Raw genomic sequence first — 68573 nt, 5'->3', positions numbered from 1 at the left:
GGGCATCCGTCTTGCACTCGAAGTATGGGTCATGAGCAACAACTCCCTCTCGGATACGATTGAACACATGCCTTACCATACGAAAACGGCGACGAAATTTATCCGGCCTGAAGAGCGGGGTGTTGGCAAAGTAATCTACATAGAGCAGGGCGTGGCCTCTCTCCCTGTTGCGGTTCAGGTTGGGAGCACGGCCAGGGAGTGACCCCCTGTACCGAGGAAGCTGCCGTTGAATATGGTCGTGAACGACCAGTGCAGCCACCACAAGATCGTCATCATCCGATGACGAATCATCCGATGAACAAAGGAAGTGATGGAAGAAAAACTCCTCTCCACTGTCCATACCTTTGTTGGCAAAAGGTCGAACACCTTGCGGTCGTGGTGGCGAAGAGGCCACGATGATCACCTCGACGCAGCAGGGTGGTTGCCGGCCGGCTACAGGCCGCTCTGGAGCTCTCGTCGGAATCTGCCTCGGCCGCCGTGGTACGTCGCCGGCAGTCGTGTCCGACTCTGCCACCGGCAAGTATGGCCACGGCCAAACCTCCTCCGATCGATGACCAAAACTACGGCGAAAGCGCGGGCGTGGTGGCGGCCATGTCGAGACGTGGTTTGGTATGAACGGCAGGGGGCTGCGCGGTGAGGAGGCGGCCGGAGAATAGCGGCGGCGGGGCGGGGCGGGGAGAGAGGGTGAAGCATTGGGAGCGGAGGGATTGCTAGTGTCGCCGACAGGCGGGCCAGGGGAGGACAAGCGCGCACGTCCCGCCCGTCCGCGTGGTGTCCGTTTCACCCCAAAACCGACGCAAGTTTGGGCCGGGAATGGGTCAAAAACGGACACAAAACGGACAAAAGCCCGTTTGCTCCCGCGCGCTAGGCCGCCTTTTTTGTCCCTTTTACTTCAAACGGACGGGGCCGAACAGGATAGGGTCGCGCGGTGGAGTTGGCCTTATTTTGGGACGGAGTGGGTATCATGCTGCTGAAAGGCGCAAGCCGAAGGTTCGTTTTCATGGACGGTAGTAGCCTCGGCAACTGGTGTGTCCAGTCCGCTGGCCTGTGCCGCCGAGGGTTGGTGGAGCTTCCCTTCAGACTTTTCCAAAGTCATCTTCCTGTGCTGCCTATCAACCTCTCACACCTCAATGCAGGTCACCGGCCGGCCAGCAACGTCCACCGCCAGGACAGGGTTGCCGTGGAATGACGCTTGACGCTTGACGTACGTTGGTGACCGGTGAGTATAGTAGTACTACTACACCGGCAAAAAAAAATCGCGGTAGTAGTAGTACAAGTGTAGTACCATATGATGACGATCTGGCCAGCACAGCTACCAGATGTACGACGGTTCATGGAGTTCTCGGGCATGCCTCTGTGGTACTCTCTGCCGTCCGTCACCGCCGAGTAATTCAACTCAGAGCCTTGTCCTCTGGTGGCCCGTGATGGGGAAACGATAGAAGGCCTTGGAGTGGAAGCATTCTCATGGCCAACATTTCCGCGGTGAAGAAACTACGCATTGGGTTTCCTCCTGAGGTCAAAAGACGAATTTATTTATCACCTTGCGTGAAAACAGGGCAGATTTTCAGCAGGCTTTCCTTTTTTCAACCTTGTGAAAAAACTAGGCTCCGACAGTGGGTGTCCTCCTAATCCTAAGGTCAAAACATGCTTCATTTCCTTGCCCACAACAAAAACGGTACAGATTTTACGCTAGATTTCTTTTGTGAGCCCTGAGTTCTTGGCCACTTGATCTGTCAGATCTTAGGCGCATGTCACTGTGCATTACTTTCGACATCTTGCTGCGCAAGCTACACCGATGCATGCATGATCATCAAACTTTCCATGCCTGAAGCAAGGCGATCGACGACATGACCGGACAACCAGAGGGGTAGCAGTCAGGTCGAGCTGTCAAACATAAGCCAGTGTACATTACCGGTGTGTGTGACATGCATATCATATCAGCAGGAGAAACATGATCAGAGCATGGTGCTAGCAAAGCATCAAGCTCTGCTCCCAACCACTAATAGCTAAAATGATCAACATTTTGAGTGAAAAAACAAAAAGCAAAACATCAAAGTAACAAGCAAACATACGCTACATGGTTGCACTACCTTCTCTTTCTTTCTCTCTTTGTTCCCTGTGGTGCTGGTTAGTAGACCATGACTCAGACGTGCTACTAAATGTTTTATGCAGATTTGGTGTCCCTGTCAAGTGTCAACCATCATGACAGGAGCCTCGCTCTCATTCCCATGTCTCTTTTGGAACGACCTTTGGGAGCAAAGCTGGATTGCTATCCTGGTAGGCCCTCGTCTTTCTTGCAGCTTAATCTTACATGGCCGTGGATCAGGTTCTTCCTTGCTGTTTTGTCCTTCTGTTAGGCCATCTGGCCAACCACCAGCCGCTGAATGCTGATACCAGGACAGGGACTAGTCAAGGGCCAAGAGTCTCCTAACTTTAAAAAGCAACACCTTATCATGGAATGGAATGGCTGTCATCATGCACAACAATTCATATTGACTCGATTTTCCTCCTTTGGAAAAAAATGGAAAATAATTCCTGGTTATCTTAGAGACATATTTAACATTTTTAGATGACATAATTAATGGTGTGTTCCTTTTTCTAGGTAAAATTTGTGCTTTTTTAGAAGATGTAGGCAAATTGAGTCTAGGCTCCGTTTTGACTTTTTTTGGAAGAACAACGCCGTTTTATTGCATAATGTACCCTGAAAAAGAATGTACAAATGGGTGGGGAGATCACTGATAACATCAAACAACACTTCCGAGTGCCGACGCCCGTTGGAACTTTCCATGCTCATCTCGGCAAACAACTCCATCTGCATCTTTTTTGTTTCTTGATTGAGAAGACTCTAACTTCACCCTTGTTCCGCACCCGACAAACATGAAGATGAACATTGATGGTGTTCCGACGGGCGCGGCTATATGCCGCGTATAGCTAACCAGAAGGAGGTGTCACCTCAAGCAGCGAATTCTGCCTACCTTCCCGTCACTATGGGTCGGCCCAGGTTAGTTTGTTTAGTACACTGTTTTCTTTCATTTGTTCATCTTTTCTTTTGTTTTATTTTCAAAAATATATACTAGAATGCATATATTCAAAAAACTGAAACAACTTAAAATTTTACAAAATATGTGAATTTTAAAAATGTTAAGCAGCATAATTTTTTGTTAGCGTAGTTACAAAAAATGTTGATAGCATTCAAAAACATGTTCCTGAGTTCCAAAAAATGTCTTCATGAAAAAATATTTATACAAATGTAAAAAGAAATTCACTTAATTTTTAAAAAATGTTGAACACGTATTCGAGAAAATGTTCAAGAATGTGTGTTTAAAAAGTATTGGTCATGTATTTGAAAAATGTTAACCATGTACATAAAGTATTTTAGGTGTATAAAATATGTACAATGAGTATGAAAAAGTAGAATAATATATATTTTAAAAACATGTATTTAAAATATATTAACGTTATAAAATTGTTTCATATTTATTAAAAAATGAGTAATATGCATTAAAATAGTAGGTGTCAAAACATATATTGAAAAACTGATAATCATGTAACTGATAAAAAAAGCTTGTGTATACAAAAAAGAGATACAAAGAAAAATAAGAAAGAAATAACGAAAATCAAGAAAGAGAAAAGAAGAGGAAAAATAAAATCAATGCAAAAACGCTCCTCAATGCGTCCCTTATTGGGCCAGCCCACAAGCATTGAGCGGGGCCGGAGCTAGAGATCTATACTTATCTTATTACTAATTTTTTTACTAATAAAGTAAGGTACGTTTCTTCGATTATTTTCATCAGTTCACTGTTGAAAACACTTCTTTTTTGTTCATGGTGGTACTAATTTTTGTGTGTCCATATGCTAGAAAATGAAAAACGGTTTGTTCAGAATTACATACCTGGGTCGCGAGCGCTGTGGCCCAGTGAAGCCAGCCATTTTTTTCTGCTCACACAGCTAGAAAAAACCCTATTGGCCGCTTGTGGCAAAAATAGTCGGAGCTTCGCACACGGCTACCAAGATTGGGCCGCCGGTTTTTTGTGTGTGTTCTGTTTCTGTTACTTTCTCTTTTTCTTTTTCTTTCTTGTTTTTCTCTTTTTTGCCTTTCCATTTTTTCACTTTTGTTTTAAAAAATTCAATATAAAAAACGTTCATAATAAAAAACAAATTTAGAAGCCCAGAATGCCATAAGTTTGTTCCTGTTTTGGAAAATGTTTGGAACTTTAATTTTTTTTCGTTCTGAAATTTGTTCAAAATAAAAACTTTCCCATTTTCTAAAAATTGTTTGTGTTTCACATAATGTTTTGAGTTTTTTTCTACAAAATTTCAAGGCAAAAATAGTTTAAATAGTCACACATTGTTTCTCTACATACAGTCATACCAATTCAAATAGCAGGACGTGTTTTGTTTGAGTGGCTGGCAACACATGGTCGGGTCTTTGATGTCGTGTGTTTGATCCTTTATGTTGTCTTTCTTTTCGGATATTTACTCATGCCTTACAAGGTCGTTTTGGTGCCTGGGCCTTTCACAACCCAAGCAACTTAGCCATGCAACGACCTGCGAAATAAGGATTTTTTTAAATAGTATCACATTGCTACTTTACATATAGTCATATCAATTTATATATGTGTGCCAAACTACGTGTAGTAAGCTTGATGAAGGATGGATGGATTGGTACTTGAGGTAGCTTGAAAAGGACCCTTAATTTATTGAAAAAGGAATTAGCTCTGGTGAGCTAGATGGATAGATGAACTAGCTACGAAAGGACCTTGGATTTTCTGAGGATTGCTACCTATTGGGGGGATGGACTCCAGGCAAGCAACGGAACCCGGATCCTTTTCAAAACAACGGGGCCAGCATCGCCCCTCAACCCGGCTCGCGTTTGGCTGGGTCCCTCGACCCGGCCAAGCCCTGTGACCCGGCCGAGCTCTGCAACCCGGCCAGACTCCTCAACTCGGCCCTAATAACCAAGCTCAAGACTTACCCAGCAAGCCAGCACCGCCCTTGGCGTGTTCTCCAAACCCGGCCGAGGGTCAGCGGCCGTCCCATCCCAACCGTACGATGGGACGAGTCTCCATCAACTGATGACCAAAGCCACAGTACCCCGCCCATGCCTCTGGTCAGCCGGACGAAGCAACAGTGCCTCTCACCTACCCACTGACCAAGGCTGGCATAGCAACAGTGCACCCGACGTGACCCATGATGCCAACAAGCGGTGACCAGACGGAGCTCCACTGTAGCTGACTCAACTCGGCTACGCCCTGACGATCGACAAGACGGTGCACAGTACCCCTAGGCGCATGGGGCCCGCGCCCAGAGAAACCGGCGAGCCCTGGTACCCGGCGGGTCCCAACACCGGGTTCCCGGACACTGACAACCCGACCCTACGGCCTTGTAACATTACCCTTGTATCCCTGGGGGGTTGACCTATACAACCCCCAAGAGCCCCCATGCATACGCTTGTTGAAAAAGGCGGTGCCTAGGAGGCGCTTAGGCACGCTTAGGCGCTAGGCCATGGCCAAACGCCTCGCCTAGGGCATAAGCGGAAGTCTAGGCATGTAACACCCACGATGCGGCTATATCTCCCACGTGTCGGAGCATGACTTAGAAGCATAACCGCATTATAGGCATGTCGCAAGAGGGGTAATCTTTACACATCCCATGTACTGAATAGGAAAGGGATAAAGAGTTGGCTTACAATCACCACTTCACACAATACATGAATATAGCATTACATCATCCAGAATATAATCAAGGTCCGACTACGGAACCAAAATAAAAGAAGACCACCCCTAATGCTAGACCCCGATCGCCCCAACTGGGCTCCACTACCGATCAACTAGAAACGAAACAACACAATCGAACATGATCTTCACCGAGCTCCCACTTGAGCTCAGTAGCGTCATCTGCACGGGCATCATCGGCACTTGCAACTGTTTTGGAAGTATCTGTGAGTCACGGGGACTCAGCAATCTCACACCCGCGAGATCAAGACTATTTAAGCTTATGGGTAGGAAAAGGTAGTGAGGTGGAGTTGCAGCAAGCACTAGCATATATGGTGGCTAACTTACGCAAATGAGAGCGAAAAGAGAAGCAAAGCACGGTCGTGAACTAGAAGTGATCAAGAAGTGATCCTGAAAATACTTACGTTCAAGCATAACTCCAAAGCCGTGTTCACTTCCCGGACCCCACCGAGAAGAGACGATCACGACTACACACGCGGTTGATGCATTTTAATTAAGTTAAGTGTTAAGTTTTCTACAACCGGATATTAACAAATTCCCATATGCCCATAACCGCGGGCACGGCTTTCGAAAGTTCAAAACTCTGCAGGGGTGTCCCAACTTAGCCCATCACAAGCTCTCACGGTCAACGAAGGATATTCCTTCTCCCAGGAAGACCCGACCAGACTCGGAATCCCGGTTACAAGACATTTCGACAATGGTAAAATAAGACCAGCAAGACCGCCCGATGCGCCGACATCCTGATAGGAGCTGCACATATCTCGTTATCAGGGCAACACCGGATGAACACTACGTACAGCTAAAACCAACCTTCAAGTTTCCCCGAGGTGGCGCCGCAAGTGGCTCTGTTTTGGACCAACACTTAGATAAGCACTGGCCCGGGGGGTTAAAATAAAGATGACCCTTGAGTCTGCAGAACCCAAGGGAAGGTGATAGGTTGTTAGTGCAAAAGTAAAATCAAGGTTGGGCCTTGCTGGAGGAGTTTTATTCAAGGCGAACTGTCAAGGGGTTCCCATAACACCCAACCGTGTAAGGAACGCAAAATCAAGGAATATAACACCGGTATGACGGAAACTAGGGCAGCAAGAGTGGAACAAAACACCAGGCATAAGGCCGAGCCTTCCACCCTTTACCAAGTATATAGGTGCATTAAAGTAAACAAGATATAATAATGATATCCCAACAAAAATCCATGTTCCAACATGGAACAAACTCCATCTTCACCTGCAACTAACAACGCTATAAGAGGGGCTGAGCAAAGAGGTAACATATCCAAACAACGGTTTGCTAGGACAAGGTGGGTTAGAGGCTTGTCATGGCAATATGGGAGGCATGATATAGCAAGTGGTAGGTATCGCAGCATAGCAAAAGAGCGAGCAACTAGCAAGCAAAGATAGAAGTGATTTCGAGGGTATGGTCATCTTGCCTAAGATCCCGCAAGGAAGAAGAACGAGTCCATGAAGAAGACAAACGGGCGTAGTCGAACGGATCCTCACAACTCCGGAACGAAGCCGAAGCTAACGAGAGAGGCAACCCGGAAAGAAGCAAGCAACATAGTAAACAACCATCACATAAACATGGCATGATGCACACCCAAGTATGATGCATGTCCGGTTTATTGAGGGCATGGCATGGCAAAATGCACAAGCAAAACTACAAGTTAAGTGGAGCTCAATATGCAACGAGTTGCATATTGACGGAACACCACATCAATTATTTAGTTCTCTCTCATTTAGGTACTCAACAGTATTAAATGTTGTTAAACATGGCAAGAGGAGAAGCATAAAGAAATACACAGTTAGGCATTTTAAATGAGGCCGGAAACATCAAACAACAATTCCGGTAAATCCTCATGTGCATTAGTAAGTTGGTGCAACAACAATTCTAAACATCTAAATGTTATTATCATGATGCAGATGACATATTCAAGTTGGATTCTTCATTTGTCACCGTATTATGAAGCATTTGTCACCGTGGTGGAAAGAAAAGGGGTGCCATGGCAAACGATAATAAAAACAGTGCCATGGCAACGTTCCGGTGATCCGACAACTAGTTGAGATGCCGGTGCAAAAGAAAGTGACAGGAGCGTGTCATGCAAGGATGGTGGGGTGCTCCCGGATACCGGGTCCCCACGGGTTAGCGGCAAAAGAGGAGGACCGAGCAAGTGACAACTCGGACACGGTGCAGACAACGGGTGCATCTCATACAACTCATGCAAACGTTCTCGGACGGTCGTCTCGGGGTTATACCTTCGAAGCGTGCGTTTCGCAGCGGATCGGTTCGTAGAGGAAGTAGTCGTTCACGGGTCGTCGAGGGAAGTAGTGGTACTTTTCCGAAGAGGAACTTGATGAACCCAACATCTCCAAGGCGACGGTAGCCGTACACGGCAACGGTAACTTGTAGGGTCGTCCATTTCGTGGTACTTAGGTGAATCCACGAGAAACGGTAGTCGTACATGGTTCATCGAGGAACTTGACGTTTCGCCTTTAGTCATTCGAGCGTCCGACGGTAATGGTACTCGGTCGTTTCGAAGAGGTACTTGGGGTCATTCGAACTTGCCGGTCCCGTCATCTCGAAGGGGTACTTGACGTTCTTAGCGATTCCGAAGACGACGGTAGAGGTACACTTGTTGTAGGGGTACTTGTCGGATCCACGACGATGGTAGAGGTACAAACGTTCTCGCGGTACTTGACGGTCCGGTCTTGGTGTAGCTGTACATGGCAAACGTAGTGGTACTCGGCATCTTGTCGAACCCAAGTGACGGTAGTCGTTCACGGCGCTTGTGACCCACGGTATTTCGGGCAACGGTAGTCGTACACGTCCGTAGATGTTCGGGGCCAATGGTAAAGGTACTTGACGTCCACAGGGTTGAGCGGGACGCAGACGAAGCCGGGAGGCGAAGGCAAGGCAACGCGTGTTGGGGAACGTAGTAATTTCAAAAAATTTCCTACGCACACGCAAGATCATGGTGATGCATAGCAACGAGAGGGGAGAGTGTTGTCTACGTACCCTCGTAGACTGGAAGCGGAAGCGTTAGCACAACGCGGTTGATGTAGTCGTACGTCTTCACGGTCCGACCGATCAAGCACCGAAACTACAACACCTCCGAGTTCTAGCACACGTTCAGCTCGATGACAATCCCCGGACTCCGATCCAGCAAAGTGTCGGGGAAGAGTTCCGTCAGCACGACGGCGTGGTGACGATCTTGATGTTCTACCGTCGTAGGGCTTCGCCTAAGCACCGCTACAATATTATCGAGGATTATGGTGGAGGGGGACACCGCACACGGCTAAGAAAACGATTACGAAGATCAACTTGTGTGTCTAGAGGTGCCCCCCTGCCCCTGTATATAAAGGAGCAAGGGAGGAGGAGGCCGGCCCTAGGAGGGGGCGCGCCAAGCGTGGAGTCCTACTAGGACTCCCTAGTCCTAGTAGGATTCCACCTCCCATATGGAATAGGAAAAGAGGAAGGGAAAAGGAGAAGGAAGGAAGGGGGCGCCCCCCTTCCCTAGTCCAATTCGGACCAGACCAAGGGGAGGGGTGCGGCCACCCTTGAGGCCCTTTTCCTTCTTTCCCGTATGGCCCAATAAGGCCCAATACGTATTCCCGTAACTCTCCGGTACTCCGAAAATATCCGAATCACTCGGAACCTTTCCGATGTCCGAATATAGTCGTCCAATATATCGATCTTTACGTCTCGACCATTTCGAGACTCCTCATCATGTCCCTGATCTCATCCGGGACTCCGAACTCCTTTAGTACATCAAAACTCATAATCATAATATAACTGTCATCGAAACCTTAAGCGTGCGGACCCTACGGGTTCGAGAACAATGTAGACATGACCGAGACATGTCTCCGGTCAATAACCAATAGCGGAACCTGGATGCTCATATTGGCTCCCACATATTCTACGAAGATCTTTATCGGTCAGACCGCATAACAACATACGTTGTTCCCTTTGTCATGGGTGTGTTACTTGCCCGAGATTCGATCGTCGGTATCTCAATACCTAGTTCAATCTCGTTACCGGCAAGTCTCTTTACTCGTTCCGTAATACATCATCCTGCAACTAACTCATTAGTTGCAATGCTTTGCAAGGCTTAAGTGATGTGCATTACCGAGAGGGCCCAAAGATACCTCTCCGACAATCGGAGTGACAAATCCTAATCTCGAAATACGCCAACCCAACAAGTACCTTCGGAGACACCTGTAGAGCACCTCTATAATCACCCAGTTACGTTGTGATGTTTGGTGGCACACAAAGTGTTCCTCTGGTAAACGGGAGTTGCATAATCTCATAGTCATAGGAACATGTATAAGTCATGAAGAAAGCAATAGCAACAAACTAAACGATCAAGTGCTATGCTAACGGAATGGGTCAAGTCAATCACATCATTCTCCTAATGATGTGATCCCGTTAATCAAATGACAACTCATGTCTATGGTTAGGAAACATAACCATCTTTGATCAACGAGCTAGTCAAGTAGAGGTATACTAGTGACACTCTGTTTGTCTATGTATTCACACATGTATTATGTTTCCGGTTAATACAATTCTAGCATGAATAATAAACATTTATCATGATATAAGGAAATAAATAATAGCTTTATTATTGCCTCTAGGGCATATTTCCTTCAGTCTCCCACTTGCACTAGAGTCAATAATCTAGTTCACATTGCCATGTGATTTAACATCAATAGTTCACATCACGATGTGATTAACACCCATAGTTCACATCGACATGTGACCAACACCCAAAGGGTTTACTAGAGTCAATAATCTAGTTCGCGTCGCTATGTGATTAACACCCAAAGAGTACTGAGGTGTGATCATGTTTTGCTTGTGAGAGAAGGTTAACGGGTCTGCCACATTCAGATCCGTAAGTATTTTGCAAATTTCTATGTCAACAATGCTCTGCATGGAGCTATTCTAGCTAATTGCTCCCACTTTCAATATGTATCCAAATTGAGACTTAGAGTCATCTGGATCAGTGTCAAAACTTGCATCGACGTAACCCTTTACGACGAACCTTTTGTCACCTCCATAATCGAGAAACATATCCTTATTCCACTAAGGATAATTTTGACCAATGTCCAGTGATCTACTCCTAGATCACTATTGTACTCCCTTGCCAAACTCAGGGCAGGGTATACAATAGGTCTGGTACACAGCATGGCATACTTTATAGAACCTATGGCTAAGGCATAGGGAATGACTTTCATTCTCTCTCTATCTTCTGCCGTGGTCGGGTTTTGAGTCTTACTCAACTTCACACCTTGTAACACAGGCAAGAACTTCTTCTTTGACTGTTCCATTTTGAACTACTTCAAAATCTTGTCAAGGTTTGTGCTCATTGAAAAACTTATCAAGCATCTTGATCTATCTCTATAGATCTTGATGCTCAATATGTAAGCAGCTTCACCGAGGTCTTTCTTTGAAAAAACTCCTTTCAAATATTCCTTTATGCTTTGCAGAATAATTCTACATTATCTCCGATCAACAATATGTCTTTCACATATACTTATCAGAAATGTTGTAGTGCTCCCACTCACTTTCTTGTAAATAAAGGCTTCACCGCAAGTCTGTATAAAACTATATGCTTTGATCAACTTATCAAAGCGTATTATTCCAACTCCGAGATGCTTGCACCAGTCCATAGATGGATCGCTGGAGCTTGCATATTTTGTTAGTACCTTTAGGATTGACAAAACCTTCTGGTTGCATCATATACAACTCTTCTTTAATAAATCCATTAAGGAATGCAGTTTTGTTTATCCATTTGCCAGATTTCATAAAATGCGGAAATTGCTAACATGATTCGGACATACTTAAGCATATATACGAGTGAGAAACTCTCATCGTAGTCAACACCTTGAACTTGTCGAAAACCCTTTTGCAACAATTCTAGCTTTGTAGATAGTAACGATACTATCAGCGTCCGTCTTCCTCTTGAAGATCCATTTAATCTCAATGGCTCGCCGATCAATGGGCAAGTCAATCAAAGTCCATACTTTGTTCTCATACATGGATCTCATCTCAGATTTCATGGCCTCAAGCCATTTCGCGGAATTTGGGCTCATCATTGCTTCCTCATAGTTTGTAGGCTCGTCATGGTCAAGTAACATGACCTCCAGAATAGGATTACCGTACCACTCTGGTGCGGATCTCACTCTAGTTTACCTACGAGGTTCGGTAGTAACTTGATCTGAAGTTACATGATCATCATCATTAGCTTCCTCACTAATTGGTGTAGTAGTCACAGGAACAGATTTCTGTGATGAACTACTTTCCAATAAGGGAGCAGGTACAATTACCTCATCAAGTTCTACTTTCCACCCACTCACTTCTTTCGAGAGAAACTCCTTCTCTAGAAAGGATCCATTCTCAGCAATGAATATCTTGCCTTCGGATCTGTGATAGAAGGTGTACCCAACATTTTCTTTTGGGTGTCCTATGAAGACGCACTTCTCCGATTTGGGTTTGAGCTTATCAGGTTGAAACTTTTTCACATGAGCATTGCAACCTCAAATTTTAAGAAACGACAGCTTAGGTTTCTTGCCAACCATAGTTCATACAGTGTCGTCTCAATGGATTTAGATGGTGCCATATTTAATGTGAATGAGCTGTCTCTAATGCATAACCCCAAAACGATAGTGGTAGATCGGTAAGAGACATCATAGATCGCATCATATCTAATAAAGTACAGTTATGACGTTCGGACACACCATTATGGTGTGGTGTTCCAGGTGGCGTGAGTAGTGAAACTATTTCACATTGTTTTTAACTGAAGGACAAACTCGTAACTCAAATATTTTACTTCTGCGATCTTATCATAGAAACTTTCATTTTTGTTACGATGATTCTCCACTTCACTCTGAAATTCTTTGAACTTTTCAAATGTTTCAGACTTGTGTTTCATCAAGTAGATATATACTCATATCTGCTCAAATCATCCGTGAAGATCAGAAAATAATGATACCCGCCACGAGCCTCAATATTCATCGGACCACATACATCAGTATGTATGATTTCCAATAAATCTGTTGCTCGCTCCATTGTTCTGGAGAACGGAGTCTTAGTCATCTTGCCCATGAGGCATGGTTCGCAAGCATCAACTGATTCATAATCAAGTGATTCCAAAAGCCCATCAGCATGGATTTTCTTTATGCTCTTTACACCAATATGACCTAAACGGTAGTGCCACAAATAAATTGCACCATCATTATTAACTTTGCATCTTTTGATTTCAATATTATGAATATATGTATCACTACGATCGAGATCCAACGAACCATTTTCATTGGGTGTGTAACCATATAAGGTTTTATTCATGTAAACAGAACAACAATTTATTCTCTTACTTAAATGAATAACCGTATTGCAATAAACATGATCAAATCATATTCATGCTCAACGCAAACACCAAATAACACTTATTTAGGTTCAACACTAATCCCAAAAGTATAGGGAGTGTCGATGATGATCATATCAATCTTGGAACCACTTCCAACACACATCGTCACTTCACCCTTAACTAGTCTATGTTCATTCTGCAACTCCCGTTTCGAGTTACTACTCTTAGCAACTGAACCAGTATCAAATATCGAGGGGTTTCTATGAACACTAGTAAAATACACATCAATAATCTGTATATCAAATATACCTTTGTTCACTTTGCCATCCTTCTTATCCGCCAAATACTTGGGGCAGTTCCGCTTCCAGTGACCAGTCCCTTTGTAGTAGAAGCACTTAGTCTTAGGCTTAGGACCAGACTTGGGCTTCTTCACTTGAGCAGCAACTTGCTTGCCGTTCTTCTTGAAGTTCCCCTTCTTCCCTTTGCCCTTTTCTTGAAACTAGTGGTCTTGTCTACCATCAACACTTGATATTTTTCTTGATTTCTACCTTCGTCGATTTCAGCATTACGAAGAGCTTGGGAATCGTTTCCGTTATCCCTTGCATATCATAGTTCATCACGAAGTTCTACTAACTTGGTGATGGTGACTAGAGAATTCTGTCAATCACTATTTTATCTGGAAGATTAACTCCCACTTGATTCAAGCGATTGTAGTACCCAGACAATCTGAGCACATGCTCACTGCTTGAGCTATTCTCCTCCATCTTTTAGCTATAGAACTTGTTGGAGACTTCATATCTCTCAACTCGGGTATTTGCTTGAAATATTAATTTCAACTCCTGGAACATCTCATATGGTCCATGACGTTCAAAACGTCTTTGAAGTCCCGATTCTAAGCCGTTTAAGCATGGTGCACTAAACTATCAAGTAGTCATCATATTGAGCTAGCCAAATGTTCATAACATCTGCATCTGCTCCTGCAATAGGTTTGTCACCTAGCGGTGCATCAAAGACATAATTCTTCTGTGCAGCAATGAGGATAAACCTCAGATCACGGATGCAATCCGAATCATTGCTACTAACATCTTTCAACTTAGTTTTCTCTAGGAACATATCAAAAATAAAACAGGGGAGCTAAACGCGAGCTATTGATCTACAACATAGATATGCTAATACTACCAGGACTAAGTTCATGATAAATTTAAGTTCAATTAATCATATTACTTAAGAGCTCCCACTTAGAAAGATATCCCTCTAATCCTCTAAGTGATCACGTGATCCAAATCAACTAAACCATGTCCGATCATCACGTGAGATGAAGTAGTATCAATGGTGAACATCAATATGTTGATCATATCTACTATATGATTCACGCTCAACCTTTCGGTCTCCGTGTTCCGAGGCCATATCTGTTATATGCTAGCCTCGTCAAGTTAAACCTGAGTATTCCGCATGTGCAACTGTTTTGCACCCATTGTATTTGAACGTAGAGCCTATCACACCCGATCATCACGTGGTGTCTCAGCACGAAGAACTTTCACAACGGTGCATACTCAGGGAGAACACTTATACTTTGATAATTTAGTGAGGGATCATCTTATAATGCTACCGTCAATCAAAGCAAGATAAGATGCATAAAAGATAAACATCACATGCAATCAATATAAGTGATATGATATGGCCATCATCATCTTGTGCTTGTGATCTCCATCTTCGAAGCACCGTCATGATCACCATCGTTACCGGCGCAACACCTTGATCACCATCGTAGCATCGTTGTCGTCTCGCCAAAACTTATGCTTCCATGACTATCGCTACCGCTTAGTGATAAAGTAAAGCATTACAACGCAATTGCATTGCATACAATAAAGCGACAACCATATGGCTCCTGCCAGTTGCCGATAACTCGGTTGCAAAACATGATCATCTCATACAATAAAATTTAGCATCATGTCTTGACCATATAACATCACAACATGCCCTGCAAAAACAAGTTAGACGTCCTCTACTTTGTTGTTGCAAGTTTTACGTGGGTGCTACGGGCTTTAGCAAGAACCGTTCTTACCTACGCATCAAAAACCACAACGATAGTTTGTCAAGTTGGTGTTGTTTTAACCTTCGCAAGGACCGGGCGTAGCCACACTCGGTTCAACTAAAGTTGGAGAAACTGACACCCGCCAGCCACCTGTGTGCAAAGCACGTCGGTGGAACCAGTCTCGCGTAAGCGTACGCGTAATGTCGGTCCGGGCCGCTTCATCCAACAATACCGCCGAACCAAAGTATGACATGCTGGTAAGCAGTATGACTTATATCGCCCACAACTCACTTGTGTTCTACTCGTGCATAACATCAACGCATAAAACCTGGCTCGGATGCCACTGTTGGGGAACGTAGTAATTTCAAAAAAATTCCTACGCACACGCAAGATCATGGTGATGCATAGCAACTAGAGGGGAGAGTGTTGTCTACGTACCCTCGTAGACTGGAAGCGGAAGCGTTAGCACAACGCGGTTGATGTAGTCGTACGTCTTCACGGCCCGACCGATCAAGCACCGAAACTACAACACCTCCGAGTTCTAGCACACGTTCAGCTCGATGACAATCCCCGGACTCCGATCCAGCAAAGTGTCGGGGAAGAGTTCCGTCAGCACGACGGCGTGGTGACGATCTTGATGTTCTACCGTCGTAGGGCTTCGCCTAAGCACCGCTACAATATTATCGAGGATTATGGTGGAGGGGGACACCGCACACGGCTAAGAAAACGATTACGAAGATCAACTTGTGTGTCTAGAGGTGCCCCCCTGCCCCTGTATATAAAGGAGCAAGGGAGGAGGAGGCCGGCCCTAGGAGGGGGCGCGCCAAGTGTGGAGTCCTACTAGGACTCCCTAGTCCTAGTAGGATTCCACCTCCCATATGGAATAGGAAAAGAGGAAGGGACAAGGAGAAGGAAGGAAGGGGGCGCCCCCCTTCCCTAGTCCAATTCGGACCAGACCAAGGGGAGGGGTGCGGCCACCCTTGGGGCCCTTTTCCTTCTTTCCCGTATGGCCCAATAAGGCCCAATACGTATTCCCGTAACTCTCCGGTACTCCGAAAAATACCCGAATCACTCGGAACCTTTCCGATGTCCGAATATAGTCGTCCAATATATCGATCTTTACGTCTCGACCATTTCGAGACTCCTCATCATGTCCTCGATCTCATCCGGGACTCCGAACTCCTTCGGTACATCAAAACTCATAAACTCACAATATAACTGTCATCGAAACTTAAGCGTGCGGACCCTACGGGTTCGAGAACTATGTAGACATGACCGAGACACGTCTCCGGTCAATAACCAACAGCGGAACCTGGATGCTCATATTGGCTCCCACATATTCTACGAAGATCTTTATCGGTCAGACCGCATAACAACATACGTTGTTCCCTTTGTCATCGGTATGTTACTTGCCCGAGATTCGATCGTCGGTATCTCAATACCTAGTTCAATCTCGTTCTGACGTTTGGTGGCACACAAAGTGTTCCTCCGGTAAACGGGAGTTGCACAATCTCATAGTCATAGGAACATGTATAAGTCATGAAGAAAGCAATAGCAACAAACTAAACGTTCCAGTGCTATGCTAACGGAATGGGTCAAGTCAATCACATCATTCTCCTAATGATGTGATCCTGTTAATCAAATGACAACTCATGTCTATGGTTAGGAAACATAACCATCTTTGATCAACGAGCTAGTCAAGTAGAGGTATACTAGTGACACTCTGTTTGTCTATGTATTCACACATGTATTATGTTTCCGGTTAATACAATTCTAGCATGAATAATAAACATTTATCATGATATAAGGAAATAAATAATAGCTTTATTATTGCCTCTAGGGCATATTTCCTTCAACGCGGCGGCGGCCTGTGCTCACCGGTGAAGCAGCAGCAGAAGAACAAGGTGGTGGTCAGCGGCAGGTGCTCGAGGCGAGAGGAGTAGAGGAACGCCTTGGGGTCGGCCCTGGCGTCAACTTGACCAGGAAGATGGCGGAGGTTGGCTCCTATGGTCGTCATGGTCGTCGGATGTCACGGATGACGCCAGAACAAGGCATGAGGAGGAGCAACGGGGATGCAGGCGAAGCTTGAGGCTGCGGGAACGGACGCACAGGCCGATCCGGGCGGAGGCACGCAGGATCCCGCCGGTGGCGTGGCCTTGAGACGACGACGCCATGGGTTCCTTGGACGGCATCCACAGGGGTTGCAGAGAGGCGAGGTGGAAGGAGCTGGCGCCTGGGCGACGTTGGTGGCCTTCGACGGCACCGGATCGAGGCGGAGGAGGTAGCAGGACACCGGATCGGGAGGCGTGCGCGATGGTGGCGCTTGGTGGCAGTGAAGCTCCAGGGCGGCACGAGGACGATGGGTGCGGGCACGAGAACGAGGCAGGGCTCGGCAGAGGGAGGCCATGGCAGAGGAAGGCAACGCGGAGCAGAGGCACGGAGTGGGGTGAGGAGATCAGGCGTGGACGTGAGAGGATTTGCGGTCTGCGTCCAGTTCCTGTGGGTGGCGGCGCGAGGAAGATGGAGATCGAGGAGAGGGATCGATGGGGATGGGGTTCGAGCGTGGCTGGGCCTAGGGTTAAGCAGCGGAGGCTAGCTGGGCCTTGGCCTTGGGCCGGCGGAGGAAGAGAGTCCCAGACTTCTGGGCTGAACATTGAGGCCCAAGGGGCACTGCTACTATCTCTCCCTCTCTCTTAAAAATCTTATTTACTTTAACAGAAAAGAAATTAGAGAGAGGAGAAGAAAGAGAGGGTTAGGGAAGGATTTGCGCATGGGGATAATTTCCCCGGACTCACAAAAATGTGCTCATTCCGCGAAAATAGAAACGACCAAGATTGAAAGATTAAATTCAAACTCATTTGATTTAAATTCAAATGATTTGAATAGGAAGTGAGGTTTGGGAAGGTCCAAAAAATGTTCGGATTTTTGGTGTAGCTCCAGAATAAGATGATAGAATTTATGGCAAAGTTGGAGACCAAGAATTAAGGTAGCAAAGGCATTGTGATTTTTGCAAGTGTGTTAGGGTTAATTTCAAATTAAAGAAATATTGAATATAGCTCCCTACTATCGGGAGGATATATTTTAAAGAGAAACCACCATGTGAATTCCCTCGATTTAAATAGATCGAAAGATCTATGCAATTTATTTAGTTGAGTTGAGATGTAAAGATTAATGACATGATGGCATGATGACATCATGCAATGCACAAGATGCAATGATGAATGCAACAAACCAACAACTCACATGACGAAAACTCGAAAAAACATGGAAGACGTCTGAAGCTCAGGTCTTGGGGCGTCACAAGGCAGGGGCAAGCAAGAAATTGTCTAGTCGAGCGAGAAATCTTGCCATATTACATTGTTATGCCAAACATGCCATTATTAATGTGACCTAAATTAATATTGACACACATATAATATCAAAAATTCACCCCGATAGTAAAAACTAAATTACCGCCTAGGCTGCGCCTAGGATGCTTAAGCATACGGGCAACCACTTCATTCGCACAGGCGATCACACACACACCTAGCAAGCAACACCCGAGGAGAGGGAGCAGCCTAAGCCTTGGCCAGACCTCCTTCTTCCTTCATACAGCTCTAGGAGCAGCTGTGTATTGTTACATATAAACCACACTCGGCAGGACTAGGGGTGTTATCTCTTCGAAGAGCCCCAAACCTGGGTATGTATTGCGTCCCACGCTCGCTCATGCCGACCTCGCCTCTGGAGCCCACCAGTGCCCTTGAGCCTCCTCCTATCTTTAGCCATCCCTTGGCATATGCCTTGCGCCCACCACGACACTACCCGAGGAAAAGAGAAGAGAAGACCTGACTACTTGAGCTAGATGCACGAAAAAGAGAAGACCGGGCTCACTCCCATAGTATGGAACTTCGCACCTTAAATCACCTCGATCAATGAACAGAAAAATGACGAAGTAGAACTAACTCCGATTGTACTATATCAGTGGCTTGTACGTGAAAAAAAGAAGACCTGCCTCACTTTCATATTATGGAACTTTAACCTTAAAATATCCTTGAATGAATGAAAAAATAGATTAAATAGTTTGTGGGTCTTCTCTAGCATGCGATGACCTAACAAAACACCTTCGATGAGGTAAACCCCCTTGATAAATGAACGGAAAAATAACGGATTGATTAAGTCACAAGTGGCGAAACACAGAACCTAAATGTTTCTTTTCGGCGTGCACACAGGGTTATGCTTGCACATATAATTTTCACTAAATTTAAATGCACACTATTTTTTCTTCTATTGCAACGTCCGGGCATATGTGCTAGTGAGGGACAAAATGAAGAATCACATAGCCCCGACGGTGTTCTGACTCCCCGTTAAGATGGGCTATTTTCAAACGGGCCGACCATATATTGGTACTCATAATAAATGGGCCAACGGACCATCTTACATTGTTCGGCCTGCTTTAACCATTACGTATTTCTAGATGGGGCCTAGTCTTATTCTAAAATAAATGGGCCTAGCCTTCGTCTATAAAAATACCGCTCGCCCGGCGGCCGCTAACCCTCTCAAAAACCCTAGCCTCCTTCGCCTCCTCCTCCTTCCTCCATCTCCGGCGGCGGCAGCGACAAATCTCCGACACCATGAGGCCACCGGCACGCGGAGGTAGTCATCCACCTCCCTAACCTCTAGCTTACTCTTCTTCCTCGCATCCCCGATCTCATGCGCTTACGCTGTTACGCTTGACGCAGGACGCGGCGGGAGGGGTTTCGGCGGCAGGAGCGACGGCGGCGGCCGTGGGGGCAGGGGCTTCGGCGGGAGAAGCGATGGCGGCGGCCGCGGCGGCAGGGGCGGCAGGGGAGGCAGGACGCCCCGGGGCCGTGGTGTCCGTGGCGGCGGTGGAAGGGGAGGGCCCGGCATGAAGGGCGGGAGCAAGGTGGTCGTGGTGCCCCACAAGCACGACGGCGTCTTCATCGCCAAGGCCAAGGAGGACGCGCTCTGCACCAAGAACATGGTCGCCGGGGAGTCCGTCTACGGCGAGAAGCGCGTCTCCGTCCAGGTCTGTGCTCGCTGCCCCCGTTCTTACTTTCATACGGCACCATATCACGCTCCTCCGTCTGCTCCGAGGGGAGAGGGAGGAGGATGGATAAACCTAGGTTGAACCAGCTTAGCTTAAGTGCAATCGCTTGTTCATAGGATCTTGTTAGACGATTGTTTCCTTGTGATATCAGATTTCATACTCTGTTGTGCTCATTGTGCATATATCAATGAAAGCATGCTTTTTTCTCGTCTGGTACTGCAGAACGACGACGGGACCAAGGTTGAGTACAGGGTGTGGAACCCCTTCAGATCAAAGCTGGCTGCCGCTGTTCTCGGTGGCGTCGACAACATCTGGATTGTAAGTTTGTTGTGCTTTAGCGTGTATTCTGTATATGAAACCTTCCTGCTCCAGGTTATTGTGTAAATTAATCCTATGTGGTATGCTGACCTTGCACTTGTTAATTCAGGCTCCTGGTGCTCGTGTGCTTTATCTTGGTGCTGCCTCCGGAACGACTGTGTCTCATGTGTCTGATATTGTTGGACCGGTGAGACATCATAGCTACCTTTATTGATCAAAGGTTTCTGTTTATGTCAGTCGTCTTACAGAAATCTTGTGGCTTGCAGACTGGGTTGGTGTATGCTGTGGAGTTCTCACACCGGAGTGGCAGAGATCTCGTCAACATGGCCAAGAAGAGGACCAACGTGATTCCCATCATTGAGGATGCTAGGCACCCTGGAAAGTACCGCATGTTGGTTGGCATGGTTGATGTTATCTTCTCTGATGTTGCACAGCCTGACCAGGTATACCTGTCATCCTATAAACGCTAACAATAACTATTTGCTTATTAACGTCGCCTATGGTAGAGCCGTCTATTGTGGTATGACATGACTGCTATGTTTTGGTCACCTTCTGTGGCTACATTGGAGCTTAGCAAATGATGAGCTTACTCGGATTCCCCTTCAGGACATCACAATGGATGATGCAAAATCGAGTATCTGATGCATTTTAAGCCCAATGCCAGTCCATTTCTTAGATATTTTGCTGCATTTTTTATCTTGAATTTGCTATGCTTCTGTTTTGTTGTCATTGCATTGGATGTTTCATGAAACTGTTCCCATTGCAATGGTATCCAATAGTACCATCCATTTATGTTCATAATTATTTGAACAGGGCCGCTCAGTTTTTGTAATTATGATTTACATTGGATTATTGTATGCGGTTATGGTTTATCAGTTTGTATTGCTTTCCTGGTTTTCTTTGGCTGTATTGGTACAATTGGTGATGATGAGCTTACTCGGATTCCCCTTCAGGACATCACAATGGATGATGCAAAATTGAGTCTCTGATGCTCTTAATGCCCAAAATTCCTACTTTCTCCATCGCCATATTTTTTCTTGTGTCTTTTTGTACACTTGGATTTTCTTGCTTCATGTGATTGTTGCATGAGTTGATTCTATTTCATTGGCTTGCCATAATTCGTCTCTTATAACTTGTTCTTTCCTTGTACTTATTTGTAACCTTCAGTATGGAAGGTTGATTTATGCTTGCTTGATATCGAACCTTGCCACTGCACAATTTCGGATTTGATGGAAGTATAATTGCTTCTACCTTTTTCCGGTTTGTTTTGTGACTTGTCCCCTGCTGATGGAACTCTGCTCCTTAAAAAGTCTTTTGTTTTGATCTTTCTTGTAGCATGCCTAGCTTCTGTACTAGTAGTATAATACTAAGAATTATGTTAGCATATTGAGGGTCGTTTTAGTTCCTACTGCCGATGACTGACTGAAATTGTTGTCAAGACGCCTTATAACCGACACTAACTTGGCTAAACTGTGTTGAAACTACTTAAGTTGTTGTCTTACTGATATGTATATATGTTTTCAAGGTTGCAGGGTTGAGCAGCCGGTTAATGTTATGTAATGTCAAACTGGAAGTTTTTATGTTTGAAATTGTAGACATTTCGTCTGCACTTTCATCTCTTCCAACATATTGATGATTATTGACTAAGATTAAGAATAGTACCTGTCTTCTGTGTTAGCTAAATACGCACAGGTTGTTTATTTTGAAATTAAGTGTTCAAATATTAACTTGAAAAACCAAAATGCCATTGTTTCTTGCCTTGCATAAGTAGTGCAAACATTCATTAGTGATTCTAGACTGTATTATTATCATTCTTAAACCTGTCAAACTGTCTTCTCTCCTGCAGGCTAGGATCTTGGCCCTTAATGCTTCATACTTCTTGAAGAATGGTGGTCACTTTGTCATTTCAATCAAGGTATGTCTGATTCCAGATTCAAGAAACATTTGCATTTGCCTTGGAAGATGATGTCCTGGTAAATGTCAGAGATTTGCATTGATCTGATGGTTCTTCCTCTTGCCAGGCCAACTGTATTGACTCCACCCAGGCTCCTGAGGCCGTGTTCGCTGCCGAAGTTGAGAAGCTGAAGCTTGAGCAGTTCAAGCCTTCGGAGCAGGTGACCCTGGAGCCCTTCGAGCGTGACCACGCCTGTGTTGTCGGTGGCTACAGGATGCCCAAGAAGCCGAAGGCGACTTGAAGGAAATAGTTTAATACTTCGTCGTGCGTTGTGACGGTCTGTCGTTAATTAGTACTAGGTCCTAGGTATGGTGATATGATCAGACAAAGTTGGTTCTATAGCTACTTGGTTTATATCGTGTTGGTGAGTGGCCGAATGCAATGTTGCATGCGTGTTAGCAATTGGTGACTTGTTCGCAGTGTTATCCATTTTGTTAGGCTTATTAAAGCCGGCTGATAACCTTAGCAGCCAGCATTGATCTGAAATATAGGTAAATTACTTGGCTTGTGTGGAACTGAAGCTAGACAAGCATGATTTCCTTCACCTGTCTAAATTTTATGCCCAAACCTGAGCTGAACCATGCTTTAATATCTTGACGATTTTCAGACACAGGGCTAATAGGCTTATCATGCTTTAGCCAACACGAAGCTTTGATCTTTGCGGAAAGGGGTGTCCAAATGTTTTGGCTCAGCTGCGTTTTGCAGGCACAACAGGAACATAATTCGGCGCAACTTTAAAATTCAACTATGCAGGCACACACCAAACTGGTGATGGTACAGGAGCGAGCAACTGCGAGGAGCTTCAGTCCGTGCTTCAGTCCAAACTGGTGGTGGCGCTGGCTGCCACGGAGATCGTTGGGCTGATGATTCTGACCGTTGTGTTCCAGCTATTCCGTCGCCTTGGTCGGCCACATCGGCAAGGTCGAGCTCACGGCCATCTCCATTGTCAACAGCGTCGTCGAAGGCCTTTTGGGCGGCCGATTTGGGTGTTTTGATCTATTTGTTAACCTTGGTTCAGAATTTTTTTAGGATGTGATCCTTTACCTACCACTAGGGTCGATGGCGGTAGGGTATATATACCAGCCTACCGTCAAGGTCCCTGATAGGAATAATACAAAAATAACTAATACTCCCTCCGTTTTTATTTACTCTGCATATTAGAGTTGACTGAAGTCAAACTTCGTAAAGTTTGACCAAGTTTATAGAAAATAATATAAACATTTACCATAAAAAATTTATACTATGTGAAAGTGCATTCAATAATAAATCTAATAATGTTGATTTGTTATCGTATATGTTAATATTTTTGTTTATAAAATTAGTCAAAGTGTACAAAGCTTGACTTTGACCAAAGTTAATATGCGAACTAAATAAAAACAGAGGGAGTAGTTAAAACTTTGAGAGTTATATATTTGTCTTAGCTGGCAAGAGCATAGTGCATCCAGTGCATCACTTTATGTTTATGCAATATACATGTCAATCGTGTATCATATGTTGTAAGAACTGAAGCCTCTAACACAAGTTGAATTTGAAGATAGCAGAAACCATGAGAAGCAGATGAAACTGCAAATAATAATCTATAAAAAATTGAAAACATAAGTAAAAAGAAGGAAGCTTTGAATTATTTAGAAGCAGTGTTTCTCCTCTGCTTGAATAAATTAGGACATGGCTGGTAAGCTTGATGTACATACATTACTTTATTTAATTGATTGAAATGCCTTAGTGAGAGATTCTCTCACTGTTTTCGGTTAAGAAAAACAGCCAATACAGCTCCTCCAATGTTTGAGTGTGATCATTATCGACATCTCTCTGCTAAGAACAGTGTTACATGTATCATGGAAGGAAGGCTATTATAGCCGGGACACATAGGTAATTCTGAACCAAGATAAGGCAGAAGATGAAGCTAAGGAGACCTGACTTAGCCATGCAAATCGCTAAAACTATTGCTCAAGGGTATGATGGTGTCAGCAGCTGCTCGTGCAATCAGAGCATAGAGGGCCAATTGCTCATCACGCTCTCGACCAAGAAGTACTTCATGAGTATAAAGGAGTCTCGAAGAGGAGGGTGCTCTGAATATGAAGTGTTTATTAAAAAAAAAATCCAACATACTAGAAATGGAAACATGGAAGTAAGTCGGCCGGCGCCTCTTCCATGGCGGTGTTGTGCTCCTCTCCGCCTTTTTTTTGTGTTCCAATCAGAGAGCTTTATTCAACTAAATAACTCCTGGCATCATCAGCTAACAAACTGGTGAGCAGGAAAGAAGGTCTCGAGCCAGTCCAACTTTCAGTGACCGTCAGAGTGCATGCATGTTTTGCATAAAAATGGGCCGGTACGTTGGCTGCTCTGGATACATGTTAAATATCAAAAGAAGAAAAAGAGGAAGCTAGCTCTCTAATTTCTACTAAAACTGGTGCCACCATAGAGAAACTATAGTGGCGAGTTTTCCAGAGATTAACGATCTCCAGGCAATCTGTCTTCATTATCACATGTGAGAAGTCGCGTAGATTTGTAAATATTACCCCATCTCTCAGCGCCAACGTCTCACCAATGAATGGATCGGAGATCCCGAAATGAGGTTTGCTCCACACACCAAGTAACCCACTGCAGGAGCGCGCAACCCCACCCGCACCAACCTTGTCGGAGTCCATTCCCAAAGCCGCATCCGTGTTGATCTTAACAACTTCTTCGTCAGGTGGTACCCAACCATATCCAGGAAAAATGGAGGCATGAGACTCTGGAATGTCGAGCAAAGCCAAATCCTGCCTGATGCGATTGACAGAAGTGAATGGATCGAGCTTTTCATCATCATGAGTAACTCTGTTCCTTGAGTGCCAGATAGACCACATGACCGAGATCATCACAGCCCTCTCCTTGTCAGAAAATTGCGCATCACATAGAATATCACGTGACCATGTATTTGGGTGTAAGCGAGGTCTTCGGATGCCAAAAAGAGCATGCGCTTGTTCCCAAAACAACTTGGCATGAGAGCAATGCACTAGGGCGTGCATCAAATCCTCATCCATTGCTAGACATACATTGCATCTGCTGATGACTTTGATATGACGACGCCGGAGGGTGCATTCATCTGGTAAAATACCGCGGAGAACCCGCCACCTTCGGCAACACCTTGAGCTTCCATAATAGTTTCCACATCTGTTCTTCGGTCTGTGAGGTATTGGTCACCGTCCCTCTCCGCCCTCATCGTCACTGTCTATAAAGTAGGGTCTAGTATATTGTCCTTATACACGTATTTGTATATGTATATAATTGTAATTATGATCATTTATACATTGAGACGTGAGGTTGGATGTCAACCACCCATGTAAAACCCTAAACCTGTGTTTCAACTTGGTATCAGCCAGATCGGGTCGCCGCCGCAAGTCCCTCGCTCTGTCGCCCGATCCTCTCTACGCGTAGCCGCCGCGCTTCCGATCACTGATGTTGCGCATGCCATCTTCCGCGTCACCGCCGCGTCGTGCTACTTCACGTACACGCATACGCAAGAATCCATCCAGCTGCTTGCTAGCCAGCTAGCTAACTTTGCCCGTACGGTGTCGCCGCTTCCGATCGCTGTTGCTCCACGTGCCATCTTCCGCGACTTGCTCCGCTGCCGCCGTTCCCTGTCCCATCTGCGCCGCCGCTGCGATGTCGTCCGCCGCTATGTCCATCACCCAAACCGTCGGCGCCATCGTCTCTTCCCCCGTCGCCTCGATCCCCGCCGCGCTCGCCGTCCCGACGATCTTCGTCCGCCTCAGTCGCCACAACTTCATGCTCAGGGGGGGAGGGGGGGGCATCACCAGCACCGTTCTTGCCGATGCCAACCTCCACGGACACCTCGATGGCACCAAGGCGGCACCGGCCAAAACACTTGTTGTCGGCACCGGCGACACTGCTACCACCGTCGCCAACCCGGAGTACCACCAATGGTGGGCTGAAGATCAACGCCTCAAGGGGCTTCTTCTCACCTCGATGGATGAGGATATTGCATGCCAACTCATTGGCTGCGAGTCGGCGCATGCGGTGTGGACAGCTGTCGCCGCCATGTTCGGAGCCCGGAGCCACGCCAATGTCCGCCACATCCGGTGGCAACTTCAGTCGCTGAGGAAGGACGATATATCTGCCACGGAATACATGCACAAGATGAAGGCCCTGGCCGACACTATGGCCGCCGCCGGCTCTCCGATCCGCGATGATGAGCTTATCGATCACATCCTCACCGGCCTCGGCTCCGCCTACAACTCCATCGCCGCCTCCTTGGGTGTGAGTAACGCACCCATGCCCTACTCCAGGTTTTACTCATTGGTTCTGTCCTTCGAGGCGCTGCAGGCACAACAGAGTGCGGTGGAGGGGTGGTCTCCCTCCGCGAATGTCGTGACCCGTCCGGGTTCGTACGGCGCGGGCGGATGCGCTCCCTACTCCGATCCCTATCCCACCCACGGGGAGGGGGGGGGGGGCTGATGGACATGGACGGCCATGGCAGAGCCGCCAGGGCGGTAATGGCGGCAACACCGGCGGCCGTGACCGCAACGCTGGTTATGCCGGCAAGGTGAAGGGGCCAACGCCGGCAACAACGGCGGAGGAGGTGGGCATTGCAACCGCTGGCGTCCCCGGTGCCAAATTTGCAAGAACTGGGGCCATGAAGCCGACGACTACCGCAAGCGCTATGATCAGGATCATAACTCCCGCTCCGCCAACTCGGCCTCCACACCAACACCGTCGACTTTCCTTGGGTGCTGGATACCGGGGCTACGGATCACTTGACTAATGATCTTGAGCACCTCCAGGTTCATGAGCGTTATGACGGCAAGGATCAGGTTCAGGTGGCCAATGGTGCAGGTTTGTCTATTTCACACATTGGTCATTCGCGTTTACCCGGTTCATCTCTTAAACTGCGTAACATCCTTCATGTTCCACACATCAGCCAAAATCTTCTCTCTGTTTATCGTCTTCTTTGTGATAATGACGTGTTTGTTGAATTTCATCGTTGTTTTTTCCTTATTAAGGACAAAGCAACCAGACGTGTCATCCTTCACGGTAGAAGTTACCGGGGGGGGGGGGGGGGGGGGGGGATCTATCCGGTCCCCTTCGCTCGTGCGTCATCTTCATCGTTTCGCCGTGCCTCCTTCGGTGTTCGAGTTTCGTCGTCGCAATGGCATCAATGTCTTGGTCATCCTACAAATAATGTGGTCACTTCCATTGTTCGGAGCCATGAACTTCCGTGTTCTAGTTCAAATAATTCATCGTTAGTCTGTGATGCCTGTCAGCGTGCTAAGAGTCATCAACTACCTTATTCTACTTCGTTTCATATCACTACTGTACCTCTTGAATTAATACATTCAGATGTTTGGGGTCCCGCTCTTGCTTCGTCGGGAGGGTACAAGTATTATGTTAGTTTTATTAATGACTACACACGCTTCATCTGGATTTATTTGCTTAAACACAAGTCTGATGTTGAGCAAGTTTTGTACAACTTTCAGGCTCATGTCGAATGCCTTCTGGATTATAAAATCAAGGTCGTTCAGTCCGACTGGAGTGGTGAATACCACAAACTCCATCGCTACTTTCAACGCACGAGCATCTGTCACCGAGTGTCATGTCCACATACCTCTTAGCAGAACGGTATTGCCGAGCGCAAACACCGACATTTGGTCGAGACTGGTCTTGCCTTGCTTGCGCACTCCTCTCTTCCACTTCGGTTTTAGGATGAGGCTTTTCTTACGGCATGTTACCTCATCAACCTTATTCCCACTCCGGTTCTCAATAAGGACACACCTCTGTTCCGTTTGTTTCATGTTCAGCGCAACTACTCCCCTATGGATTTTTGGGTGCGCTTGCTGGCCAAGTCTCCGCAAGTACAATGCTCACAAGCTTGAGTTTCGGTCCAAGATGTGTGTTTTCCTTTGCTATAGTCCTTTGCATAAGGGCTATAAGTACCTTGACCGTACCTCCGGTCGGATATACATCGCTCGTGATGTTGTTTTCGACGAGACTGTGTTCCCTTACTCTCAACCCGGTGTTTCGGTTGATCCTGCTTCTGACGTGCACTCACTTTCCCTCTGATGAACCGGTTCCAGATGTCCATGTGCGTAAATATGACCTATCCTATTTGTCATCTAACTTGTCTTTTGCAGGTGATATTGCTTTGAGTTCCCCCCAGGTACATGTTGCTGCTCCGACGCCTCCTGATGCGCCCGACGTGCATGTTTCGCCGCCCGAGGCAGGTGCGGCTGCCTCGCCCGATGGCGCGACCGCGGATGGGTCGCCACCCTCGCCCGGTCCGTCGCACGGGCCGCCACCCTCGCCTGGGCCAGTCCAGCACACCATCGTCTCTCGGCCCGTGTCGCCCCTTGCTGACGTCCCCTCAACCGTGACACCCTCGGCCGAGCCCTCGTCGCCATCGTCTTCTCCTACTAGCGGTGCAGCCCCGGCGCATGCTATGATTATGCGCCATCGTGATCATACACGCAAGGAGAAGTCTTACACTGATGGCACGGTTCGGTATGACTCTCGTCGTCATGCCTTCTTCGCCGCGCCGGTTTCCCATCGTGATGCTTTGGGTGAACCTGCCTGGCGTGCCGCCATGTCCGAGGAGTTTGCTGCTCTCCGTCACACTAACACCTGGGTGTTGGTGCCTCGGCCACCTGGTGTTAATATTGTGAGCTGCAAGTGGATTTTCAAAACCAAGCATCGTCCAGATGGGTCTGTTGATAAGCACAAAGCTCGTCTTGTTGCTCGCGGTTACACTCAACAGCATGGGATTGACTATAGAGATACTCTTAGCCCCGTGGTGAAGCCTGCCACAGTTCGCTTGGTTCAGTCTCTTGATGTGTCTCGTGGCTGGAGCCTCCGACAGATTGATGTGAGCAATGCCTTTTTACATGGGTTCTTGTGTACATGCAGCAGCCACCTGGGTTCGAGGATGCCACTTATCCCTCTCATGTCTGCAAACTTCAGCGGTCTATTTATGGTCTCAAAGAGTCAGTGCCTTTCGCAGCTCGGTTTTGTTGCCTCTAGATCAGATGCATCTCTATTCATCTTCTCCCAGGGTACTATACAGATATACGTGCTGGTGTACGTTGATGATATTGTGATTGCTGGCTCTACCTCCGCCGTGGTGGATCGTCTTGTGTAGTCGTTGTCTGCTAGCTTTCCCATCAAAGATTTGGGTCGCCTCGAGTACTTTCTTGGTTTGGAAGCGTCCTTTCGTTCAGGGGGCATGACCTTGATGTAGAAAAAATATGCTTTGAATCTTCTTCATCGCGTCAACATGGAGAACTGCAAGGCCACTTCCACTCCGCTTGCTACATCCGAGAGTCTCTCATGTCATAGTGGTGCACTACTGGGTAGAGATGACTCCTTTCAGCATCGCAGTGTGGTTGGAGCACTTCAGTATTTTACCCTCACTCGTCCTGATATCTCCTTCGCAGTGAACAAAGTGTGTCAGTTCCTGTCTCAGCCAACGGAGGATCATTGGGAAGCAGTCAAGCGTATTCTGAGATATGTCAAAGGTACGCTAGATATGCGACTACGGATTCGTAAGTCCAGATTTACTGGAGTGAGTATATTCACCGATACGGACTGGCAGGCTGTGTTGATGATAGGCGTTCCACTGGTGGTTTTGCTATATTTTTGGACCTAACCTTGTATCTTGGAGCTTGAAGAAGCAACCCACAGTCTCGAGATCAAGCACTGAGGCAGAGTATAAGGCATTGGCCCATGGCGCGGCTGAAACCATTTGGATAGACTCAGTTCTTACAGAACTTGGAGTCCCACGGCAGCGCACTCCTATATTGTGGTGTGATAACTTAGGGGCAACTTACCTGACGGCGAATCCAGTATTTCATGTTCGGACTAAACACATTGAGATTGATTTCCACTTTGTGAGAGAACGAGTAGCTGCTTGTGAGCTGGAAGTCAGGTTTATTTCTATAAATGACCAGTGAGCGGATGTATTTACTAAACCCGCTACTAGAGAGATGCTAGATCGTTTTAGAACCAATCTGAATCTTGTATGTAGTTCAGATTGAGGGGACATGTAAAGTAGGATCTAGTATATTGTCCTTATACACGTATTTATATACGTATATGATTGTAATTGTGATCATCTATATATTGAGACGTGAGGCTGGATGTCAACCACTCATGCAAAATCCTAAACCTGTGTTTCAACTCCGCCGGCCTGATCCAGTTCGGCTTCACCTGCTGCTTCTCCTCCCCCACCCAGGACGCCATGATCCGCGACCTTGACCTCTCCGTCTCCCAGGTCCTTCCCCACGGCTGTGCCTGGAGCCTCTATGCTTGCTCTATTCGACTTCTTGGACTAAAAATGTTGAGTAACTTGGTGTCTGCGTGTGATGCAGATCTTGGCGTTCGGCTCGCTGTCCAACGTCGGTGCCATGGTCGGGGCCATCGGCAGCGGCCAGATGGCAAATTGGTGTTGCAGAAAATGTGTAGGTGAAGATTTTTTCTGAAAAAAGTTCAGCATTTTGTTCATGTCATATGCTTGCAAGTTGCAACAAATCAGTGCTTGACTACACCGAAGTTCTATTCCTTTATCCTCCAATAACAGCGTAATGGACATGCCTACTGAATTTTCAGTCGTTAACGATGGCGCCATGGCGGCGATTCAGAATATCATCGGTTGGCTTGTTATCTCCTTGACAAATGTATGGCATGATGCACCCACATGTTTCCCAAGCTTATTTTCTGCCCTTTTTCTTCTCGTGACGCTAGGAGCTTCATGCTTTGATGATCGATGTTTAATCCACAGGGCTCATCATTTCTGTACATGGGACGGCTGCTTGAAGTATTTGGTGTCGGTGTCATATCATGCATGGTTTGTAATGAAGTATCTTCGGTGCATGATTATTTTGTGCCTAGGATGTTCACGCCTTTATGCTTTAAGATTTTGAGTACTTCTCAGCTGGTTCAAAAATATTCAGAAACGAAAGAGCAACGATGTGTCAATATATTGGATGCAGAATGGTCCATCAGAAAGGCAAGCACCGCCTGCTCGATCTAGCTAGGGTTTCATTACCCGCGAAGCTCTACCGCCAACCAAGCCAAGGGCGTGAGCGGTATGTCACCGGCCGTTGTCGCTGGAGGGTCATCTTTGAGGGCCATCTTGTGCGATCTGCAGGTACTACGATTATTCCTGCATCCGCCCTTATTATCTTGATTCTGCTAGCTAGCTAGGCCAAGTAAACTTTCACGAGATTTACGTAGATCGGTTGAAGCACTATTGATTAGCCCGCTAGAATCATTCATTACTATTCTTCGACGACTTGTTAATCCAGGATCGGTAAAGGAAATTGCAAGAGAAACCCAAAAGGAAGGAGAAGCCGTCGATGCTACGATGAAGGGAACAGAAGAAAAAGAATATTCCGGCGACTGCCATCACAAAAATGCTGACGATGACAGCGTTGGCAGCAGTATATAAGATGATGACGATGATGGCTGGTACCATGACGACATTGGCGATGATGGTGTGTTCCATGAAATCTACGGCAGCAGCGACGACGATATCGATAGGGAGTTGCCACCCCCAAGTCATGGAATTTCCTGTGATGGGGACAGTGATAATTTACGCGCGGCTTACTCCTTTTCTCAGTACCGGGTGGAGCTATTTGCCGTGCGGCCCTGCTTCCACTTCGTGGGCACCTTATTTGCAACCAATGCTCATTCCTACTACTGGGCCTCCCAAGAAGAAAAGGATTGTCACAGTGTCGATTTAAAGGTACGCAATATTCGATATTTTCTATTTTTTGTATCTCCTTCTGAGTTGTTAATTATATGATGCTAACAAAAAATACATGTGCAGAACAAATTGACCTTCACTTAGAAGGCGGTGCCCTTACCGACACCTTCTGGGTCAAACTCAAAATCATAGAGGATGATGGCACAATAGATCATGATGCCTGTCATTCCTTCTCCTTCACGGTCGACCCATACGTTTGCAACAATGTCATGACCCGCGTCATCTCGGTTACACACAACCGCAAAATAGAATTGACATTCATGGCAACGCACTCGGCCATACAGGCCAATGTGCATGTCAACCTTGATTTCCTATCTTGCGATGATGCCACGAGGACGGGCGCCGTCTACCATGTCTATGGTGAAATCACCGCGCACCATCAGCTCTACAACGGCCGGAGTGTCTTGCTCTTTCCTTGTGGAGAGGAGAACAAAGCGGAGGTCGTTGATGGTGAACTTCCACTGTTACGGAGGTGTGCAGTTGTTCCTGTATACTTGGAGCCGCTCCTGATGCTCAAGTTCGACCTGCATGTTCCAATCCATTGTGATCATGATGACGGTGTTCGTCGTACCATGGCCTTCCGTGACAATGTTACATTTTACCGTGACCAGTTTGAAGAAAAAATAATCTGCAGTGCTAACCATGGAGAATGCCACCATGGTCAAGTTAGAGTGCGGATTACATACCAGTAGCAGCTGCAGTGCACGGAGATTCAGTGATGTAAACTGAACTGAAGTTCTATCTAGCTAGTATTTACGTATGGATTGCCATTTATGCCTTTTGAGCAGCTTGTAGTTGGAGTTCATGGTTTTCGGTGTCGTGGCTTGGGCACTCCTGCCTCCGCCTCTAGTGTGAGGCACACCCGTTGAATATCCATGTGCACCTTGCTCGTGCGATGTGCAGTTATATTTTGATCTACATTACCTAAAATATTGCATGTCTATCCTTCTAGAAGTTGAACCAGCTGCTTGAAAGCACACTTGCAAAGTAAACTGCTAGGTATAGAATAACTAATAAAATGGGGAAAAGATGCATTCTCAAAAATTTGCTCTCCTTCTGCTGTAGATTCATTGTGATGTTGGAATGATATCCTCTGCTTCTGATTAATTGCACTCCCCTCCCTGTGTAAATTTACTTGGGTGAGCTCAACAAAGGTTTCATATTCAAGCTTTGACAGGGTTTCCAACATCTTGCAGTGCAGTTTGGCAAACATGATTTCCTTGCAAGGTGCTCTTAAAAACAAGGGTTAATTTGATAAATGCCACTCCAATTATGGCGATTCTGAGAAATGCCACCGCAATTTCCAAACTTTGGAAAATGCCATCTAATTAACCCTATAATTTGTGCCTCTAAACACGACTTGAAAATCATGAGGATTATAGATTCTTGTTTTCTTCTGAAAGAGATAATTGAGGGAAATACATTTGCTGAAAGAGATACAGCATAAGCTTCCTGTATATAAACAGGATCGAAATGAATCATAATTAATGGTTATTGTCGATAAAATGGCAGAATGAGTTGTATTAACCAACCTAAGTACCTAATCTTGTTACGTCCATTGGACAGTGTGCAATCAAAATCATGTGATAGTTTTCTAACTATTTCTAATCCAGTAGATTGGATACAACACAAAGACTGGTATTTTAGATTCAAAAGAAGAATCAAATATCAGAGGCTATCTGAATTCTGAACTTACTTTTGAATCACGCCGCCACTGGTCCATTGCCTCCTCATGATAACACCATCAATCATTAGGTTGGTTACCAACCATCAGTATGTTCACCCTTGAGAAGTCCAGCCTAGGGTGCTACAATTAGGATCCCCATCAGATAAACCAATAACTATATTTCTTGATGTAATTGGAGGGATTCCACTACCATAACAATAGGTGGATGCAGCCGTTCAACCCGGGTGAGGAGCATACAAAATCTGCAAAATAAGGAGATTAGAAGATGATAATTTCTTTAATAGTTCGATACACATAGTATTTATAGATGGTTGCTCACATATCTAAATGCCACATTTCTTGATTCATGCCTAGCAAAAATTCCTTGCAATATTTTCTAGAACCAGGAACAATCACTGCATTGTTCATGGCAAGGAGAACTGAACCTAGGTGCAAACCTATTAAGGGATAGATGGCTTAGACATGAATCAGTAAAATTCAGAGTTTCGAATATAAGTCAACACCTGTCATTCCTCCAACTCCCTCGCATCAACTCCCTATGGTAGCATATATTGAGCGATTCAACTCTGTTGCTGCCTTACTGCAGCCATTACAACAAAATATGCAGATTATAAAACATGTAAAGAAAAAGGGGAGAGCTGTTATTGTCACATGCACTGCTCAAAGTAGATTGGTTTATCTGAACCTCCATGGACAGTGCCCACCATGATTTAGAGAAGTAGAAGCAGAAGAGCATGCAAATTGCAAAGGCAGGAGAAGAGCTACAGAGCGGATCTGGTCAAGGAAATAGATTCGTCAGTTGAAAAAGGTAGGATGTGTGGTACCTGGTTGGATCTGGAACGGCTGGCCCTTAGCGGCGCAGACTAAGCGGATCCGTGTCGAGAGAGAAAGGTGCAGGAGACGAGGCGGCAGTGTGTCTGGGCCAAGAGGAGGCGTGGACAACTGGATGCCAAGTTTGCTTCCTTCTCCTTCTCCGGTGGCCGGCGTCTGGCCTTGGGCCAAGGCGGTGGCAACCCTAAGCATGCGTCGAGGGAGAAGGGGTGGGGGCGATTTCCTCCTACTCTATCTTTCTTCTGGGCGAAGCAAACGACACGGTGAGGCATCGAAAGGCAAGCTGCCGGTCCTTTTTGTCTGTAGCTAATCCAACATGGACATCGCGAGAGCACGCCCCTCTCCCGACGCATATTGGGTTAGATGTTCACAGTAATTGCAGATTTCACTTTATCGAGGTCACAGCACGACATCAACTGAACACAAACTAACAAGCGAATGAAGCAATCCAAAGCATCTCCAGGTTCAACATTCTGAGCTTTACAAAATTGCAAATATAGGTAAATATGTGTTCCAAGACTTTCATCATTCCGACCCGAAAAACCAATACATAAGCGATAAGCCCACATAGTTCTAAGTGTCTTGAGGCACAGAACAGAAAGGGAAAAGAATGGAGAAAAGAAACTATGGTAAAATAAAAATCTCCCAGCGCTTCAGGCTATCTTGAACTGTGTCTTCAGCCTGCTGATAAGCTGCCAATTTTCAGCGCTCATTTCATCCTGTAACAAGACCATTCAGAAGTGTTAAGAGAGTAAGGGTTAAAAGATTGCCCTATGTTAAATGAACTATGGAATCGCGAGCGTATTTACCCGAAAGCACTCTTTGAGCACATCGATGGATCTCCTCGAGATCTCGCTGACCAGCTCATTGCTAGAATCAAAATGGCGTCCATAAGACCGGGATTTCTCCTGAGGGCTGTCACCGCTTATCTGGCAGAGGTGATGGCAATTGTTATAAGCTTTTTCAACTTTCATGTTGCAATTGCCACAACTACAATATCATGCTTATGTATGCACTAGCACGTACCTTTATGGCCACTACTCCATTCCTGGCCGAGAAAATCTGATTGCCATTGGACGTTTGCATGGAGGAGATCCTCCCGAGAACTATTATATTCTTGCTTTTATCCTTGCTCGGGGTGAAGACACATATCGGGGTTCCCACCTGAGACACAGTCAAGAAATCAATTACTAACATCAGCAACAAGATCAAATCATTTCGAATCGATGATACACTTGACAACACATAACTAAAAGATGTACCTTGACGACACCTTCCACAACTTCAACGTCGCAAACAATTGGATCCTTGCTATGGTAGACACGGTTTGGCAGAATCTTCAGGGTGCATGGGAAAACTGCCTCAGCTGCAAATTGCATTTTCTTCGCTTCCTTCAATCCCTTAATGTGCTCAGTATAGATGTTGACGAGCCTATATACCGTATCAGCAGTAATAATCTTCAACCCTGATTCAGCTGCAAGGGCACTAGCCTCAGGCATCACTTTGACGTCAAAGGCCAAGATGACTGCATACTCTTCTTTCCGCTTCAGCATGGCACTTGCCTTCATGACATCCTGTTTGTACACGGGTCCTAAGTTCCAAGCATAAACAGGAATGTCCACACTACTGCTCTTCAAGTGCGCAATGATAGCTTCCAAGGTTCCAACACTGGAAGCTTGCAGATAGATGCCCTCCTTGCAAGTCTTGATACTACTAACTTCTTGAGTTTTTGTTCCCTTTTCGTTCTCATCTGTCGTTCTAATGGCCATATCAATCTCTTGCATTGCAGCTGCTTCAGCTTGTCGCAAATCATCCCCTGGCTTCACTACAATGAGAGAAGTGCCAGCCATTGCATATTGAAGTCCCTGAAGAAATACAAATAAGCAATGAATTTTTTGACAACGGATTCCAACGTTCATAAGGCATGGCAATGGAAATGAAACTCACCCGTGCCACAATTTTTACCCCCTGCGCAGCTCTGACCTCCTTGTGATGCTTATATGCACCCTGGAGGAACAGAAATGATGATACATTAGGTACAACATTCGAAATTTTTGTGAACTCAGTCTCAGAAATTCTACTATTGAGTTGCCATATCTCAGTCAAAAACTCAAAATCTTAAACAGAGTACACAGGCTTCATGAAATTTAAGAACTATATAAAATATGCCAGCAAGCAAGACTTTGTAAATTCAATCCAAAATTCATCTGGGTTACAAGTGCACATGTTTATGCTCCAATGAAGGGTAGGACGTATAACAGTGTTCTGGACAAGTCAATACACACATGATATATGATATTTATGGTCTCAGCAGGATACCACAGACCAATTCAACTACTGAAAATGGTGCGACTGCACAGAAATCTTGGATTTCTGGATAGAGAACATTAAAGAGACCAATTGCGAGCAATAAAAAATATAATATCCTGGTGGTCAGAAGCAATTGATTATGGATCCTAAATTTTGAAGATATTATGATTATATATGCGGTGGGGAACTTAACAAATTGTAATAATATATGCGATGAACAGCCATCCGATCGAAAGAAATATGGTTCTTCAAAAATAGGCCGAGAAGCAAAAAATAAAATTGTACATCATAAATTTCATAATTGACATATTTTTCCAACAATCAAACACTGATAAAAAAAACATGCCAATATGTGTTAAAATTTGTGTCGTTCGAACAGAGTATCCAGAATTCTTGTTCCCAGAACTAACAAGAAAAATATGAATGCACAGAAGAAAATAAGTGTGGACTCACCTTAGCTTTGAGTTCTTTCATTGGATGAGGGGTCAACAAATCTCTAATAATGGTTGTAACAGGCATCTAAAGATGTAAAGGTTAAAGTCAGAGATGAAATTGTTCATGCAGCATTCAAGGTAGCATGTAAATCTCAAATTTCATAAACTTTATATACCTGTTTAGTGCAAACAATTACTTGATCCCCTTGGCGCAGCACACCATTAATCAGTACTACGTCAACAGTAGTTCCCAAATCTTTATGTTCATTGACTTCTAGTACTGTACACTGAACAAACATATGTGGAGAAGATGTCACATTAGGTTAATGATTAACTTCAGTAGAGAGAGTTATGGATTAATGTTTAACGAACCAACCTCTACTGTATCGTCATAGGCCAGCTTATCTGTAATTATGTCAGGCAGCCATCGCACCAGTAGCAGTAGAAGATCTGGCACACCTTCACCGCTGGAGGATAATACAGTAAAATATTGTCAAAGGCTAAAACTGCAATTAACATAGGAGAAACTGAAACTTAAAACATAAGCAACGAAGTATATATGTGCTAGTTGTCACACCTTTCAGCACTGGTCGGGACAATGTTAACCACTTTTTTCTTCTTATTGTTTTCATAGTAAGGAGCAGTGTTGAAGCCATTTTCCTTAAAATCTGTTACAACCTGTTTACAAACAATCGAATCATCAGAAAATTTCAAAGAAACCACCTGTAGTTCAATGCAAATTCGGCATAACCAAAGAGATGCACAGAACGTCACAAGGGAAAATACCTTAGTTAACCTCCATTTGTATTCACTTTTGACGTCATCAGATTGCTTCTTGAGCGCCTCGACTATTGGTGCATTGGTACATTCCTTCCACCCATAGAGCCGGTCAACCTTGTTCAAGGCGACAATGAAGCTCACATTGTGGCGTCTCAAAAGATGGAGGGATTCAACTGTCTGCTTCTCAAGCCCCTTCGTAATATCGACGACAACCACGGCGGCGTCACACATACTCAATCCCCTTGAGCGCATTTTACTGAAGGACTCATGGCCAGGGGTGTCAATCACGAGCAAACCAGGAACTTTGATGGCGGTTTCAGCTTTTAAACTCGTCCTGTCCCTGATGTTTTCAGCCGGTAAGTAGGTGGCGCCAATCTGTTGTGTGATGCCCCCAGCCTCCCGCTCCTGCACATGCGTGCCCCGGATGCAATCGAGGAGCTTCGTCTTTCCGGCATCCACGTGCCCAAGGATGCAGCATATCGGTGCCCGAAGCTCCTTTTCATCTCCTGAAGCTACATCCTGAGCGTCGAAGATATCCTCCACAATCTCATTGACTGCATTGTCTGGATTAACGACCGGAGCAGTGGAGATAACATGTTTCTCTTTGATATCTTCTTCAGAACCAGATGAGTGAGAATTGCCAGCAGCAGACATGACATCAAATTCATCGAGGCTCTTGCTATCCCAAGCATCCTCCTTCTCATCATCATCATCACCGATTGCTGTTCTGTCCTCTTCCAATGATCCATCGCTTGATCCCTCCCCCAATTTGAGCGCCTCATTGAGGGCGGCGCTGTTTTCCTCTTCTTGCGAAACACCGCTCGAGCCCTGGTCTCCTCCCACATCAGCTTCAGATTCGACAGTCTTGGGCTTCAACGCAGGTCTCCTGGAGTGATACACCGGCCGCTTCTTCCGGCCATCATCCACACCAGCAGCACCGCCGCCCTCAACAAGGGGGGCGGTGATGCCGAGCCGCCTGCGCGCCTCCTCCGCGCGCCGGCTCTCCTCCCGCTTCCTCTCCTCCAGCCGCCTCCGCTGCCTGTCCTCCTCCCTCCGCTTCAGCTCCTGCTCCCTCAGCTTCCTCCTCTCCTCCTCCTCCTCCGCCTCCCGCCGCCCCCTCTCCTCCTCCGCCTGCGCCTGCAGCTCCTGCTCCCGCGCCCTGCGCTCCTCCTCCTCCTTCTGGCGAGCAAGCCCCTCCCGCAGCGCCCGGAGGCTCACGCCCCCCGCGCCACTAGCCACCTTCTTCGCGCCGCCGGCGGCGGCGCGGGACGGGCCCGCGGTCTTCCTGGACGACATGGGGGTACGATCGGTGACGGTGCCGGCGGTCCAGGTTGGCGGGGCTGCTGCTCATACGGCGGAAAGACACCCGCGGCGGAAACCCTAGCGTCGTACGGGAGATCGGGTCGGGCGGCGGCGAAGGGCGACGCGGGCACGGGAACGGGGACGGGGTCGCGTTGATGGGAAAGTGTAGGCGTGCGTGGCTACATATATGGGGCCCCGGGTGCAGTGACCTGCGGACACGTTTGCAGATTCCAGCTGTCCTTTTGCGGGCAAACATGTTTGAGTTTGAGTTTGAACCCAAGTTTGCAAATCACGGAAATAAATTCTGCAACCAAAACCGTTTGGTTCGTTTGGGTCTAGGACTCTAGGTCGAGTTTTCTATCCAGTTGTTATCTAGCACGTGTCCACCTAGCTAGCCTTGTGTTTTTTTAGACTGGCCTTGGCCCTTGTGTGTTTTCCTTCCTAAAAAAAACCCCTCTGGTTTAGGGAAAGTTTTCCTTCACGTAAACTTTTGGCGTGGTGTCAACACTCCATCAGCCATTTTGATATGCTTATTGTGATAAGTATATATATCAGCCATTGCCTTTTTAGGATCGTGTAAACTCTATCCACCAAAGCATGTGAGAAAATGAATGAAATAATATGAACAAGGTTTTCGCTGATCAAATAATATTGATCTGGTAACGCCCCTTCATATTGTAAGAAATTATATTGCATCCATGGATCAAAATAAGCCCATGGATGGTAATCGACTATATTTGGGGATGAGTTCCACGGCATATGCATCAATAGCATGGTTGAAGAATATGGATGGTGTGCAAACCAAAGATCTTGATGGGCCAATGCAAAGATTTGGCTTAATTGCTTATTAGCTCCATTCTTCATTTTTACTGCGCTTCTTGTAACACAAGCTTGAGCATCATTCTTATTTTCACCACTTCTATTGGGAACCCATGCCATGTTCTTTTTTTCATGTTATTGTGCACTAAGTGTTTGCAATTTATTCTTTTTACAATTCGAAGACCTGAGTGAACGCCTCGTCTGTGATTCTTTTTCAAGCAATGACAAATTTTATTCTCTTAACTCATTTTCCTTAGATTTGGCACTTTGATTTTCAATGGTTGGTTGTATCATCTCTTTGCTTTTAGTAGCTAATGTTGATATCTTACTTGGCTTTTTTTTTCATTTTACTCCCTCTGTTCCCAAATAGTATAAGTCTTTATAGAGATTCTAACAAGTGACTACATACGGAGCAAAATGAGTGAATCTACACTATGTCTACATACATCCGTATATGTAGTCCATTTAAAATGTTTAAGAAGACTTATATTTAGGAATGGAGGAAGTACATTAGATCTGAAGTAGCACATTTACGATCATCTTTTGTAACACGGTAAACTTGCTTGAACACCTATTTCTTGTCTCTTGAGCTCCAGATCGTTCCCTTATATATGATTGAAGCGTATGATTTTTCATCAAATTTTTAATCCTCTTGGAGCTGTATAATTTTAGAGAGATGGTCTAAAATAAGATAAAAATATGTCTTTGAATTCATGCCTGTCCCGTGATGGATATAGAAAATTACCATATATGGAGGTAGACATTGGCATTGATGGCCCAAAAGGAGGATATGAAGATGAATAAGGATATAGAAAATTACCATATGGAGGTAGACATTGGCATTGATGGCCCAAAAGGAGGATATGAAGATGAATAATTCTCCCTCTGCCAATGCATGTCTTCAAACTTGTGCCTAGGGGGTGATCTTGACTTCTTTGCATTATTTTGCTGATAAGCATTTTTGTTCCTCTTCTACTGGAAATTGGAGACTCGCCATAACTCACCATATTTTGCTGATAAACATATGGAATACTCGCCATAACTCACATTCTGTTGTGGCTCCTCTTCTACTCTGGAAATTTGGGACTTAGCTTCAGTTTTTAGTTCTTTTACTATTCAGCATATTAATAGATCTTCGAATCTCCTGGCTCACCTTTGTGCAAAACGAGCTTGTTCGTTGGAGGTGACCGAGAGCTGGCAGGATCGTGTACCCTCTTTCCTACACAGCAGCCTCATGGCTGACTGTGCTAGGTCCGCATTTGTTGAATAAAAAGCCCCGAAGTTCCACGCAAAAAAAAAGGTCAAGCCGGTTTTGGTAGGAGAGCGGCTTGCTCAGGCGGCGGTAGTGGTCTTTTGATGATCTCAAAATATCGATGTAATTTTTATTATGTTTGAGGTACTTTTTACTTGCGACGAACTTGGATCATAGATTAGGATCATTAAAAAAAAGATGTGACATGCGTCGCACTTGTCCAAATTACACAACATCCGTCCTCATCGAAGAACTTGCTACTGTAGCCTCTCCGCCATTGCTATACGTACAAGGTCCCGATTGCCATGCCATGCATGAGCAGCAGTGGTTGCGTCAGAGCGGCTTCCTGTGCGCGGAGGAGGCCATGAGCACGGTCATGGCGACGACGAACATGAAGAGCATGCTCCCGAGCAGCGTGTACGTCCTCCTCGAGGACCTGCGGTACTCCCCGAACAGCACCACGCCCCAGAGCGTGCTCACCAGCGGCAGCGCCTGCACGGAGTCCGCCGCCGCGTACCCGGCCGCCTGCCCGGCCATGAACGTGAACGCGTTGCCCAGCCCGGACACCAGCCCCGCCAGCAGCGCCAGCCCCCTCCCCTCCCGGTCGCCGGCGTACGCCCGCAGCGTCGACCGCGGCACGCCGGCCATGGGGCGGTAGAGGCACCAGACGTTGAGCGCCACGCCGACGACGAGGGAGGAGAGGCAGAAGTAGAAGTAGGCGGTGTAGACCACGAGGTGCGGCAGGCCGTCGCGCAGCGTGTGCCACTGGTCGTTGGTCGCCAGGTTGAACGCCGGCGCGAACAGCGAGTAGCACACCCCCGCGAACGTCACGATCGCCAGCCCCACCAGCGTGTTGGATCCAAGAACCTTGATTGATCTCTTGTCCTCCAGATCGATGAGGAAATCTGCTGTTCCTGCCTCGGCTTTCTCCACAGCCTTATTATTTGGTAGTGCAGGCTTTGCTTCTTCACAATCCTTTGGTTCCTCTGTTCTCGATTGAAAGATTCTTATTAAGAAGACCAGTAGATCATCATTTTCATCTGATTAATGATGCACAAGTTGTTACCTTCTTCTTGAAGAAGGTGTTGGGTGAGATCTTCCTTTGCAGTGTTCCTGTGAGGAATTCAGCAAAGTGATCTTCAGATTATTTTTTTTTGAAACGGAGGCAAAGATTGCCTCATCTATTAATTAAGCAGAAAAGAATTGCCCAGTTAATTACAGAAAACCGGGCGAAAACCGGAAGTGATCTTCAGATTAGCCAAAGAGATACTTGTCACTCAAAATATTCAGATATCTAAGGGTAAAATTCTGGGAAACGAAGGAAGCAGAGATTGTACCCAGCAGAGTAGTTTCTGGAGTTTGATAGCTTCTCCTGGTTGTCAGCAGCATTGGAGGAGTGAACAAGTGAGCCCAGGCAGGCTGCAATCAGAAAGCATCCGACGCCGGGGAAGAGAACCTCTGCCCTGTTGATCCGGCCGTCCAGAAAATAGTTCAGTGTTGTCCCTGCAACAGAAATTTCAGTCATTCATTTATCTTCAGGTTTTGGACATTGATCTTCAGTCATTTATCTCCATGCTTGGAGAGTAGGATATCAATAGAGCTGCCTGTGAGCGTGTGGAAATACTTGTCAGAGAAATGGATAAAAATGGATGCATCTAGAACTAGAATACATCTAGATACATCCATTTCTCCGACACTACCTACCTATGACAACCTTGAGACTTGAGGCCATGACCTCGGTGACCGAAAGCCCGACGTATGCCCAGCCGTACTGTGTAGCCACGGTTCCGAGGGTGATCACCACGCCGCCCGCCAGCGCAAACATGATCGACGGCCAGTAGTCCTGAGTTGTTCGTTCAATTTACATCAACAATTTCGCATATACAGATATACTACATGTTAAACTTGAGGTCAGAAAGAAAGACTGAAAAGCCAACTTCAGGCGTTGCCTGAATTTCAGACTTTACATACATGTTGACCTTCTTCTCTTTCTATGCGAGGAAGGAATATGGACAGGGACAATTGACCTACCTGGGGCTGGGCGAGCTGAGTGAGGAAATTGGGCGTCTCCGGCGTGTCGCCGCCGATCTGGCCGAATGTGAGGGCGATCAGCACGGCGGCCAGGAAGTTGGTGATGGAGTAGTCCAGGTACGTGTGCTGCGGCAGCCGGCCCCGGCGCTCCAGCACGGCGAGCACGACCGGCCAGGTGCCCAGGAGCACCAGGGCCGCCGCCATCAGCCCGATGGCCCCGCCGATGTCCTTCACCAGATACATCTGATCTTCACCGCCGCCGGAGCTACCTCTGATTCAGGAAATTATGCAAAAACTGAATCTATACACATCAGACCCAGCCTCAGTTAACACTGTGAAAAACTGAAGATATATTACTACCTATAGAAGGGCTTTGGATGGAACAGTTCAACAAGTCAACAACATGCAAGAAGGTTCATAGGTCTGCCTGTGCTCGGCAAACCACAATCATCGTGTATAAACAAACCCATGTCAGCTTGCAAGATAATATCCGCCAAGAGAGAGAAAAAAAATGCAAGATGCACCATTAAGCAAAAATAGAAGAAACACGGGTCTGGAATCTGTTCAGAGACAAATCTGGGATGAGAGAAGGGGAAAAAATATATGCTTAAGCAGCATGTTCTGTTGTCAAAGAACAAGGGGGGGATATGTTCTTGCATGTTCTTTTGTCAGAAGAAAAGAGAATCATTGAACAGCCAAGCAAATCACTAAAACAGCATAGGAAAATTGCTTGAGAAAATGGAGAACCGGTACTCAAGCTTTCAGATTCTACATACCTGTTGCTACCAATCAAAGATGAAGTTGTTCTTGCACATTACTGAGCATCCCCCGGAGAGTGGGTGTGCGTAGTACTCCACCAGTGAGTAGTATTTTTTCTGAATGTTTGTGGTGTCTCTGGAAGGTCCAGCAGTGAGCTGAGCTGTGGATATGCGACGAGGAGAATGGAGATTGCTCACGGATGGTGAGGCGCTGGCGTGGGTCCCACCCATGACAAGGCGTATTTGGCTGCTAGTTATTACATTCAATACAATATACAAGGACCGCACTCAATTATTGCTTATTTTGCACACAATATTGCAACTCGCAACTTAGGATATGAGAGATGAACCACAGCTACCTAATCGCGTATGCTTATCAGTTTAAGGACCGCGTGCAACACGTGAAGCCCAGGCCCAAACAAACGAGGCCTAAGCTTCATGCAGAAAAGAAGAAGAAAAAACAGCTAGAACATGCATGTAGAAAGTTTGCGCCGTGAAGAGTGTTGTACTCAGCCATGCACGCAGATGAAGTACTCCCTCCATTTCAAAATATAGTGCGCCCGCGTTTCTCGAGGTTAAACTTTCACCATAAATTTAACCAACAAGACCGACTGCAGTGGGAGGAAAAATTATATAATTGAAAACTTATTTTGAATATAAATTCATTGGTATAATTTTTGCTTCCGCCGCAGTCGGTCTCGTTGGTTAAATTTATAGCCAAAGTTGACCCACGAAAATAGAGAAAGCACTACATTTTGAAACGGAGGTAGTATAAAATTCTGAAGCAGTGGGTGCATGTGTCGACAGGCATCCTTCATCTCCGGTGGATCTCTACGGCGATGAGTCATAGATGGAGGCTTGCATGGTACTCCATCCGTCCAGAAATACTTGTCCTTGAAATGATTGTATCTAGATTTATTTTATTTATAGATACATCCATTTAATTCATTTCTAGGACATGTATTTTGGGACGGAGGGAGTAGCTATCTAATCCCAGCTCGTCGGTATATAAATTAATGTGTGGGCGAGGTGAGTAAGCTAATGCAGGACTGTTCTGCCAAAACCAGCATGACCGATCACCAACGACAAACTCAACTTACAAGTTTTCACCAAGCTAAATAAACCAACATATAAGATCGATGCAGAATTTCCGGAAGACAAGGAAACGGATCGATGCAAATCAAGATGTTCAACGTATCACTGACCCTACTATGTGATTTGAATCTTCTTTTTTATTTCGTGCAGTAATATCTCATGATCCCATCTCACTCATCACGAATTCACGATACGCATCGCATGCATGTAGATGATTTCCTGGTGGATGTGCACGGACCACCCGCCCCGAACCATGGATCAGTTCGGCATCGTCGTGGCCAGCGGGGCACCCCCACAATCGGAGACGGGAAAACGTTTATGTTTGGTCCTCGTCGCCATCGGGGTTTAATCAAACCCTGGAGACATACATATGGATGATCGAGACGACTCGTCGGCTCTGCACGTCTGGACATGGGGCGTCACGCTGTGACCTTTTTTACGGCGATGAGTCATAGATCGAGGCTCGCATAGCAGCTAGCCCGGCTCGTCGGTCGGCAGACCACCCACAGGGGTACCAGGAGTAAGAGCTAATCCGACTGTCTAAACGTCCATGGATGCGCCTTATTACCAAACCCTCAAATACATATAATTATATGCAACATAAAATATAGTCTAAATGTTTCATCGGCGCCCGTTAACCACGTCTTTGTTGTTTCCTTCCGCGCCCATATATTCGACGACCATGTAACTCGGGAAGTGAAGGTCCGGTCGCCAGCAGGAAAGATAAGGCATGGGACACAGGCTGGCCCACATGGAACACGAAGCGACATCGTCTCCCATCCCACACTCTCCCTCGTCACAACTCGTGGCCTGCACGTCGTCGGTAGAGGTGTGATCGTTGATGGACTGGAACCTCGTTGTGGCACCGGGAGGTGCCAGTCACCGATTGAGGCTTTGCCTGGCCAGCGGCATGTGACTCCGCCACCGCGACTTCCACGCGCTCTGCCTCAGTCGGCGGACACGACTCGCCTTCGCGGTGTACGGTCCATAGACGTTCACCTTCGACACGGACGCCTCGGGGAGGACGTGCCATCCCCGTGTTGGGGCGCCAAACGGACCGCATCACATTCGGCGACGCCGCGATCACACGCCTCGAGGTGGATCCAAGCGTCATTTGCACATACGCAATGGATTCCCGCCGGATCGAGTCTGGCCGGGGCAAGGCGGACTCCTCCCAAGTGCGGCGGAGAGTCATGTAGACAGTCATCGCCTTCTTAAGCCTGCATGGGACAAGAGTCGGGTCCGCTGCTCGTCATGCCAGAGATGACCAAAGATCGTCGAAATGGAGCTTGGTTGTAGAGTGGAGTGAAGTGCAGTGAAGTGGCTAGGGTTTGATCCTGAATAGGCCGAATGTGATCCGGTGGACATGCCTGAGCGTAGATTTAGGCATGATATAAACGATACCGGTCAGCCTGTACGAGCGGTTTGAGGCGCTCAGCTATGTCATGATTTTGTGTTATGTTATCCGATGATAGTGGAAGCCGATCCGTGTGTTGGATCGTATACAAAAAAAAGAAGAAGAAGACCTCAAGCGGGTCAACTTCTATCTCTTGAATCCCGACGGGGAACTAGTTGACAAAATGACAAATTGAAAGTTTATTAAGGAACCACTCCCTCAGCCCTACGTACTCCGCTTGCAAGCTTGCAAAAACGTTAGTGTTCTACACGTGATAGCAGCAAAAGTTGGGTGAAGTATTCTCAAAAGAAAAAATGTTGGGTGAAGTAGAAAATGTCCCGACCGAGTCCAGAGCAGCGCACGATTAGGCCGTCGGCAGCGATGCGAGCTGTCTCCGTGGGACGTGCACGTACGCCTAAGTTCTGGGCGCCACCTATTGGCTTGCTTGTACGACGACGGAAGAAAAGAATTTCTTTTTTCATGATAATATGTGTTTTATTCATATCATAAAGAATAAAATACAAGTCATGTAAAGACTGACATGACAAAACTAAAAAAATAGCAGCATATCTTTGAGCTTGACACCAACGCCCGTCATCCATCTTCGATATCACCACAGCAGCCATCGAAGAAAAAATGTTGGGTGAAGTAAAAAAGGTGCGTACATATGTAGAGGTACTTGTTTTATTTAGCTTATTAATTTAGAAACCGCTCATTGTTCCAACTCTTGTTTCGAATGAACGAACCCGTCTAGTTGGTGGTACGTACATTAATTTATAGCGGCACCGTCGATCGTGTTGCTCTGATTCTGACTCCCTGGCACCGCTGTGGGTGGCCTGCCGACCGGCGAGCCGGGCTAGCTGCCATGCGAGCCTCGATCTACGACTCATCGCCGTAGAGATCCACCGGAGCGAAAGGCTGGTCGCCGACACATGTCCTCCGCCTCCATGCAAGGCAGCCACGTCACGGGCCGCCGCCATGCACGCACACCGTTTCACAATTTTATACTCCGCGTGCGTGCTAAGGCCGATGAGTGCAGCACACTCTTCACAGCCACCACCGGAGCAAGCTTTCCACATGCATGTTTTGGCAGTTTTTCTTCGTCGTTTCTGCATGAATCTTAAGTTCTTAACTTGGCAGCTTCAGACATCCCGCTGGCTCACCTTGGCCCAGCTTGCATTCTTGTTCCCGTGTTGCAGCCGGCCCTTACTTAAACTGATCGCCGGCATATGCGATTAGGTACGCAGCTGTGGCTCGGCGGCATCTCTTCTCTCCTATCGTGTCCTAGCTGTGATCGAGTTGCAGTATTATTTTGTGTGTAAAGCTTATGAAGATAAGCAATAATTGAGTAGGGTCCTTGTATTGTTTGGATGGTGGCTTGCTACCAGCCAACACGCCCTCGTCATGGGCGGGACCCACGCCAGCGCCTCACCATCCGTGTGTGAGCAATCTCCATTTTCCTCATCGCATATCCACAGCTCAGCTCACTGCGGGACCTTCCAGAGACACCACAAACATTCGTAAAAAACACATTCCACACACACACACACACTGGTGCTCAGCAATCAGCAAGAACAGCTTCATTTCGATCGGCGACTGCCTAACTGGTATGCATCTTAGCAAGCATGTGAAAGCGTGAACTCGATCTATCGCCACTTCTGCTCTTTCTCAAGCAATTTTCTTGCTCTTTTCTACACTAGCACAGTGGTGATTTGCTTGGCTGTTCACTGATTTTTTTCTGACAAAAGAACATGCAAGAACACTTGTGCCCCTTGTTCTTCTGACAAAGAACATGCAAGAACATATTTCCACTTGTTCTTCTGACAAAGAAATGGCATATGCACTGGCCCCTTGTTCTTCTGACAACAAAACATGCTGCTTAAGCATATTTCCCCCCTACCAGATCTGTCTCCTCAACTGATTCTAGAGCTGTGTTTCTATTTTTGGCTCACTGCCGCATCTTGCATTTTTTTTCTTGCCGCATATCTTGCAAGCTGACATGGGTTATTTATACACGATGATTGTGGTTTGCCGAGCACAGGCAGACCTATGAACCTTCTTGCATGTTGTTGACTTGTTGAACTGTTCCATCCAAAGCCCTTCTATAGGTAGTAATATATCTTCAGTTTTTCACAGTGTTAACTGAGGCTGGGTCTGATGCTAGATAGATTCAGTTTTTGCATAATTTCCTGAATCAGAGGTAGCTCCGGCGGCGGTGAAGATCAGATGTATCTGGTGAAGGACATCGGCGGGGCCATCGGGCTGATGGCGGCGGCCCTGGTGCTCCTGGGCACCTGGCCGGTCGTGCTCGCCGTGCTGGAGCGCCGGGGCCGGCTGCCGCAGCACACGTACCTGGACTACTCCATCACCAACTTCCTGGCCGCCGTGCTGATCGCCCTCACATTCGGCCAGATCGGCGGCGACACGCCGGAGACGCCCAATTTCCTCACTCAGCTCGCCCAGCCCCAGGTAGGTCAATTGTCCCTGTCCATATTCCTTCCTCGCATAGAAAGAGAAGAAGGTCAACATGTATGTAAAGTCTGAAATTCAGGCAACGCCTGAAGTTGGCTTTTCAGTCTTTCTTTCTGACCTCAAGTTTAACATGTAGTATATCTGTATATGCGAAATTGTTGATGTAAATTGAACGAACAACTCAGGACTACTGGCCGTCGATCATGTTTGCGCTGGCGGGCGGCGTGGTGATCACCCTCGGAACCGTGGCTACACAGTACGGCTGGGCATACGTCGGGCTTTCGGTCACCGAGGTCATGGCCTCAAGTCTCAAGGTTGTCATAGGTAGGTAGTGTCGGAGAAATGGATGTATCTAGATGTATTCTAGTTCTAGATGCATCCATTTTTATCCATTTCTCTGACAAGTATTTCCACACGCTCACAGGCAGCTCTATTGATATCCTACTCTCCAAGCATGGAGATAAATGACTGAAGATCAATGTCCAAAACCTGAAGATAAATGAATGACTGAAATTTCTGTTGCAGGGACAACACTGAACTATTTTCTGGACGGCCGGATCAACAGGGCAGAGGTTCTCTTCCCCGGCGTCGGATGCTTTCTGATTGCAGCCTGCCTGGGCTCACTTGTTCACTCCTCCAATGCTGCTGACAACCAGGAGAAGCTATCAAACTCCAGAAACTACTCTGCTGGGTACAATCTCTGCTTCCTTCGTTTCCCAGAATTTTACCCTTAGATATCTGAATATTTTGAGTGACAAGTATCTCTTTGGCTAATCTGAAGATCACTTCCGGTTTTCGCCCGGTTTTCTGTAATTAACTGGGCAATTCTTTTCTGCTTAATTAATAGATGAGGCAATCTTTGCCTCCGTTTCAAAAAAAAATAATCTGAAGATCACTTTGCTGAATTCCTCACAGGAACACTGCAAAGGAAGATCTCACCCAACACCTTCTTCAAGAAGAAGGTAACAACTTGTGCATCATTAATCAGATGAAAATGATGATCTACTGGTCTTCTTAATAAGAATCTTTCAATCGAGAACAGAGGAACCAAAGGATTGTGAAGAAGCAAAGCCTGCACTACCAAATAATAAGGCTGTGGAGAAAGCCGAGGCAGGAACAGCAGATTTCCTCATCGATCTGGAGGACAAGAGATCAATCAAGGTTCTTGGATCCAACACGCTGGTGGGGCTGGCGATCGTGACGTTCGCGGGGGTGTGCTACTCGCTGTTCGCGCCGGCGTTCAACCTGGCGACCAACGACCAGTGGCACACGCTGCGCGACGGCCTGCCGCACCTCGTGGTCTACACCGCCTACTTCTACTTCTGCCTCTCCTCCCTCGTCGTCGGCGTGGCGCTCAACGTCTGGTGCCTCTACCGCCCCATGGCCGGCGTGCCGCGGTCGACGCTGCGGGCGTACGCCGGCGACCGGGAGGGGAGGGGGCTGGCGCTGCTGGCGGGGCTGGTGTCCGGGCTGGGCAACGCGTTCACGTTCATGGCCGGGCAGGCGGCCGGGTACGCGGCGGCGGACTCCGTGCAGGCGCTGCCGCTGGTGAGCACGCTCTGGGGCGTGGTGCTGTTCGGGGAGTACCGCAGGTCCTCGAGGAGGACCTACACGCTGCTCGGGAGCATGCTCTTCATGTTCGTCGTCGCCATGGCCGTGCTCATGGCCTCCTCCGCGCACAGGAAGCCGCTCTGACGCAACCACTGCTGCTCATGCATCATCAATGCATGGCAACCGGGACCTTGTGTAGCAAAGACAGAGAGGCTACAATAGTAAGCTCTTCAACGAGGATGGATGTTGTGTAATTTGGACAAGTGCGATGTATATCACATCTACTCTTTTTTTAATGATCCTAATCTATGATCGAAGTTCGTCGCAAGTAAAAAGTACCTCAAACATAATAAAAATTACATCGATATTCTGAGATCATCAAAAGACCATTACCGTCGCTTGAGCAAGCCGCTCTCCTACCAAAACCGGCTTGACCTTTTTTTTTTGCGTGGAACTTCGGGGCTTTTTATTCAACAAATGCGGACCTAGCACAGTCAGCCATGAGGCTGCTGTGTAGGAAAGAGGGTACACGATCCTGCCAGCTCTCGGTCACCTCCAACGAACAAGCTCGTTTTGCACAAAGGTAAGCCAGGAGATTCGAAGATCTATTAATATGCTTTTGTTCTAAGTCAAAATTTTAAAATTTTGACCAATTTTATAGAAAATAGTAGTAATATATATAACATCAAATTGATATATTATCAAAGTACATTTCAAAATGAATCTATTGATACTAATTTGGTGTTATAAATGCTTTTGCTTTTTCTAGAAAGGTGGTCAAAGTTCTAAAACTTTGACTTAAGACAAAAGCTAGATGTGCACTTATTCACGGACGGAGGGAGTAACGGTTTAATAAGGCTAATCAGAAGCAGGAGAGATGGCATGCAAGGTAATCCTGAAAGTGATGTTGGTGGGGAACCATATGTGGAAAATCCAACCAATTGCCTGTTGGCCATGCGCTGACATCTTCCATCCACAAACAGTGACCGGGCAGCACACTAGAGACGTCTGTCATAATCATGAACCTCAAAGCCCAACGTACTGCATACATAGGTAAAACTATTCATCGTCGGAGATCTCCCCGTGCCCGGCACCGGGTAGACGGGTAAGTGTGGCAGCTCTTGCGCCTGTGGGAGCTCCAGCTCCACCTCTCCCTCCACCTCCGCGTCGAGTTCAGCGAACAACACCTCTGTCGCCGCCTCTTCTTGCCAGATGAACCGCCGGTTGGTCTCGACATAGACCTCATTCGGGATGGACTTCAGAATGGCGGTCTGCTCTGCTATTTTCATCGGTTGGGCGGTCTCGTACTCCAAATGCGCGCCTGCCATGGCAAAGCCCGTAGCCGGCTCCGCCTCCTCCTCCTCCGCCGCCTACACATAACCAAATTTACGGCCCGATAACCAAAACTTTGGTGATTATAAATTCGATAATACTACAGGCTGGAACAAAAGGATGGACTTTTACGGACTCCATCTACTACATTTAAACTCGAAGAATTGGTATGTGTGCGGTAGAATACATGTAGAATTATTAACTCCACACATAACAGGGGCCCAAACTGATGATACCACCAGATATAAACCTAACTTTCCGAGATAACAATATACTCCATCTGTTTCAAAATAAGTGTCATGTTTTAGTTTAAATTTGAAATTCATTACCACCTGTCAATTCACTTATGTTTTCATAAAACAATATCAAGAGTTTGACCATGAGGGACCATGTCAAGTACATGTTGGGCGAAGTGTGTGGGTTCCTAAATGTACTTTGACCACGAGGCATCTCAAGAGTGAGCAGCGCGGACACTTGGAGAAGAAAGTGTGGCCTTTCTACATCAGATCTTGGACGGATGTCTAGTAATAGAAATTGTGACAGACAATGTGTTGCATTCCAGATGCAAAAGAATCTCGTGGGTCATCGATATTTCCGGTTTCCAAAAAATACCAGGTAGTTACTGGACAATTTTTCTTAATGAACTTGAAATCCAAACAAAATTTAGTCCAAATTCATTTATATGCACAATTTTAGGATTTTTTATTCGGTTTGCAATTTCTCGTGGCATGCAGAGATTTGCGGTTGTCGGGACATAACCAGATTTACCATTTACCATGCGGTAACCAAAACTTTGGTGATGCATAAGTTAATCATGGGTCGTCTTTTATTTATTGTCGTAAGACCTGAAACGATGCAATAAACTAGTCCACCCACATCAGGTTCAATACCAAAGTGTTCTAATTATTGTAACATGTAATAAATTTGAGCACCAGATTTAAGTTTGTCTGGAGATATTAAAAATTTTCTTTGAAATTTTGTAAATTTTGTCAAATTTGTGAATCTTGATCAGGTATTAATAAATTTCTAAACGAAATGTCAAACCCATTTTCTCCTTGGTTCTCGTGTATCCGGGTAGTTGTCAAAATCTGAATACTTTTAGTAAGTAAGATTATTTGTGTATTCTAACTGCGTGCAAATTTTTATGAGGAATGAGTTTTGAAGGTTGGACGCGTCTAGAGGGCAAATCGTCCTAATTGTCATATATCCATCGAGTTTGAACAATTGGTAGGTGTGTGTTAGAACTTAGAATACATGTAGAATATTAACTCCACACATAACAGGGTCCCAAACAGATGATACCACCGGATATAAACCTAACTTTCCGAGATAACAATATACTCCATCTGTTTCAAAATAAGTGTCGTGTTTTAGTTCAAATTTGAAACTCCTTACCACCCGTCAATTTACTTATGTTTTCATAACAGAATTGTTTATTACCTCTCCTAGCCATCAACCTATATTGCAACACGTTAACACAGGCAATCTTGGTATTAATACATCGAGAATTTCGTAAGTCATCAGGTGATTTTTCTTTTGTCAAACATACTCATATAGTTCTCGCAAAATAAACCATACCCATATGGTTTGAGAGTTAAACTATTTTGAACTTTCTAATCGCCACAATTCTTGATAATGTCATCCTTACGGTCTCTCTCTTTGGTGCATGCATGCATGCATGCATACGAATTAGCTACCGAAACACATAACGGTTTAATAAGGCTAATCAGAAGCAGGAGAGATGGCATGCAAGGTAATCCTGAAAGTGATGTTGGTGGGGAACCATATGTGGAAAATCCAACCAATTGCCTGTTGGCCATGCGCTGACATCTTCCATCCAAAACATTCAGCTGCGCATCAAGGGCGAACACCCGCGCTAGCCACGTCATCACAGACGCACTTCCTCCGGTCCTTTTTACTCTGCATATTAGGTTTATTCGAAGTCAATCTCATCCAACTTTGACCAAATTTATATAAAAAATTATAAACATTCACATAACAACACCAATATCATTAGATTCATCTTGAAATATATTTTCATATTATATTTATTAGATATTATAGATACTAATAATTTTTAATATAAATTTGGTCAAACTTAGCAAAGTTTAATTTTCGGCAAAACCAACATGCAGAGTAAAAAGGACCGGAGAGAGTAGCGACCAATCCGGAGATATCTTTGGGCTGGCCAATCGCGTGTGGGGCATCGGAGGTCCCTGGTTGGCGTGAACGCGTGCGCGACCGACCGAGCCGCCGTTCCCCATCCCTCGATTCCTCTCCCTCCCCTCGTCTTCCGCCGTCGCTGCCACCGGCGACCTCCCCACAGCAGCTGCCGCCACCGGCGACCTCCCCCACGGCTGATGCTCCCACCCCTTCTATCCTTCCTTTACCTTCCCTCACCATCGACGACCTCCTCCCCTCCCCCCTGCCCCAAATTGAGCAGCAGGCCCAGATCCAACGCAGGCTCAGATCCGGCACGCTCATAACCCTGGTTCGTCTTGAGGACACTATGGACAAGATGCTCTGGGCCTAGTGATGCAGCCATGGACAAGGTGCCCTCCCCTTCTCTTCTGTGTCTATGTGTGTCTGTTGGATTCGATTCGATTCGATTTGGAGGTCAGGACAAGAAAAATGAATTAAATGCACATACCTGTTTGATGAAATGCAGGTTGTTGTGCCCATGCCTAAAATAGCCACTGGGTTAGATTGTTATTTTAACTAATCCCTCTTCAGTCTCTCAGTCATGTTCAAGTATGAATATTGTTTCCCCTATGTGTTACAACAGGTCATGGTATAATCTAATTAATGGCATCATGGCAGGACTCATGTGGTCGTCGATTACAAGGGTGTCTCAGGGGGTTAAAGAAGTTGTGTTCTTACAGATTTGAGCTGAAAGTAATTCAAAATAGGTAAGCAAATAAGCCATGTTTCTTCTTTGCTGCTCTAGCTGTCATGTGCCACATAGTTATTTCTGTCCCACATGCTACTGGTTGCCTATTTAGATTCTATTCATGATCTATGTTATATTGTACCGATCAAACCTTGATCAAATTTAAGAAGGCATGTGTTGCTGACCCTCCTCTCTTTCTCAACGTCGGACCACTGCCGTCATTTTGTCGAGTAGCTGATTGTTTCTATCTCCATGGTTGTGATGTCAAGGATCATGGAGACCAAGGTCACCACATTCTGGTGCATGTAGAAAAATGACTAAGATCCTTGTATTTGGTTATTTTTTGTACTTACTGGCCTATATATTCATTTCTACGTTGCTTTGCTGAAGTTGTTGCTGTTTTAATTACAATGTGTGTTTTGTTGGAGCAGGAGGCCGGAAGGGATCTTATACTACGATGAGCGTTTTCTTCAATCATACCAAAATGCATGAAAAATATAGCTGTGGTTGTTGGCCTGATTTAAATGAGAATTTAAATATTTCTTGCTTGGTTATTCCAGTTATGTTACAATATTTGATTTTCGTAGCTCAGGATGTCGATTCACATTGTCTTAATTCCTGTATGCTGGTTTCTTTCTACCCCTTGACAGGGAGATCCAGGAAGGAGGTGACCGTCTCCCACGGCGTCGCATCGTCATGAGGAGGACGAAAGTGAGCATGGTACCTTTGACAAATCAATCCTATTTCCCCCCTTCTATGCGACGCAGATAGGTCACATTGATTCAACAAGTATGTGCGATTTGTTGTGCACAAATTAAACATTTATTTATGCAATTAGGATGTGAATGTTTGAGATATTCAGCTTTGTATGTTGATTAGGGATTTGTTGTTAGTGAAAGAGACAGAGAAATAGAGGGAATTTTTTTTCAAAAAAAGTTTAGATATTGAGTTGTTCGCCTGTACTTTAGAATGTAATCTTCGTGTTCAAACTGCATCATACCATTACTAAAAAGATTTGGAATTTATATTGTATGTGATTGGTTTGTAGGGCTGTAGGCTGGTGACATACATACTGGTTAAGGGTGGATATATGTGATTTGTGTGCCGTGTCGGTTCCAGGTAGCACAATGTTTCAGACTCAGAGCAAAGGAAAAAGCTGATCAATAGGTTTCAGCCATGGTTAGCCTCTCTTCCAATTTTTTGATGTGAGTTTTTAGCCTTACTTTTTCTGGCAATGGATGCAGATTAGCTTGGTGGCCTGCATCTATATTTCTTTATAGTTTTTTTTGTGTTGTTTGGCTAATAATTCTGCTCTGTATCATCTCCAAACAAGGGTTAGTTAGCTATCTTTAGATCTTTTTTGGTACACAAACACTGCATGTATTTGTACGTATAGCAGGATTTGAATCCGTTTTGTATCTACATGGCAGAACTACCACTCAAATTAGTGTCTTTTATTTCTTCATCAAGAAAAGGTTTGTTCTCTCAGTTTCCTCCAAGTCCAAGTTCAGTTTGAACTGTCTAAACAGGGATTTACAGATTGTATATTCTTTGCCCACTTGCTATTTTTTTGCTAATGCCGTCATTGTGATTAGCAAAAGTAGGATTTTTATATGCTTGGTTACTCTTTAGATTACGATGTTGAAGACACAGCTTTACCTCTTCAACCATCTGAACTATGCTGCACCAGAACTGGTCCCTAGTGGTGATTCTAAAGTAGGCTTTTCCTGTGACATATTTAGTTTTGGATTGCCATAATAATGTGAAAATGGTATCTGTTTTAATCTGGCACATGCTTTGTCAAAATATAATGTATTTAATCTGGACTTCGCTCTACCTTTGACATATGCTACAGCTGCATATGCAGAAAACATACTGACATGTCCCCCTGTAATTGCAGTATATGAATTCATTGACATATTTAACAAGTGAAGCCTTTTCTAATATTCCTACTCATCTGGTGGTTGATTTGCAAAAGATGCTCTCAGTTGACAGCGGCGGCGGACAGCGCTGGGCGGCACGCCCATCAGTGCCCGTGTGCCCCGACCGGTGCGGACTGCTTGCGTAGGGCCACATCAGCTGGTTGCTCAAGCCTGCGTGTGGACTGCCCGGTAAGCTCTATGAATCCACTCTGAATCTGTTTGTTCTTGCAATCTTGCTCTGTCCAGTTTGGGGTTCGCTATGCAGGGTTGCGTCTAACCCACTGCCAGTGAATTTTATTCTTCTGAATTGATGTGTTACAGTGATCGGCTGCCCCGATGCCTAAAATATATGTGCCCTTAAGGCTTGGTGTCCATGGGGATAGAAAACTGAGTTGATTTCAAGTGGTACCTGAACGTCTACACAAGATTTGACTAAAACTTTCTCCTACTAGATTTCACAAGAGAGCCTTCTATTCTCCTTTTTAGAACTGAATATATTTGATGTGCCGTTCAATAGCAATGTAGATACACTGACTCTGCTTTTTCACTATCAAACAGTCCCAACAATAGGACTCTGCAAAATCAATTTTGGTGTCTTGTTTAATTGTTTTATTTGATGCGAGGTAATATTTTATTGTAGTGTTTAGCATGTTTTACCTTTTCATTTTTGTTTGATGAAAGATGTTTTTCTTTCTGAAGAAAATATTATTTCGTAAATAGAACAATAGTCACCATACAAGATCTTCCACCAAATAGAAATTTGTGTGTGCAGCTAAGATTGATTTCCAGCTCATCTCCATGGGTTCCCTGAGGTGAGCGCGATGCCGAGGAGAGATGGCGTCGAGGACGACATCTGAGGACATCATCACGCTCATGGCTCCGCCGCCATCGTCATCGAGTTTTTTGGTACGCACGCACTACCCCGATCACCCTTCCCCTCCACCACTCTTGTGTTTGATCGAGTGATTCGGTGGCAGGTTTCACAGCAAACAGGTGTGCGACGGGCCGGCAACCAGCGGCGCCATCTCTATCCCTGACACTAGATAATAGCGTGGCTAATGGCCCGCGCGCGGCGCGCCTGTCTGTGCCCGTGCGCTCAGGCTGATGCGGACTGCGACTGCGCGTAGGGCCGCCGCAGCTGCATGCTCAAGGCGGCGTGCGGACTGCCTGGTAAGCTCCATCAATCCACTCTGAATCTCCTTGTTTTGCAGTCTTGCTCTATCTAGGTTGGGGCCCCGTACAACACTGCTTCAAATATATGTGCCCTTAAGGCGTAGTGTTCATGGGGATAAAAAAACTCTGTTGGGTTTCAAGTGGTACCTGAACGTCTATGCATTGAATAAAGTTTCCCTTAAGATTCCACAAGAGAGTCTTCTATTCTCATTTTAGAACAGAATATATTTGATATATTGTTCAATACTAATGTGGACACATGGACAATGCTTTTTCACTATCAAACTATGGTGCAATCTTTATTTTGTTTCGTCCCACATGAATGAAACGGCTCACTACTTATTTCCTTTGTTTATTACCACAGGCATGTTAAGCACCCCAACCATCAGACATTTATTTCCATTACTAATAGTAAGATCCACACGAATAATACCTGCACGCAGTTATTCAGTGAATTGCTCTGCGATTAAATTGTGCCTCACCAATATTTCTATGAGTATACTATTTATACGCTCATACACAGAGTAATCGCTATTTGTTTTTTAATTTATTACCACATTCCTGCTAACGAGTCAACAAGCAGATATTTAGCTCCATCACTAATAGTAAGAAACGAGTTGTCCAACAATATGAAGAGGTTCCCATTCCAGTTTATCTAATGGTTGTGACTTCCACTGTTAGTGCATTTGATTGCTCTGCTAAGTCCCTTCTATTAGATTTCTTGTTTATTTTTTACATGGTTTACCAACTTTCAGAAGCACAAATACATGAACTATTTGATTTCATTGTGGCTGAGTTGGAAAGATTTGTTGAGACTGAAGGAGATGATTTCCACTTGCCTGTGGGCAGGCATAGGGAACTGGGTTTCACCTTTCCTTTCGTATTACACCAAACCTTGATATCGTCAGGCACCATCGTTAAGTGGAAAAAGGGATTTTGCATCAATGGAATAGTAAAAATCAAATGATCGCAGTACGTACTTGGCTGACAGAATGATATACTAATAACAGTAAATTTAGGATTCTTTTAGTATCCAAAAAACGGTGGTTCTTATCCTTTCTTGTCACTTCATGTGTCATTGATTTATTCTCCCATTATCCAGAGAAACACTGACTTTGTTATCCAAGACCAGTGGTTACGCTCTTGGGTCAATATTCAGGATAATCACCATTAATTAAGCAACCACACCTACAATAATGTCATCCGGTGGAATCACGTGTTGCTGCTAATCAGGTCTTCTCCTTGCTTTCTTTTGCGGAAACTCTGTATTGACAACACTGCCTTACATTTGGCAGCCTGTCATTAGTGCCTATGTTAATCCATGAGCAATTTTCTAAGATTAGTCTTTCTGTTTTTTTTATGAAAATCATTGGGGGCACGTGAGATCTCTTGGAGCATTTTTTGTATCATTCTTACTGTGTGAGTATTTAATCTTCTGGTCTGTTGCTTTTAAATAGATGATGGACATTTAAGGCATGCTGAGATAATTTCTCTTTGTATTGTTCTAGCCCGTGAGTGTATCTAACGTTGTAGTTTATTGCTTCTAAGTTTTTGACTGGTTGTTTTGACGATGTCTTCGACCTATGTGTCCAGGTTAAATTTCAGCCCCTCACAACGCATTTAGTATTTGCAGGATCTAAGACGACACATATCACACTTCTGCCCGTCATCCTAATTTTGGTGCTTTTTTAGAGGTGTGGGATTGGGCAGTGGTGAGCTTGGCTCTCATATCAGGTTTCTCGTCTACATTAATCTTGATGTATGCAAGAATTTCTTATCTTAGTGATATCAATCTATTAGTATGTCCATGCAGTTATAGCTCTGTTACTTTCCTTCTCTATGTGGTTTCTTTGTACTATTTCATAGGTGAGTTAACTGTCTTGCTGAAAGGGCAGTGAGTCAGTGACAGTTTCTTGCAGTTTCCTTCTCTGCATTAGGAGTTCCAGTTCTGCAATCGTTTCTCTCTGTTTTCACAAAGTTGTGTATTTTCTAAATATATGATTGCTGGTTTCAGCAATATATGATGTCTCTACCACAACCCAGCATGCAAGGGCTTATCTATGTCTTTTATTTGTTGTATCATAAACATCATCTATGTTTAGTTTGCACATATTATGCTGGTACCTTCAACGGCGTGGTATATCTCCCACCCCATCAGTTCTTTCCTATAAGGATCCCAAAACATGGATCAGTGGTATGCAGCTGAAGGAGTTACTGCCAGATCAGTTGTTGAAGGAAAACCATACGTTATTGTTACGCATTTCACCTGTGTTCATGAATAAAACTAAAATGTGCATATACTGTAGTCTTATAATTGTTTTCCTGCCATCTAGATTGTACCAAATAAGGTAATAACCAAATATGCAATTTTGGGTAAGGTCTAAATGCTATTAGAAAATAGAAATGGTATGATGCATACTACTATTTAAACTTATAAATGAAGTAGTAGATCTGCTTCATTTTCACTTATTTTCCTTCTCCAGTTCTGCACTTGTACCCAGAAATTGATGATGTTACAGGAAATAACCTTGAAATTTTTAGACTACCTGCTTCAGTACAGAACTTCGGGTCAACGCTCGGATAGTTCTTTTATTTATGCAGGGAAAATTACAATGCATGTCAGTTTTTTCTGTTGCCTGGAATTGTTTTGTTTTATGATGTGGATTTCTGTGTATTTTATCTCATCCAAAATCAAACTCATAATGGTGAACATCTTATCTAAACTCGTCGTACTTCTCTTTCTTGCTTCAGGTTGGGAAGCAGTCAATGGGTGATTACCGAACGTGTCGGAACTTCCAAGCAAATGTCTCTCTGTGGCTAAAATAAATCTTATTTCCCCTCAAGTTACTAAACTGCAATGGGTAGTTGGTCGGTCGCTGTCAATTGAATGTGGGAATTGAAATGTCTTGCCGTTTTACAATTCTTGTTTTGCTTCACAATCTTCTCTGTTAAATAGACCTGTTAGTATCTATGAAACTACTACGCTTGCTTTGCTTTATGAATGAACACTTGTCTCCTGCAGTTTTTACCGTGTCTTATATTCGAACCACTACGCCCATCTGGTCTACCTCTTTTTTTTGCTGAATTATACATGTTGTCATGCAAAGACATTAACAAATATAAAAGCTTGATTAGTGCGCATAATTTTGCCTCAAGAGGCGCCACCAGGTGGTGCCTCAGTCACTAGTTGACCAACAAGGCAGTGAACACTCGGTAATCCTACAACGACAGCCCTTACGGGCTTTTACGGAGCAGGTTTAAGCTGGCAAATTATCATTGTATTAAGGGGAGGGAGGGGGCGGGAGGACGCGGAGCGAATTAGAGGAAAGGGTCCCCGTAAAGCTCATGTAACAACCCATACGTTTAGCATTTTTGGTGAACACTTAACACACACATCATCGCCTAAGTACAAATCTACACATCTTCTTCAGGCTCCATCCCTTGATCCATTCTTCCCCACCTCCTTCAGGCTTCAGCCATGGCTACCAAGACCATCTCTACCAAGACCACCTCATGCTTCACCTTCCTCAAGGAAGCGCTGGTCCTCCCCACGCGAAACCCCAAGCTTTTCGCCCCCATCCTCATCCTCCTGGCCGCCATAGCCTTCCTCATCCCCGCAGTCAATGTGGTCTTCATCCAGTCGCTCACCGCTGAGATGCTCCGCCACCTCACCGAGATGCAGACCAACGACCCCTCTAGCTCCGCATTCGCCCGGCTCCTGGAGGAGGTATGGCAGGAAACCAGGGAGCTCATCCTCATCGTCGTCGCCCTCACGGTCATCACCCGGGCGCTCGTCTTCGCCAAGCAGATCCTCGCCTTCTCCGCAGCCTCCACGACCTACTCCGGCGACCGCCACTCCCTCGCCGAGCTCCTCCGTAGGGTGACCAAGTGGGGAGACCTCAAGGACCATTGTAGCTCCTTACTCCTCCTCCACAGAACAGATCTAGGAGCACCATTGTAGCTCTTGTGCATATCATACCATTTTGGCAGGACTAGGGGTGTTACCTCCCCCGGAGGGCTCCGAACATGGATACGTCTTGAGTCTCGCTCTCGCGCGTATTGACCTCGCCTTCAGAACCCCTCGGCGTCCTCACGCAACCCCTCACTTTTAGCCATCTCATGGCATCTATCATGACTTCACCACGACAACGCCACAACTGCCACCACGACGATAACAAACCCGTACACAAACTTGAAAACCCCATCAGAGTGGTACATCAACTCTAATAATATTTCATTTACATACAAATCAATCTAAACGTGGCCACGTCAACCCCGCCGTCGTATGTTTGCATAAAACCCTCTTAAGTGGGTATTTTTTTTAATTTCTGGTCCTCAGAGCGCATCATGGCATTTTATGAAATCAATCCATAGTAACGCTATTCATCCACCGATCCTGCAAATCCTCAAAATCCATCCATCTCTTTGTCTCCTCTTCTCCCTCGAGTTCTCTGACGTGGTCGTTGCTCGACACCATTTTGGAGCTTGTCTTTGTTGATCGAATTGGCGTGGAGCCACGCGTGTTGGAACCACAAGACTTCCCATATGAATATGGTATGTGGTCGATTGAGCCCTTCTCACCGCAAGTCCAGCTCCCCTTTGTTAGTTTTTTTCAGGAAAATGGTCAGATTTGAACTACGGTTAGATTGGCTCAACTTTCGTAAAAGGGTCAAAACACCAAAATTAGCCGCCGGTTGTGTGCTGGACTGCTGGTGCTATTCCGCGATGGGTGCAACTTTTGTTCGTGAACCAAAAATGTTTTAAACATGTATCTTCACCATTCTCTTACTTTTCTCATCCCCTGTTAGCAGTGGCGGAGCTACAGGGTGGCCAGGGTGGGCCGCGGCCCACCCTGGGATTTTGACCCGGCCTATACCTATATAGATGGGCCAGAGAAGGAAAAAAACGGCCCAACAACACTTTGACCCAAAACAACCAACGCTCTCGCTCTCAGCCAAACCCCAGGCACCATGCACATACAGGCATACAGCGCGCTGGCCCTCTACCCGACACCCAGCCGCCGGCCGCCCCCGTCCCGGCCTCTGCCTGCCTCGCGGCCTCGCGGGACGCCGGTCGCTGGCCGCCCAGGAGTCTCCTCTGCTCCTGGCCTCCTGCCTCCCCATTGCACCCTCGCCCTGCCCGGCGCTCGGCGCCAGCCTTGCCACCGCCCCCGGCCGCGACCCTGCCCTGTCCCGGCCGCCTGGCGCCCCTGCAAGCCGGCGGCGCCACCCAGTCCGCACTACGGCACTCGGCTCGGCCTGATTTGAGGTACCGTTCATCCATTCCCAAATTCCCCAATTTTTGATTTAGGGTTTGCTTGCTATTTGTTGTGTTGTGCATTGCCTGTGTGGTAATATAATTTTTGATCCGAGTAATTACTAGTTACAAGGTACAACACAACATCCTAAACTGAGAAGAAAAGGCTAATTCAGACATCTTACACTGGTTCATGGTTGCATCAGAAATCTGAGACTGTTAATTTTGTTTTGTACTTTTGAGGTATTGAACTGAATGTTGAACTTACTGTCCAGGTCCAGCCATGCTTAATTAAACAGAATTCATGTTGTATTATGGGTCTTAATTGGATTGAGGGGCTGTAATAAGGTTGTGTATTTAGTTTCATGCTCACAGCATCTTCACTCAAATGGCCAGTAGCTTAAGCTACTGTTGGAAAGGCGTGTAATTTACGCATGCTTTCAAACAGAGTTGGAAAGGAGTACCAAACTACCCATCTGTTCCTTCCCTTTTCTGCCATGAGTTTAGTCAAGAGCAAGTTGAGAAATAAGATGGCGATAGTCTTTTGGATGATTGTCTAGTCACATACATTGAGAGGGATGCTTTCTCCGAGGTGAATGAAGATGATATAATTAACACCTTCATGGCAATGCAAAAGCGTGAGCCAGAAACATAGTCTTTTTGAACTTCTCAAGGTATGTACTATGGTCCATGTAGTATGTACTATGTAGGCTTTTTTATGCAAAACAGAGATTTAATTGAGGATTTTAGTGTTTTTGCAAGTCCATATTGTGATATTGATCTATTTCTTTGTGATATTGGTAATTAGTTAGAACTTTCACATGTCATATTGCTTATCAAAAAAAAAAAATTGGAGTGGACCATCCTGGTGTCAAATGCTAGCTCCGCCACTGCCTGTTAGCCCTATGCCTTGCAAGGGTCTGGCTCCGCACACTGCATTGACTGACTAATCCAAATTTCATGACCTGAATATGTGCAGCTGACCATACAAAGAAGGGAATGCAAATTTGCTGACCTGCACTTGTATTTTTACTCTCCTGTATCTGTATGTATAATCGAGGATTGACTTAGTCAAATGTACGTAGTACAATGATAATGATCACGCAGCTAGGAAGCACCACAAGTATATGTATGACTCATTAGTCATTATACTATACGGGGCTGACCGATCAATCAGACATTTGCCTCACCCTCACCGGAAGGTATCTTGGCATAGTAGCCATCAAAAGCCAGGATCGCCTCCTTGCTCTCCATGGCCTCATAGTAGTACACCGTGGCCGCCGCCATGTAGAACAGCTCCACCGCAGCAGACAGGAGAGCATACCCGAACAGCAGGCACAGCCCCACCGCCATGCTCTTCTTGGCGTACACGAGCGCCAGCGCGTACACCGGGCTCACAACGGTCGACAGGAGGAGCATCACCGCCGCCAGCAGGGCGCCCTCCTTCCTGCTCACCCGCATCATGAGCCGCCACGCCCGCAGGAGCGCGCGCACGCCGCGGCACCCCTCGTCGGCCACCGACACGGCGACGCCCACCACAGCCACCACCCCGAAGTACATGAAGGCCAGGAAAGCGAGGGCGAAGAGCGCACCTTGCACGGAGAGCGCCTCCGCGTGGCGCATGACGGTGGAGAGGTAGGCGCCCAGGAGCGCCATGAACGTGAGCTGGAGCGCGGTGACCACGCCCACGGTGACGAGAGGGCCCCTCAGATTACCCCACTTGGTCACCCTTCGGAGGAGCTCGGCGAGCGAGTAGCGGTCGCCGGAGTAGGTCGTGGAGGCGGCGGAGAAGGCGAGGATCTGCTTGGCGAAGACCAGCGCCAGGGTGACGAAAAACAGGCCGACGGAGATGAGGACGAGCTCCCTGGCTTCCTGCCGTATCTCCTCCAGGAGCCTGGCAAACTCGGCGCTTGAGGGGTCGGTGGTCTGCATCTCGGTGAGGTGGCGGAGCATCTCGGCGGTGAGCGGCTGGATGAGGACCACGTTGACGGCGGGGACAAGGAAGGCGATGATGGCCAGGAGGATGAGGATGGGGGCGAAGAGCTTGGGGTTTCGCGTGGGGAGGACCAGCGCTTCCTTGAGGAAGGTGAAGCATGAGGTGGTCTTGGCAGCCATGGCTGGCGGTAACTGGAGAGTTGTGATCTGGTCGAAGCCTCAAGGAATTGTAGGAAGAATGGATCAAGGCCTGAAGCCTGAAGGAGATGTGTAGATTTGTAGTACTTGGGCGATGATGTGTGTGTTCACCGTTCACTGCCTCGCTGGTCAATGGAAGACTTTGAAAATTAAAGGCATGCAAGTCGTTGCATGAGCAACAGGCAATTGGTTGGTTTTTCCAACCAATGGTGCCCCACCAATATCACTTTCAGGATTACTTTCGCTCGCTGCCATCTCTCCAGCTTGTTCCGATTAGCCTTAAACCGTTATGTGTTTCCACATCGGTAGCTAATCAGTGCATATAGGTAATTTTCTTGGAGAAAACATACCACATGAGGAGCAAAATTGTCTTTTCAAGTGTCATTTAGACTCAAAATGAACGAGTAAATGGCTATGATAGTAATACAACTTTCACGAAGAGACATAAGATATTTAATTTCCTTTATGATGGACGAGTAAATGAATCGGTCAATCGCTCTCCTAGACGTCAACGCCAAGGGGAGGAGGAACGACGGCGTACACCATGCGTGCGTGCAAAGGTACGGCGAAGGGGCTGAGTGTTGCGGCCTTCGCCGGGGTCGCCGGCCCGCCATAAACAGCTTGTCTCCCGTCCGGTCACCGCAAGAATAAAATCACCTAATCCGTTGCATGCATGCATGACACTGGGTTGCGCTCAGCCAAAATGAAAGACACGGCAACCTATCGCCGTTTCAAGGGCCTGCTGCTAGTGCTGGCGAAGCCGAAGTGATCACGGACGGGCTGCAACGCCGCGTTAATCGAATATGGCGAATCCTAATCAGTTAGATGCACAACGCAAATCGGTGCCGTTGCTAGTCCATGCAGAATTGCAGACGCGCGCCCTTGCATGTGCGTGGATTCTCTCTCTCTCTCTTCCTGACACATGCATGGCCTACATTAGCTTCCCTCTCTCCTCTAACTCCCATCTTTTTCATTTTCTTTTGACAATTAGATGGTACATATCTTTAGAACCAAAAAGTCATTTTCAAAACTTTTTACATATTTGAACTCGTGACACCAAGCCCTTTAAAACAAGTACAGCCTTGGATACATTTGAAACACTTTTTTAAAAAACGTTTGCTTTAAACAGTGAAGAACTTTTCATTTTTATTCTAAAGTGCCAAAATACAGAATCAGGGCTGAAGAATTTTCTAAATAATGGGTCTGCACTTTGTTAGGAATATGAAAGAACTTTGCTAGAAAATGTATCTGGAAACAAAGAACTTTATCAACAGCTTGGCCGAACTTTGATGAAATGTTTATGAAACTTTTTTGAGCCACATACAATTTAATTTTATCTTGGGCTCACAATTTAATTTGAAATATATTGATATTAGACTTGTTTTGTAGACCTGGTTGTGACAAACTCGAACACATAAACGAATTTAAATTTACGTAATTTATTTAAAAGTAATGGTGGCATATTTGGTTATTCAGTAATTTTGTTAAATGAGTCGCAGCATGCATGTGAATATGACGGGGAAGTACACTGCATGGCTGACAAAGCAGTGGGGCAGGTTGATTGGACATGACCCTAGATGGAGGGCCAGAATACAGGTTGTGCGGGTAACTGGTTAGGAAAAATCCACTTCCCGCGTTAATGGCCTTCTTAAGCGCCCGCTTCACGTCGGCGGCCTGCAGAGCACCGCTCTCATAGTCAGCGGCAAGCTCCTCCATGCTCAAGAATGCCCTGTCACCACCGTCCTCCTCCTTCCTCTCCACCTAAAACCTCCCAAACAGAGGAAAGATTATCTGCCTGATGTACTCCAAGCACGGGTTGCCTTCCATGGTCCCCGGCGGGAACGCCTTCCGCATCGCCCGGCCGACCTCCCACTCCGTGTCCTCCATATAGATCGCCCACCTCGGGTCCCTGAACATCTCATTCTCCGGGTACTCGAGCAGGCTGGGCAGCACGCCGTGGAACAGGGCGACGACTGGCCGATGCGGATCCTCGCGCACCGCTTCCCGCTCACGGTACAGCTCGGTCACCTTGTCGCTCACGCGCTGGCCGATGTCCAGCAGCCACACGTCCGCCTCGTCGCGGGACAGTATGGCGGCGGAGTGCATGCACGTGACGAAGACCTCGTGGGAGAAGAGCGACTTCGGCTCGTCGTAGTATGGCCTCGTGTCCTTGGACGAAAGGATGCACTCCGTCACCTCGCTCAGATTGGTGCTCCTTGCGACTTTCAAGGCGAGCGGCCAGTATCGACGCAGGTCGCGGCTGATCTCGTCTGACGAGCAAACGAGCTCCACCTCGGCCCTGTTTGGATACTCTAACACAGTTAGAGTTAGAGTTATTTTCTAACCCACTAACCCAAATAAGCACCTTTCCATCGGGATAGTTGGGTTAGATGAAACTAACCCACTCTAATCCTCCCTGTTTGGATACTTTTGGGTTATTTGAGTCTCCAACTAACCCAAACTAACTCTAACCCCATGATCCAAATAGGGCCCTCGTCGAGGCGCATGCAGGCTGTCCTCCACATCTCGGTGTTGTACGAGAAGACGTTAATGACTTTTCTCAGACTGACGTTGTAGCTTGTGAGAGCGAACCAGTTCGCCATGAATATCTTGACCTTGCAGCCGGCTTCGAGCAGCTTGTTCACGTTGATCGCCATCGTGATGCCCTGGGTTATGTGCATCGATGGGGAGGGATCGCACCAGACGTAGCAGACAGGAGTAGTTTTCTTCTTCAGCAGCGTCCTGAGGTCGTCCTCGTTGGTGCACTCCCCTATGCTGCTCAGTATCGCAAACCTCTGATCAAAATTCACCTCTGCAGTATCATCGTTTGCAGTAGGTTCAAGACAAGAATCGGCTGCATTCTCCTTAGCGGAGGAATTGTTCTGCATGGTACTACAGGCAGGGGGAGTTCCCGTGCTGTAATTTTGTGGCGGCTGCTGCTCTTGG

At 46.1% G+C, this 68573-nt stretch overlaps 7 protein-coding genes, 1 long non-coding RNA gene and 2 other non-coding genes across 55 annotated transcripts; 5 read left to right on the top strand and 5 right to left on the bottom strand.

The window, feature by feature from the left end:
- The first annotated feature begins 19623 nt into the window (after positions 1 to 19623).
- LOC125522026 (rRNA 2'-O-methyltransferase fibrillarin 1) lies at positions 19624 to 22961 on the top strand. The gene is made up of 7 exons (XM_048687091.2): positions 19624 to 19759; positions 19846 to 20153; positions 20397 to 20492; positions 20602 to 20679; positions 20759 to 20935; positions 22339 to 22407; positions 22514 to 22961. The coding sequence occupies exons 1-7, from the start codon at positions 19738 to 19740 to the stop codon at positions 22685 to 22687; spliced, it is 924 nt and encodes a 307-aa protein (XP_048543048.2). The 5' UTR covers positions 19624 to 19737; the 3' UTR covers positions 22688 to 22961.
- Positions 21064 to 21138, top strand: LOC125526168 (small nucleolar RNA snoR60). Its single transcript, XR_007291588.2, has one exon. It is a non-coding gene; the product is annotated as a small nucleolar RNA snoR60 (small nucleolar RNA).
- LOC125526169 (small nucleolar RNA snoR60) lies at positions 21412 to 21485 on the top strand. Its single transcript, XR_007291589.2, has one exon. It is a non-coding gene; the product is annotated as a small nucleolar RNA snoR60 (small nucleolar RNA).
- A 10814-nt stretch (positions 22962 to 33775) lies between the features above and the next one.
- LOC147961328 (uncharacterized) lies at positions 33776 to 34473 on the bottom strand. The gene is made up of 3 exons (XR_015610356.1): positions 34394 to 34473; positions 34081 to 34132; positions 33776 to 34010 (listed from the first exon to the last, which is right to left on the bottom strand). It is a non-coding gene; the product is annotated as an uncharacterized LOC147961328 (long non-coding RNA).
- Positions 34474 to 35179: 706 nt separating this feature from the next.
- On the bottom strand, positions 35180 to 39712 carry LOC125522731 (eukaryotic translation initiation factor 5B). Its single transcript, XM_048687768.2, has 10 exons — positions 38252 to 39712; positions 38043 to 38143; positions 37842 to 37932; positions 37642 to 37752; positions 37485 to 37550; positions 36669 to 36728; positions 35984 to 36586; positions 35748 to 35885; positions 35531 to 35650; positions 35180 to 35440 (listed from the first exon to the last, which is right to left on the bottom strand). Exons 1-10 carry the CDS (start codon positions 39539 to 39541, stop codon positions 35375 to 35377), a joined length of 2646 nt encoding a protein of 881 aa, XP_048543725.2. The 5' UTR covers positions 39542 to 39712; the 3' UTR covers positions 35180 to 35374.
- A 2072-nt stretch (positions 39713 to 41784) lies between these two features.
- Positions 41785 to 44580, bottom strand: LOC125520765 (ureide permease 1). Of its 2 annotated transcripts, XM_087534725.1 has the most exons (7): positions 44426 to 44578; positions 44010 to 44076; positions 43650 to 43944; positions 43323 to 43461; positions 42956 to 43121; positions 42685 to 42731; positions 41785 to 42604 (listed from the first exon to the last, which is right to left on the bottom strand). In XM_087534725.1, exons 3-7 carry the CDS (start codon positions 43890 to 43892, stop codon positions 41952 to 41954), a joined length of 1248 nt encoding a protein of 415 aa, XP_087390851.1. In that variant the 5' UTR covers positions 43893 to 43944; positions 44010 to 44076; positions 44426 to 44578; the 3' UTR covers positions 41785 to 41951. The 2 variants fall into 2 exon arrangements, with proteins under 2 accessions (XP_087390851.1, XP_087390850.1); XM_087534724.1 differs by lacking the exon at positions 44010 to 44076 and having other exon boundaries at positions 44426 to 44580.
- A 3773-nt stretch (positions 44581 to 48353) lies between these two features.
- On the top strand, positions 48354 to 51217 carry LOC125520476 (ureide permease 1). 2 transcript variants are annotated; one of them, XM_048685414.2, is made up of 6 exons: positions 48354 to 48505; positions 49073 to 49367; positions 49556 to 49694; positions 49896 to 50061; positions 50286 to 50332; positions 50413 to 51217. In XM_048685414.2, the coding sequence occupies exons 2-6, from the start codon at positions 49125 to 49127 to the stop codon at positions 51063 to 51065; spliced, it is 1248 nt and encodes a 415-aa protein (XP_048541371.1). In that variant the 5' UTR covers positions 48354 to 48505; positions 49073 to 49124; the 3' UTR covers positions 51066 to 51217. The 2 variants fall into 2 exon arrangements, with proteins under 2 accessions (XP_048541371.1, XP_087390505.1); XM_087534379.1 differs by having other exon boundaries at positions 48359 to 48505; positions 49097 to 49367.
- A 3204-nt stretch (positions 51218 to 54421) lies between these two features.
- Positions 54422 to 63039, top strand: LOC125521118 (uncharacterized). Of its 44 annotated transcripts, none has more exons than XM_087536538.1 (10): positions 54423 to 54805; positions 55074 to 55162; positions 55575 to 55863; positions 56192 to 56322; positions 57132 to 57254; positions 57624 to 57688; positions 57838 to 57971; positions 58043 to 58235; positions 59872 to 59972; positions 60990 to 63039. In XM_087536538.1, exon 10 carries the CDS (start codon positions 61717 to 61719, stop codon positions 62197 to 62199), a length of 483 nt encoding a protein of 160 aa, XP_087392664.1. In that variant the 5' UTR covers positions 54423 to 54805; positions 55074 to 55162; positions 55575 to 55863; positions 56192 to 56322; positions 57132 to 57254; positions 57624 to 57688; positions 57838 to 57971; positions 58043 to 58235; positions 59872 to 59972; positions 60990 to 61716; the 3' UTR covers positions 62200 to 63039. The 44 variants fall into 44 exon arrangements, 43 of the variants coding, with proteins under 43 accessions (XP_087392656.1, XP_087392646.1, XP_087392641.1 ...); XM_087536539.1 differs by lacking the exon at positions 57624 to 57688 and adding an exon at positions 55378 to 55442 and having other exon boundaries at positions 55575 to 55649; positions 55794 to 55863; positions 56192 to 57254; XM_087536530.1 differs by lacking the exon at positions 57624 to 57688 and adding an exon at positions 59341 to 59471 and having other exon boundaries at positions 54422 to 54805; positions 56192 to 57254; positions 59872 to 59950.
- Positions 63040 to 64490: 1451 nt separating this feature from the next.
- Positions 64491 to 65731, bottom strand: LOC125524113 (uncharacterized). The gene has a single exon (XM_048689186.2). The coding sequence runs from the start codon at positions 65607 to 65609 to the stop codon at positions 64668 to 64670; it is 942 nt and encodes a 313-aa protein (XP_048545143.1). The 5' UTR covers positions 65610 to 65731; the 3' UTR covers positions 64491 to 64667.
- Positions 65732 to 67388: 1657 nt separating this feature from the next.
- LOC125525940 (tyrosine--tRNA ligase 1, cytoplasmic-like) lies at positions 67389 to 68284 on the bottom strand. The gene is made up of 2 exons (XM_048690942.1): positions 68100 to 68284; positions 67389 to 67926 (listed from the first exon to the last, which is right to left on the bottom strand). Exons 1-2 carry the CDS (start codon positions 68282 to 68284, stop codon positions 67389 to 67391), a joined length of 723 nt encoding a protein of 240 aa, XP_048546899.1.
- Positions 68285 to 68573: the final 289 nt, after the last annotated feature.

The sequence above is a fragment of the Triticum urartu genome, chromosome 7A (assembly GCF_056163025.1).
Source record: "Triticum urartu cultivar PI428250 chromosome 7A, HENAU_Tu73, whole genome shotgun sequence".
NCBI lineage: Eukaryota > Viridiplantae > Streptophyta > Magnoliopsida > Poales > Poaceae > Triticum > Triticum urartu.
Note: the sequence above shows the minus strand (reverse complement) of the source record. Positions and strands in the feature narration are given on the sequence as shown.

Bases quoted from the DNA above. Each gene is read 5' to 3' on its own strand.
- LOC125522026 (XM_048687091.2), top strand. From the start codon at position 19,738: ATGAGGCCACCGGCACGCGGAG. The intron at 20,493-20,601 runs GTAAGTTTGTTG...TTGTTAATTCAG, and splicing joins GCGTCGACAACATCTGGATT to GCTCCTGGTGCTCGTGTGCT. The intron at 20,680-20,758 runs GTGAGACATCAT...TGTGGCTTGCAG, and splicing joins TGTCTGATATTGTTGGACCG to ACTGGGTTGGTGTATGCTGT.
- LOC125522731 (XM_048687768.2), bottom strand. From the start codon at position 39,541: ATGTCGTCCAGGAAGACCGCGGGCCCGTCCCGCGCCGCCGCCGGCGGC. The intron at 36,587-36,668 runs GTGAGTTTCATT...GTATTTCTTCAG, and splicing joins GGGTAAAAATTGTGGCACGG to GGACTTCAATATGCAATGGC. The intron at 35,886-35,983 runs GTACATCTTTTA...ACTGTGTCTCAG, and splicing joins TTGTGGAAGGTGTCGTCAAG to GTGGGAACCCCGATATGTGT.
- LOC125520765 (XM_087534724.1), bottom strand. From the start codon at position 43,892: ATGTATCTGGTGAAGGACATCGGCGGGGCCATCGGGCTGATGGCGGCG. The intron at 43,462-43,649 runs GTAGGTCAATTG...CGAACAACTCAG, and splicing joins CTCAGCTCGCCCAGCCCCAG to GACTACTGGCCGTCGATCAT. The intron at 42,605-42,684 runs GTAACAACTTGT...AATCGAGAACAG, and splicing joins ACACCTTCTTCAAGAAGAAG to AGGAACCAAAGGATTGTGAA.
- LOC125520476 (XM_048685414.2), top strand. From the start codon at position 49,125: ATGTATCTGGTGAAGGACATCGGCGGGGCCATCGGGCTGATGGCGGCG. The intron at 49,695-49,895 runs GTAGGTAGTGTC...TTTCTGTTGCAG, and splicing joins AAGTCTCAAGGTTGTCATAG to GGACAACACTGAACTATTTT. The intron at 50,333-50,412 runs GTAACAACTTGT...AATCGAGAACAG, and splicing joins ACACCTTCTTCAAGAAGAAG to AGGAACCAAAGGATTGTGAA.
- LOC125521118 (XM_087536525.1), top strand. From the start codon at position 61,717: ATGGCTACCAAGACCATCTCTACCAAGACCACCTCATGCTTCACCTTC.
- LOC125524113 (XM_048689186.2), bottom strand. From the start codon at position 65,609: ATGGCTGCCAAGACCACCTCATGCTTCACCTTCCTCAAGGAAGCGCTG.
- LOC125525940 (XM_048690942.1), bottom strand. From the start codon at position 68,284: ATGGCGATCAACGTGAACAAGCTGCTCGAAGCCGGCTGCAAGGTCAAG. The intron at 67,927-68,099 runs GTTAGAGTTAGT...GTATCCAAACAG, and splicing joins GGCCCTATTTGGATCATGGG to GGCCGAGGTGGAGCTCGTTT.